This window comes from Carica papaya, chromosome 1 (assembly GCF_054855325.1).
Source record: "Carica papaya isolate Zhongbai chromosome 1, ASM5485532v1, whole genome shotgun sequence".
Lineage (NCBI taxonomy): Eukaryota > Viridiplantae > Streptophyta > Magnoliopsida > Brassicales > Caricaceae > Carica > Carica papaya.
This window is the reverse complement of record NC_142309.1, coordinates 17,086,141-17,158,229: the sequence shown is the minus strand read 5'-3', so window position 1 is coordinate 17,158,229 and position 72,089 is coordinate 17,086,141. Positions and strand designations below refer to the sequence as shown.

Here is a 72,089-nt window from a genome sequence, read left to right as displayed (position 1 = left end):
ATTCCAATATACAGTAAAATTAAACTTTATTCAAACACTGTTTCACATTATGTCCGCGTTAAATTTGATATTTTTATCTTATTTTATAAATTTGATTAGTATTAAGTTGGAACATCATACTGTAACAACATCCATAATTTAGAAAATAACATATCAAATTTAATCACAACCACATATGTGTATATGTATGGTGTACGAGATGTAATAGTATCATATGGTCTCTCTCTCTCTCTCTCTCTTCCACAACCCAGCTCGTATTGTCTGTTTGGTGCGCCGCCCTCGAACAATTGGCACCGGTGGGCAATTGACACGTGGTAGCCACGTCAGAGTTCCGAGCTGTCCCTGTCATACCTCTAATCATTCGAGTTAGCTGTGTCCAAAAAAGAAGTACTTGCACCTCAGATGATTCCCATGCCTTGTCTCTTTCATTTAAACCCCGCATGTTCTTTAATTCCTTTCGTTACATAAAAATTTATGAACTCGCTTCCAAAATTATCTACCTATGTAATTCTTTAATGTTATACATGCAGATGTTGTCTACCAGCTTTAACATGGGGAAATTAATGCAATTAATACTTTAATTTAATTCTAATAATTGCTAATTATTTTCACTCACTCTTAAATTTAACCTAGTTAAATATGTCTAGTTGCTAATTCAACTGGTAAACCAACAATTTTATTAATTTTATATAATTAACTATTAACTTAAATAACCGATTATATTTATTAATATATAAAATAATCAAATTAAATATTCAATATTACTTAAATAAATGTAATAATTTTTTTTTTTTAAAAATTTATTTCATTATTTTAATGTCGGGTGCTACTAATTTTATAATATAATTAAATGATATTACATATTTAATTACATTTTTTTATGTTATTAAAAAATAGTCACTAGAGATATTCTTTTTCGTTCTTTTTTATCTTTCAATTGATTTTAATTAATGCTAAACGGTATGAAATAATTTAATCAAACTAAACTTGTCATTATTATTTATTACAGTTGGTTTTTTTTTTTTTTTTTTTTTTCTTCTAGTGCAGTATGTGTGCATATATATTAGTTATAAAACTTGATGTCATCATCACATTTGGCTCTACATATATATGTGTATAAAATATACTACTTTTTTTTACAGACATAGACCCATTTGTGGTTTAATTAAAAATATAAGAGCCACCGACCGAAAAGGGAAAGCTAAAAATGTTGAGTTAATGATGGGGATTATTAAATTCCAAACATTTAATTATATACAAAGTTTTATTAGAACATTACTTTGAAGGCTTGCTCTTTAACAATTTATATTTAATTTTTCTATATTATATGATTTATAAGTTTATTTCAAATCACTTAAAAGTTAGAAAAAAATGAAATTTTGCCTGTCAAATATATTTATAGAATATTATACAATTTACAATATTTGAAATTTCTTATCAACAATTTTACTTCTAAAAAGAATAATAAAGAAAATAAATCAAATTTTATCACTTTCCAATATATTAGTATATTTATGTATATATATATTAAAATAAATATTACTTCTTAATACTTTCCTTAAATATAATAAATTTCATAATATATGTCACGATTTTTAGAACAATAAAAGAAAAACCTTCTAGTATTTTCTTCAATACGCCACGATTTTTTTTTTTTTTTTTTGGCCACCATTTCGAAGATTCACTTTGGATAATGATGCATCTTACATTTGTATGTATATACATATATAAACATTCTAGAATGCTTCTAATTAATTAACATATATGTACAGACAGTCATTTACACTAAGCAAAGATATAGACATATTTTATATAAGTAATAATATAAAATAAGGTACTGGTTGGAAAAAAAAAAATGTGGCAGGCCGGTATCAATGGGAATTAAATTGAACATTAAGGGAGAAAAAAATGACCACAAATTTTCTCTGCGAGAAGTTTGGTCATTCTTCAACTTAAATCAATAGTGCTTAAAAGTTGTAACCCTCAATTGGATGTGTCCATGGCGGCCCGCATATTATTTTTACTTAATAAATTCTCTCCAAGGTACAGTACTTATATATATATATAATCAAGTTAGATATATAATTGAATAAAAAATAAGAAAAAAAAAAAAAAAAAAAAAAAACTTTGGAATTAAACATTAAATAAATTTAACTTATATTTTTAATATTTTACAATCACAAGTTTATATTTTTTATATATTAAGAGTAAGACATAGTTCCTAGTGTTGTCATTAAGAACAACAAAGGAAGTTTTAGTCTATCATGTTAGAACATGCTCTTATATGATTTGAATTGTTTAAGGTTTAAATACTAATGACTATTTATCAATTTTCGAGTGGAAATCAGGGGGGTATAAAAAATTGTTCAAATTTTTAATAATACAGATTGATTTAAATTTTTATCCTAAGCTCAAAAATCACTGTGTTATGGAGTATGATTAAATTAAAAAAAAAATCATATAATAAGTGTGTATATATAATTGGATGGTTGAATGGAATTGAAAGTTTTGAAAATATGTTGATAAAAAAGTGGGTGGGGTGAGATTGTGACAGGCAAGGAATTAAATGTTGTTATAATTAATTAATTAATTAGTAGCTTACATGCAATCAAATTTATTAGAAACATTCATATCTCTCCTTTTTTTTTTTTTAATGGGTTATAGATTTAAATTGGACAGTATATTTTTATTTAAATATTATTTGTGTTGTATTATAATTAATGTATATTAAAAAATAAAATTTATTAAGAACAAAAAATAATAATAATAACAACTAATTACATGAAATTTGACTAATTAATTTGTCTCTTAACTAATGATTTAAATTAGTTATTTACATGACTTTTTGAATTCCGACTTGCAGAAGAAAAGCTGTTTTGGATCTTCTTATCCAATTAATTGTTTACCCTAAACCCAATTGGCTGGGCGGTGCATAACCAAATATCAAATGCTTTACAATGTTTCATGAAAACTAACATGATTTAACTCCCCTCTCACTTTCACAAAATCTTAATATTATTTGTTCTAAACCACATGATTTAACTCAATAATTATCAATTAATATTTTATTATTGTTCGTCTTATACCGTTTTACAAGTTAATTATATATTAGGTTGTAATTAAATAAATATAAATTGTTTTTGAAATTAAAGTACACTGATTTAAATATATCGTGTGTATAAGATTATAGTTACATAATTTTTTTTTAAATAACAGTTTAATTTTTTTATTGTTTTATAATATGCAAATATCTTGAAAAAAATTATGAAAAATCGAACTTGGACTATCAAGTTAATATATAAAGTTTAATTCTAATATATTTTTAATTATAATTTAACTATTGAGATTTTATATCTATTTTAAGAATTAGTTTTCGTAAAATTTGAATTGCCAAAAATAGTTTATGGCAGTGAAAGAGGTTGTAAGAAATGTTCGTCGTTAGTAATAGTGACAATCGGCATTTAAAAGCAAGAGATGAAACTTCTATTCAAAGTATTAGAATAATATGAAAAGAAATTCATACGTGATTAACATCTGATCAGTTAATATAAATTAATTTTAAATATTTATTTAAAAATTTTAAAATATGCAAAAATTCAAAAAAAAAAAAAAAGGTTATAATAGCGGTGAGCTTTTTTATTATTTAAGTTATTTTATTATTTAAAAATTTAAAATATATTTTAAAAAACATATTTAAATACAATTTAATCATTTTAATTTTTTTTAATTAAAAAGTATATGAAAATTAGATTTTGTGACAATAGTAAGATATCACGATCAAATTATAACGAATAAGAATCAAACTCTAATAAGTATTAAAATTTATAAACTAATTTAGTCAAAAGTTTATATACACACTGTTTTCTTTTTTATTTATTTATTTTTTTTGTGTGCAAAACATCTAACATTCTTTGGGCTATATTTCACTTTGATAATTGGGTATAAAAACTAATTAAACCAGATTTTAGAAAAACCGATTATTCTCTTAAATTAAAATTTATATCTTTAGTTTAAATAATTACTCATCTAATCAAATATCTAATTATTAAAAAAATTCAATATATATGCATGGGACCCATCTCATCAACTTCGTATATCATGAACCTACTAATCTCATCACAATCTGATGCGATCTACCGACTCTCTCTCTTCAAATTTATATGTGGATTACTCAACAAACTCTGTAAAACATTGAACAAAAGAAATAATCTTTTCTAATTGCTCACATTTCCCTTTTAATTACCAGCTTAAATATGATTAGATAGTTCAGTTTTGGTCACTAATCATTTACCTGGGATTAATTTCTCCAATATCAAATTGATACAAAACAAGAATTTTCTTTTCAACTATTAATTATAAAAAAACCCATCATCATTACTTCAAAAAATATATAATTAGTTTAATTACTGGTCTAAGTTTGGTGGGTAGGAATGTAATTTGATTAAAAATTTATTTATGAATTAATTAGTTGAAAGCACGAGATAAAGCACAAATGATAATCGGTGGCGTGGTGAGAGAGTAAACATAGAGGATCTTGTGGTAGATTCTGTGCTGAAAGTTAATTAACTCTTTGAAGACGAAGACACGCCACCTTTTTCATTTTATTTTTATGAAAGTAATTTTATATGTTATAAATATATATATATATATATATTTAGTTAAAAATAATAACCCAGCAGATTGGTATAATACAATTTCAAAAGTAAATTGGGGGGGTGTATATATGGACCATGATCATAATTGGGGATTGCATGCATTTCCATGCGATGTTAGAAGATGACGATGGATGAATGGTGATGATCAGTTAGTTCTTCAGTAAATTTTTCAGGTTGCAGTTGTATATGTACTTTTAGCATTTCTCTAGGTAACTAATTCTCTTCTGCTTATATAACTGATCATGATGATCTGCTTTTTGATATTTCTCCAAATATCTTCTTACCATTAATATTATATATCATATATATATATATATATGTATATAATTCTAATTTTATGGAGATGACCAAATGTGAACAAGGTTTGGGATAAAGTGGAATGAGTACATATATATATATATATATATTTGTATGGCGAATGATGGTCCCGCATTTCATCGTATCATGTCAATAATTTATTAAAAACTTACAAATTGCAAAATCTTGTAAATTCAGAGACATAATTATTTATTGGATCACTTATTTCATTTTATTTTATAGACAGTTTGACTTGTTTCATACTGTACACATTTTGCAATTTGTCTTTATGTACCTCTCATTTTGTGTCATCAAGACATATATACACGAACATATTGTTAAAAGTGTATAATTGAAAAATTACTTTAAATGTTTAATTATGAATATAGCTAGATTTCTATCTTTTAAAATGATTAATCTAAACTTATAGTTATACCCATATATCAAAATTAAGAAACTCCTCTACAATCTACCTTAAATCCAAATAAAAAGATGATTATAAAGGTCATATATGTATATATCATACATGGGTGTTGCACGTATATACATTTGGGTGGTTTACGTGAGAACATTAATACACAGGCTCTATTTATATTTTGACGTATAGATTGATTTACATGTAATAAATGGGATAGATGGTGAAAGAAATAATTTCAACCTCCGATGGACTATATATATATATATATATGTATATATGAATTAATAATTAACAAAAAGATTTGATACATGAAGCTAATTATTAGTAATTAATGGTTGCTTGGAGTTAATTAGTGAATTGAGTCATTTTCATGGCCGGTTGGTGATTGGATTATATGGTGGAGAAACGGCACCGCACCACTAAAATCTTAGCAAATAAGTGTAAGTGACTTCCACAGCAACTCTCCCTAATCCATAAACCAATGATGTTCCATTTTCTGATTTTCTCTCTTTTTATTTTTATTTAGTGGATATTATCATTCATAATTAATTATCTATTCTTATTTTTTTTCCATGTCAAATATCATCATCTCACTATTTTCTTGTACAAAAAAAATGTTTTTCAAGTCTTTTCGGAAAAAAAAAAATACATCTCTAAATATATGTGTAAATAAGAAAACAAATTGACGTAATTGATTTTTAAATAGCTAAGAAATAACTTTTATATCATTATGTAAAATGTTTAGATCATAAACAAATATATTATTATGAGTTTAGTTCAAAAAAAAAAAAAATTATTCTAACATCCAAATAAGTGAAATTAGGTATGAGAAAAGTTTAAGTACAAATATATAAAAATAATCATAAGATATTTTATATTATTAGTATTATCTATTAAAGAGTTGGGTGATTGTTGACGTCATTATTTAATAAATGATCATTATAAGATAGATTTAATAAAATTTTATCAATATTTTTTTTTTCTGCCATTAAGATAAAGAAGTACATCAAAAATTCTTCTTTTTTATTATCAATCGAAGCACTAAGCTAAAATTTTATTTTATCATCAATTAAATTACTATTCATGTTTTTCTTTTATTGTATAACATTCTTTTAATATTAGCTTTCGACCACTATTAAAGTAATAACATGATAGTATAACATTGATTAATGAAAAACTCTTCAAAATGCTAGTAAGTGGATGAGTTCTCATAATAACTAGTAGTATTGTAACTTTCCTGTTAATGGCATCATCACCATTGTTAAATGGTAGGCTTGCCTGTACAGTATAAATGCTAGCGAGAGACATGTTGAACGAGCGCCAGAGATGATGGAAGCATGTTTGGGTGAATGAGTCACGTGTGTATATATAGATATGTATATTAAGTCAAATGGTAGCGTGTTGCCTTAGGGCATTTTGCTATAGTATAAATAGCTTAATTTCTCTTTGTACACTTATTCTTTCATTCAAAAAATCAGAAGCAGTCGACAGAGCAACGATTAAGGTTTTGCTCTCTCATTGTGTTTCTCTTCAGGTAAGTTTAAAACTTGTTATTTTCATTGCATTCCTTGTTAAATAATTGAGATTTAGACTTAGAAATTTTATGGTATTAGAGCAAGACATTGATACTGAAAACTCAGGCTCAAATGCAACTCATCTTTCGGAACCCGTCAACCGGGGGGGGCGGGGGTTTAGATCCTTCAAACCCTAATACCCTTTTTATATAAGAAGTAACAAGAACTCATGAGCCTTACTAGTTACCCAATTGTTAGATTCTAGCAATTATCATTCCAAGTCTAGGTCAATAAAGAGAGCTCTTAGGATCAAGAACAAATTAGGCTTTATTGATGGGTCGATTAAGGAATCCACAGATCCTAACAGCCTTATAATGGAGTATTGGTTACGCTGTAATAATATAATTATTACTTGGATATAAAATACGATGTTTTTTAACATTTAAATGAGTACTTTATATGCTTAGATAACGTATCTGCTGTGGAGTGAGCTTGAATGAGGCTTGTTCAACATAATGCACCTATAGTTTATGAGGTGAAGTAGTCTATATTTAACCTAGTACAAGAAAATGATAGTGTCAGTGTTTATTTTTCCAAACTTAAGGAATTATATGAGCTGCTCAATTATGAGATTATCCCTAATTGCACATGTGTTGGTCTCAAGTCACTGATTAAGCATCAAGAAAGGGATTAGTCAATGAAGTTTATGATGGGATTAGATCTAAGCTACAAAAATATTAAACCTTAAGTCCTAATGATGTAACCCTTCCCTAAACTCAATAAAGTGTATTTAATAGTCCAATAAGAAGAAAAGAAAAGAGAGATCTTGGTTTACTTAAGTTCTAATAAGGCAATGACCTTTAGTATCGAAGATTCCAATAAGGACACCAAGACTGGTGTAGGAGAAAAATGAATATTATATTGCACTCACTATAAGGTCACGATTCATTCAATAGAGAAATTGTAATGGCCCCGAAAATTTAAAAGGAAATGTATATATTTATTCTAAGTGCGGAAGCGAAATAAAATAGATTATGATTAACATCCCTTACACAATAATTAAAACGTATTAAAGATATGAAAGAATAAACTAACTGAAGGAAATACTATGAATGAATACTATAAGGAAAACTAATAAATCTTTAGGCTTCTATTCGCCGTCTTCCTGCTGAACGAATTCGGGAACCAAGTCCTCCTGATATGAAATTGTTAAGTAAGGAATGAGCAACACTAGCCTAGTAAAGATGTCACACTATCTCACTGTCACAGTAGTAAAGGTTGGTAGAAAACAAAAACGACCAATGGAGCATAATTCATAACAAATTCATTTATCAATAATAAAACCCTTTACTGTCCACTTACCTTAGTGAGATTCATGAAATCAACCTATGAAAACAATAACATTATAAACATAATAAGATTATGCACACTCTGTAACATAACACATATCATACTTTTGTATTTCAATCATCAGGTAATAAATTTCCTCTTTTATCAGCCCACAAGTATCCATGGGGATCCATAGGGGTCCCCGCTACACGTGAACCATTCACATTGATTCCAGAGCCGTCCCCATACCTCGTCCGGTATGAGCACCAAAACCATAAACCTCAATACTCCGTCCGTTATGAGGGTGAAGCGAGCTGTCCTCATACCCTGTTCGGTATAAGAGCCAAAATATTTAAAGTCTCCATACCCCGTCCAATATGAGAGACTACGTTCCTAGTAGGGTCCGCTATGGATCCGGTCCGTCCACCATCTCCCAAGATATCTAGTGAGGCTGTCGACTTATCCGTTCATAAATTCACATACCATCCTTATTTTTCTTAGTCTCAATTACCCAATCAACATGAATACGTAAACCAGTAACACACACCAAACAAGGCAACACAACATCGGGTTTACAATAATTCAAATCATAATAGATTAAACAGTGATTCATGCATATATAACCACAGAATAAACAATCAAATACTATACTGCATTTAGACTGTAAAATACATCAAATAGGAATAGACCGACAAATACATCAAGTTCGGGCCCTATTAGCAATCTTAATTAATTATACATATCTATTAATTCATAAAATACCGTTTAATCATTTATTAAGCTTTAATGCCGTGATAGAAAATAGGGTGAGGGATCCTTACTTGTTTCGGAGTCTGAAATCGGGTTCTCACTGCGCCTATGGGCAGTCCCTAGATTCTCTGAATTTTTTTTCCGAAAACTGAAACACACTTGTAGTACCTGTACATGTCCCCAAAAAACCCCAAATCAGACTCAGAGCCTATTCGACCAATTTCAAAATTTCAGCACGGCGACTTCGCCGTGCTCCGGCAACGGCGCCACCGCCCACGACGGTGATCCGCCTTGGGTTGGACATTTTCAGCCGTTTTCGGTCGAATTCAGCAGAACTTGCATTGGTTCATATGATAAAACACCCCTAGGGCCCTCCGTGGGCCAAAAAATTCCAGAAAATCGAGACTTACTGGCGGCGAAGCTTTCAGGTGCAGCGACTCCTCCGGCGTGAGTCACGATTTGGTATTTTGCTCCGGTCAACCTGTAGAGGAAGGGACAGTAGTCACAGTGGTGTAAAAATAACATCGAACGGGAATCGGGAAGGGCCTCATCAGAGGCAAAAATTGAGGAAACCCGTGGCGGCGCCGCTAGGCTTCGACGGTGTTTTCCAGCCAATTGGCCGGTGATTTAGCTCCGATTTGGCCACAGAGAGGTTCAGCATCGAAAAACGAGCTAAGGGGAGAAATTTTACCTCGTTTGGCGGCTGGAAGGTGCTCTGGTGCCGCGGCGGGTGGCGGCGGTCGGTTCCTCCGGTGGCTGGGTTGTCTTTTCCGGCGAGGGTCCTGGTGGCTAGGGTTTGGGGTTGGGTGTGGATGAGATTATTTATAACCTTTCTCTTTTAATCTGAGCTATCCATCACGATTTAATCTGGACCATCCGATCGTGATTAAATTGGAAATAAATCTGGGCCATCCATTGTGATGTGATCTGGGCCGTCCATGCGCGTTTTTGATCTGGGCCTTCTGTGCGCGCGGGAATGGATCTGGACCGTCCGATCGCGCGAACGCGGATCACCCACATGTCTCCGTCCCGCGTGGCTTTCAGCGTCAGCGTCTCTGCCACGCGGCGTGTCCTGATTGGTCGGTGCTGCTGACGTGGCGTAATTTTTTTAAATTACATTTTAACCCCTAGTTTTCAATTTTCTTTTCAAAAACACCCACATAATCTAAATTTTCACCCCTTTTTCTCAAAATCCATTTCAATTAAATCCCAAAAATAATTTTACCCTATTTTATCATTATTATTATTTTTATTTCTATTAAATTAAATTAAATTAAATTAAAACCTTATAAATTAATTATTAAAATAAAATAAAATCAAATAAAATTTCAATGATAATAAAATAAAAAGTTTTGGGTGTTACAGAAATGTTGGAAAATTACTAGAAGCAAACCCACCTGCACACATTGTGCTAAGCCTGGACACATTGTAAATACTTGCTATAAGATACATAGGTACCCCAAAGAAATCAAGAATCATGGGAAAAGTAAGGGTGATGTAGCAAACCAGGTATCTGTAGAGGAAATGAGTGAGACTAAGGATGTAGGGAGCTACAATATGATAACTCAAGAGCAATATAATCATATAATTTCTTTGCTATAGTAGAATGCTATCACAGCCAACATGATGAAGGTAAGGACTTCCCAAAATGCAGACACCAAGTTGCATGACTTCTCTATGAAGTATTTTCATTCCATTATGTATGTTATAGAGTCAGAGGGGTTGAGGGTGATCCTTTGGAATATTGACACACGTACTTCTGTAATATCCACCTACAGAAAAAGAGAGAGAAGAAATGTAAATAAAAAATAAAATTAGAGTTAGGATGTAAATGAAAGAATTTTTCAAATTTAGGGGGGTTTTTAGTTAATTTCAAGGATCTAAATGAAAGTAGGTGAGAAAAAAAAGGGGGTAAAAACATAAATAAGGGGAAATGGAAGGGGCCAAAGAAAATAAAAAAATGGACAACCCAGATCGGACCGTTTGAGGAGATCGGATGGAGGAGATTTAAAAGAAAATAGACGGTCCAAATCGAGTCAGAAAGATCCAATGATTGGGATGGATGGGTATAAAAGGGAAAAATTTAGAGTTTTCTCTTCATTTTGAAGAGTAGCCGAAAAAGAGAGAGGGAAAAGAGAGGAGTGATCGAAGAGAGAAGGAAAAAGAGGGTTATCACACAAGGAAGTCGAGAGAGAGAAAAGAGAAAAGAAATGAAGAGAGAGGTCGGAAAGGAAGAAGGGAAAAAGGAAAAGAAGAAGAAGAGAGAAATAGAAGAAAAAGCGTGACCGAGCAGGAAATGTAGAGAGAGTTGAGAATGGCCACCGCAAGGGGAAGAAGAGAAGAGAGAGAGTGACATAAGCAGTGAGTGGTGGAGTCTGAAGCCGAAAGGAAGAAGAAGGGAAGAAAAACAGCCGAGATGTCGTGCAAAGGTTGAGATCGACGCGAGCAAAGGTAAGTTTCATCTTTTTTTCATTCTTCTCTTCCCATTTTGTTAGATTCTTTATTTTTCTTATTAATCGGTTTGTAGGTTTGAGAAATCACTATCTGAATCTCAAACAAGCTAAAGAGCTGTGGGGTGACTAAGAGGAGACCACCGAGAGCCAAACCGAGGCTGAATCGCCCTACACCAGAAAGGTAAAGCTTTTTCATGTTTTTGGTGGTTGCTGAGCGGTAGTGGAGTGGGGTTGGTATCGGGCTGGTTGCACGAGCTCGATCGGGCCACCCACCTACATGGGAACTAAGGAGGTTTCCTCAAGAATGGGCAAAACCCACCCACCGTGGAACTGAAGGCTCTTTCGCAGGAATGGAGGCTAAAATAACCTTTTGGGATTCCGATTCGCCATTCGAAAAGCTGATAAGTCTTCATCGTAAATAAAAATCTGATTCGCCAAACGGGAAACTGAAAGGTTTTTCCAAGTACAGATCCCGAAAATTTTTAGTATTCTCTTGGGTTGTCATTGGAACCCGGGAATCAATTACATTAATTTTATTAGTATTTCAAGGTACGTTAATTAATTTATGTCATGTGTATACATAAAATTAGGACATTCAAGTGGATCCGGGAAAACGTGTAGGAGTGTAGGTATTTCTGATTATGAATCTGGATTCGAATTTTTGAAATTGCATGTATTTTATTAATTTATGTGTATTCTAAATTTAAATGGATACTGACAAAATTTTTGATAAAAAATAGAACTGGAACCTATAAACAGTGAACCTAAGCTATTAAAAATTTATGAGGAGATGAAACCGGAAAACAAACCCAAAGACTGAGGAATACTTTGATTGTAATGATAAATGAATTTAGAATTTAAAAGAAATTCCTAATTAAATGGAAAGTTGAACAAGAAAATAAAATAATATAAGGAAATAAAAATAGAAAGGAAAAGGAATAATTATAGTTGTGAAACAATCAATTAAATAAAATTTCAGAGGAAGTAAAATGAGAGTAAAATAAATAAGAAATAAAAAATGAGAGGATGTGAATAATTGAAGTATGGACCCTGAATGCAATTTTCGTTTAGTCTAAATTGAGGAGGGGAGTGTGTGTGTGTGGCTGAAGTTTAGCGAGTATGGTGAACCTGCACATGGATAGAGTTTGAAACCTAATCCAGACGTGTACAAGTGTTTGTGAGTGTAGGTCATCTAGCAAACGTATCTGTTGTGGCCATTGAGAGATTCTGTGTGTGTGTGCTATCCATGCGATGGAGAGATCCATTTCGCCTCTCGTCGATGATGACAAAAATGACATCACGTGATGAAACCTTAGAAATGACCTTTTGAGTGTACATGTGATCTTTCGTGTGTATGTGATTATATTTCAAGATAATGATTGATATTCGAGTGTATCTATGTTCTTTCGAGAGTATGTAGATATACATTCGAGGATTGTATATGATATTCGAGAGAATTCAGAAATTCGATCAAAAACATGTGAAGTGGTGAAAATAATAAATAAATTTTGTATTGAAACATCACTATTGTATTGGTCTCATACTGTGAGTTTTGTATGAAATCTTATATGGGTTGAAAGAACAAAAGTACTTATTGAGTTGGTGAAGCTTATTAAATTTCACCTTGATATTTTTTATATGAGAAAGAAGAGTCAGAACTGCTACCAAATGAGTAGAACTTGTAAAAAAGGTTCCTATTTTGTATCTCTTGTGCATATTCGAGAAATTTCTATTTTGTTTTGTTAAACTCTAAATTTTGACCTCATATTTTGTATATATAATTACTGTATATATATCACATGAAATGTTAGGTTGTATGATAAATTTTGAGTTGTGTATATGTATATTTTGTGGGCCCATTGCATGAAAATAATGTGAGTAAAAATTGCACCTCATATCGAGTGTCCAGGCGTGACAACTTCAGGTCCCATTGTTTGCACACCTTACTTGTATATTGAAAATGTACTAAATGTCACTTTTACAGTTGGGTTGCTAAATGATAAAAAGGTTAAAGTTGTCTCTATTGGAACTGTAAGGATATTAGAAGACTTCGTCCTCAATAATGTGTTGTGTGTTCTAACATTTAGTTTCAACCTTTTGTTGACCAGAAGACTGGCCAAGAATTCTCAATACTGTTTGATTTTTTCATCTAAAATATGTGTAATATCATACATAGAAGACGATTAGACTGGGTAGGTAAGAATGAGGATTATATATTTTACAATATAAAATATAACACCTAGGCCTGGAAATTTAGCCCGGGATAATTTTTTAATTAATAAAATTATGTATTTAAAATAATTAAATATTTATTTTAATTTAATTTTTGTGGAATTTTTGAGAAAAATTGAATTAGGAACGAAATTAAAAATAATTCTAGAAAAAGTGGCAAAACTGTGAATAAAGAATGATATTTTTGAAAGAAAATTTGAAAACATTGAGTAAAATCGCAAAAAAAAAAAAAGAATATATGACCACATGAGATAGCTATGTCAGAACCCACAGTGAATCAGAACACGCCGCATGACGAACATGCTGACATCAGCTCCACGTGGGAGGTCACGCGGGCGATCCACATGCTTGAGCGATCCGACATACCAGATCACATCCCACGTTCATGAACGATCCGAATCTATTTTCTCTTCAGACACGATCGGACAGATGAGATTGATCGTGATGGACGATCCTAATTTGCACACGCGATGGGCCTTAACACACAATCATCATACAATCCTCTTTGCTCCACGTCGACTCGAACAGGCCGCCTAGATTGAATGGAGATGAGTATTTAAACTTCTCTTCATAAGGAACCAAAACCTTCACCGACAGAGGAGTGACCAGAGAAGAAGAAGAAGGGCGGTTGGGGGAAGAATAAGATTCCAGATAAGGAGACCAATCACTATCGTCGCCGCACTGGAGCCACTGCCAACGCTAAAACATGTATTTTTTCCCTTTTCGCTTAGAATTCAATCCCGATTCTCCCTACGCTCTTATCAGAGCCAAAAGGCCAATTGGTGAGCCGAAAAATAAGAATAAAGGTCAGCCGAGCTGCCATAACCAAAATCTAAAATCCTCTCCGATAACCCTATTCCCATTTCCCATTTCGCATGATTTTTTGACCATTTGTTCTCTGTCCTTTTCTGGTACAGGTTAACCGAAAGAGAACCTCGACCGCAAAGGAGAAACGGCGGAGCTGCTGGACCCGGAGGACCTCATGCCAATAGGGTTATGATTTTTGCCTTTCCTAGCCAACAGAGACTCCCTAACTTGGTTTTTTGCAGGTTTACTTGTAAAACTAGTCAAAACTTGCCAAAACTAGTCGAAAATAGTTAGACCGAGGGGAACCGATGCAGTGGGTGGCAGAGTCGGCGCCGGAGCATGGTGGCACCAAAGCACGACAGCACCGCCACGTCGGAACTCTAAATTTAGTTGGAAAAGTTTTAAAACACCTATTTTGGTCTTTTAGTAAAATTTTGGATACGTGACGGGTATTTTTAATTTTCGTAGGAAAAAATTCAGGAAACTAGGGGACCATTGAGATGTACAATGAAAAACATGGTGTTTCAGACATCGAGTTTTGGACACCGATCTGGAGTAAGAATCTCCCACTTTTTTTCTTGTTACGGTAAAATAAAGATTAACAATCAATAATGCAGTATTTTGTGAAAATTAGAAAACTCTAAAATTAATTATAGGTCACTAGTGGAGTCGAATTCAGTCAGTGCACATTTGTCCTTGTTTATTGTATATTTTCTCTTATACTGTCTAAAATATTTACTGTTATATTGTGTGCTTTAATTTACTAGTTTTAATTATTTTCTCAGTTATTTAGTTTATCTAACTTCGTTGCACTATTCTGTTGATTCGTTTGTAATAACTGACTTAATAATGTTTTCTTGATTTACATATTGTCTATTAGCATGGCTTACTGATAATTTGTAAATATGAGATGTTGGTATGTATTGGTGACTGCTAGATGATGCAAAAGATATATATGAAAGGTTTATCGGATACCTTGGGGAAGGGTGTACAGACCCGATGCATAGGAAAAATCCTATCGTAGGCATTACCTTAGTAGAATGGGGCTAAGAAATCCCATACCAGAAGGGGTTGAGAGATATAATTCACCTTTATACCAGACGGAATATTGAAGCAGTGGTGCATTTTGGTACCCATTACCGAACGGAGTATGGGGACGGCCAGTTAATCGATAACTTAGAATTTGGGCCCACACATAGGGGAGAACCATAGGTAAAAATGTAAGTTGTTTTGTCCATTTGGATATGAAATCAATGTTATTCGAATTATTATCTTCATAGGTCGATTTTAGAAACTCAAAATAGTAAGTAGGGAATAAACGATTTTATGTTAAATAAATGTATCTAAACTACTAGTTCAATTAGTTGTTTTATAATTTTTACAAACCTTCGGTTTTCATATCAGTGATCAGTGTGATATTTTTACTGGGTTAGCGTAGCTCATCCTCTCATTTTAACTATTGCAGATCAAGAAGTTTTTATGGTCAGTATAAATCTCAAAAGTCTCTCCATAAAAGTAATGACACCAAGTCTTTAAGGCATGAATAATGGCGACAAGTTCTAAGTTGTGGGTCGAGTAATTCTTCTCATGACTCTTCAACCATCTGGACCCATAGGCTATAACCTTCCCATGCTGCATCAGAACACAACCCAAGCCCAAGTAGGAGGCATCACTATACACTGTATATCCACATGTTCCACTTGGTAAAGCCAACACAGGTGCAGTAATCAACTACTTTTTGAGTTCTGTAAAGCTCCTTATCCAATTCTCGTTCCATACAAACTTAACGTCCTTCTTTGTGAACTGAGTCAAAGGAGCGGCTAGGCTAGAAAATCCTTCCTCAAATATGTGGTAATAACCTGTCATTATTAGAAGTTACGAATCTCCTTAATCAAGGTTAATTTCTCCCAACCAAGTACTACCTCAAATTTTTCAGGATTCACTGATACTCCATCTCTTGATATTATGTGCCATAGGAAGGTAGTCCACTCGAGGCAGAACCCACAAATGCTCAATTTTATATATAGTTTCTTCTCTCTGAGAACCTGCAGAACCTGAGTCAGATGGCGAGCATGTTCCTCTCTACTCTTTGAATAAACTATGATATCATCGATAAACACAATGACGAACTGATCCAGAAATTATCTGAAAACCAAATTCATCAAGTCCATAAAAATGACTGGTGTATTGGTTAATTCAAATGGCATGACCAGGAACTCATAGTATCTGTACCTGGTTCTGAAGGCTGTGTCAGGAATGTCCTCTGCCCTTATCTTTACCTGATGGTAACCCGTACGCAAATCTATCTTAGAGAAAATTTAAACACCCTGCAACTGGTCAAAAAGGTCATCGATTCTAGGGATGAGGTACTTGTTCTTAATTGTGACTCTGTCAATCCCCTGTAGTCAATACACAATCACAGTGACCCATCCCCTTTCCTTGCAAACGTGACTCCAGCATCCCAAGGAGATACATTGTGTCGGAAGAACCTGTTATCCTGCAATTCTTCAATATGTTTCCTCAATTCCTCCATCTCCACACGACTCATACAGTAAGGGAAAACCGAAATGAGTTGGGTGTCAAGTTAAAGATCTATGATAAAATCAACTTTCCTATCTACCAACAATCTGGGTAGTTCATCAGAAAATACATCTGAAAATTCTCAAACTATAGGGATATCCTGGGTATAAATTTCTTTCTTAGGCTTGCCTAATGTAAAAGAGAACAATTGAGTTAAGGCATCATATAAACAATGCAGTTACCATGAGAGAATAATGTTTGAAACTTTTATTAATTGGTGAATGACTTTTCATTAGGAAGATTAAATACAACTTTCTTATGAAAGCAATCTACTGTGGTGTGATACGCAGTTAACCAATACATCTCCAGAATTACATCAAAATTTCTTGTGTCTCTTATTATTAAGTTTACACTCAATTTTCTGCCTACTATTTCTACGATGCAAGCTTTGTATATGACCTCCCCTAATAGTGTTCTATTTTCAGGAGTAGACACAAACAGTACAGAATCAAGATTTTCAGGTAACACATTTCAAATTTTTTGGAAAAAAATGTGAGACAAAAAAATAAAAAGCACCAGTATTAATCAAAACATGCGCAAGGTGATTACAGATAGTGTACATACCCTGTATCATGTCCGTTTTAGCTTCAGCATCCTATTAGGTGAGGGTGTAAACTCTGCCTTGGATGGGAGGTCTAGCCTGATTTTGATTTCGCGGGCACTCTCTTCGCAGTGCTGAGCACTTCCACATATGCGACAGGTATCGTTGAAGCGATAGTAGGGTCGGTCCCCATGATTCTTGCCACAATACTGACAAACCCTGTCGCATCCTGTTACCGGAGCCTAAGTAGGATCTTGAATCATAAGCCTAGGTTTTTTGTTCTGTTGAGTCAGTGTAGTATATGCTGGCCTACAGTGTGAAACTGGAGGTCTGGAATTTTCCACTGTTGGAGGAAAAATGTGAAGGTTCCTCTATATTAACTGTGCATTGGCCAACATTGCTGAGTAGGTGCTGAACTCGAATATGTAAAGCTGGTTCCTGATCTCAGGACGGAGGCCCTATTCAAACTTGCCTTTCTGCCTTCATCTATCATACTCTCAGAAGAATACCAACCCAACTCTAGGAACTTCCGAGCACATTCAGACACTGTCATCTCACCTTGGACCAAGTGTGCAAACTCTATTTCCTTCAAATGCCAAAGATGCTATGAGAGGTACTCTGCATTAAAGGCGACCAAGAACTGTTCCCAAGTGATTGGAATGGGCAGGGTGGCCTGTTTCAGCTGTCACCATCGACCTGCCTCACCCACGAGCATGTAGGTGGCAAGTACAACCTTCTGTTCGGGAAGCACCCCAAGAATTGTAAAGGCATTCTCTGTCAAAACTAACCAATTCTCAGCCTCTTCGAATGAGGATGCCCCTACAAAGTTAGATGGGTTTAATCTCTTATACCTCTCAATGTAGCCTGAGTCCATCATGTGGGGAACTGGGTCCCGTGGAAGAAGGACTAGGTTATGTTGGGGAGGGATTTGGCGGCCCTGTAGCGGTACCTAATTGTATGGTGGGGGAACTAGATTGTACTGTGGCAGTGCCGGATGATATTGTAGACGAGCAAGACTATATCAGGGTGGCATTGGATCTTCTCGTTGTAAGGGTGGCTCATACTGTGGTTATAGGGGAGGGTCAGATAGCTCCCTCTTCTCTTCCTGGGCCTGCCAGGCGGACATAAGTCTCTCCAGCATCTCGATTTAGTGTTTTAATCTCTATGTAAAAATTAATTCCGAGGAATGCAGCTTTAATACCAACTGTAAAGACTCAAAACCTTAAGAAAAAAGTATATATTGTAATGGCAGAAGCAAATAATAATTAGGGGTTTACATTCATTATTTAGTAAATTAGGATGCCCAATAGAGCTATGGGAATGTTCTTTTACAGTAATTCATAGTAATGAAATAAATGGTTAAAAGCAAAAAAATAAAAATACCATGGGGTTACCCTCCACTGACAACTTTGGTGAGGTCCGAGAGGTCACCTTTACTCGCAAGGCTCCTGCTATTCAAGATCCAGATCTTGAAGCATAGATTCACTCAGAAGGATCTCAACATGTGTCAGAGGCATTAGATAGAACTCCTCAAAGACTACGATTGTAATATTTTATATCACCCAGGTAAGGGCAATGTGATAGCCGATGCGCTCAGCAGGAAAAGTGCAGGTATGTTGGCTCATTTAATTATTTTTAAATACAGGATAGATATGACTTCAGGACTTGAAAAGAGTTACATGTTTGACTCACCTAATTGTCCAACCCAAATTGATATAGAGAATTAAAGAAGCACAATCAACTGATTCCACTCTAGCAGCTCTCAGAAAGGATATAGAACAGAGAGTGAATCCAAAATTCTGAGTCTCTATTGATGGGTTGCTCAAGTTTCATGACAGGGTATGTGTTCCAGATGACATGATGCTATCTGGGTAATTGTCGATCAGCTTACCAAGACTTCTCACTTCTTGGCTACCAAGATAGCCAACTCTTTGGATAAGCTAGCAAGAATATATATTCGGGAGATAGTCAGGTTACATGGAGTTCCAGTGGTATCCAACAGAGACCTCAGCATCACTTCTCGATTATGGTCAAGTTTTCAGTAAACCATGGGGACAAAACTGTCCCTTAGCACCACATTTTACCCTCATACCGATAGATAATCAAAGAGAACGATTCGTACCTTGTAGTATATGCTCCGAGCTTGTGTTCTAGACTTCGGAGGCCATTGGGGTGATCACCTATCTTTGATAGAATTTGCCTATAATAACAGCTACCAAACAAAGTATCGGCATGACCCCGTATGAGGTATTATATGGCCGACCCTGTAGGTCGCCACTCTGCTGAGAAGTGGTGAGCGATAGAAAATTGTTTAGTCTAGATCTTGTGGAGGAGACTACAAACAAGATAGTTAAGATCAGGAAGAACATTCAAACAGCTCAGATCAGGCAGAAGAGTTATGCAGACACCCAGATGAGGGATTTAGAATTCGAGAAAGGTGATCGAGTATTTATTAAAGTCACCCCTTTCAAGAGAATTAGTAGATTTGACAAGAGGAAAAAATTAAATCCCCAGTTCACTAGGCCATTTGAGATCTTAGACATGATTGGTATGACCGCCTACAGACTGACACTACCTCCAGAGCTATCTAGGGTCTATAATGTATTTCATGTGTCCATGCTACGCAAGTACAACCCGAACACCTTACACATCCTATCCCACGAGCCCCCTTTCAATCCATGATGATCTATCTTATAAGGAGGTACCAGTGGGTATTATAGACCGAAAGAGCAAAGTACTTCACAACAGAAAAATTTCATTCGTCAAGATCTTATGATAGAATCATACTCAGAAAAATGCCACTTGGGAATCAGAATCAGACTTTAGAGCCCAGTACCCCCAGTTGTTCGATTGAGTGAGAGGGGTGACAAATTTTTGGGACCAAATTTTCTTAAAAATGGGAGAGTTGTAATACCCGAACCCAAATTAGTTCGAGATAATTTTTTCTTATTTATAAAATTTATATATGATTAAAAATATTATTTTAATTTAATATTTGAGAAAAATAGGTTATAGATGAAATTAAAAAATAATTTTCATGAAGAGGGATGAAATTTTGGGTTCAGGGGGTGGTTTTGAAAGAAAAATTAAAAATAGGAGGTCAAATGCAAAAAGGAGAAATTCGGCCATGTGGGACAGCCCAGTCAGCAATCATGACAAACCAGAGCATGCTGCGTGGCAAAACACGCTGATGTCAATGCCACGCAGTCGATCTGCGTGTTCAATGATTCGACGGCCCATATTCAATCTCACGCGCGTGAACAGCTCAGATATATTTTCTCTTAGGCTCAATCAGACGAACGAGATCAATCACGATGAATGGTCTAGATTTGCCTTAGCAATTGACCAAAATAGGCAATGATCGTACGACTCTCATCACTTCACGTTGACGTGAATGGACGGTCCAAATCGACGCAGGATAAGTATATAAACAACATGTCGTAGGGGAATCCTAACCCTAGTCGCCCCTGTTCTTACTGGAGAAGAAGGACCAGCCACCGGAGAATGAGACTGACCCACGGCCGTCGTCGCACCACAGCCACTGCTGACTGCCAAAAAAAGGTAAAATTCTCCCATACCCGTTCAGAATTTGATTTTGAGTATCCCTGTGGCCATATAGAGCAAAAGGGATGATTGGTGAGCTAGAAACTGCGTGTGAAGTCCGACAGAGCCGCCGCAGTCAAAACCTTAAAACCCTTCTCATGAGCCATTTTTCGTTTTTTATTTCACATGATTTTTCAACCATTGTGTTCACTGTCCTTTTCTGTGCAGGTTCGCTGAATAAGAAACCCCAGCCGGGATGGAGAACCAATGGAGCCACTACACCTGGAGACCCCCACGCCAGTAGGTTCAGTTTTTTTTTTTATTTTCTGGTCAACCGAGATTCCCTACCGTATTTCTCCGCAGCGATATGTGTAAAACTGACTAGGCCGAGGCAAACCACCGGCGCCGTGTCGAAACTCTAAAATTGGCCAGAAATGATTTTCAACACTGATTTTGATTTTTTTTATAGTATTTTTAGGTACGTGACAATATTTTGATTCCTGCAGGAAAAATTCAGGAAATCTGGGACCTGTCAAGAGGCGTAGTAGATATCATGACATTTCAAAACACCGATATGATTAAGGATCTCTCACCCTATTCTCTGTTACGGTGAATTGAGGATTAATAATTGATAATTGTATATTTTTTGAAAAATTAAAAAAATCCTAAAAATATTACAGGTCATTAGTAGAGCTGGAACATGTTAGTTCACATTTGTCCTTGTTTTTTTATTTATTTTTTTGTACTGCCTAAGTTGCTTACTATTATATCGTGCATGTTTAAATTGATAGTTTTTATGGTTTTCTTGATTATCTGATTTATTTGGTTCCTCCTGCATTATTTATTTGGCTATCTAGTTACCCAGTTGCTGGTTATGATAATGATATCGCTTGCTTAAATGTCGTTTAAATTGACCGGTTAAAATAAAAATAGATGTTGGTATGCTTTGGTAGTTCTTTGGATGACGAGAATCTAAATAAATGAAAGCTTACTAGGCATCTTGGGAAAGGGTGGACGGACCTAGTACATAGAGAACCCTACCGTAGACAGTTCCTCAGTCGGATAGGGCTGAGAAGTCTCATACCATAAAGGTTTTGGGAGATATGATTCACCGTCATACCAGACGAGGTATCGAGCCAATGATTTTTTTAAGCGTCCATTATCGGACGGGGTATGTGGACGGTTGGGTTAATTGTCAATTTTGATATTGGGTCCATGAGTAGAGGGATATCCCTATGGACCCCTAGGCATCCCAGTAAGTACGTTAAAAATGAAGGATTACTGATTATATGCATAAAATTAAAATGTCATTTAGTTAATTGTCTTCATAGGTTGATTTTAAGAAAAAAAACTTGTAAATGGTAAGTATGGAATAAAACTCCTTAGAGATAAAAGTATTTACTTAATCAATGGCTCTATTAGTTGTTTTGTGATTTTTACCAACCTTCGATTTTTTGTATTAGTGATTAGTGTGATATTCTTATTGGGATAATGTAGTTCACCATTTTATTAACCATTTCAGATCAAAAAGACCAAAATCTATATCATGATCAGTAAGAGAATTGTGAGTAGCTCATTTCCCGGACTCCCTTCAAGTGTTAGTGAAGGTTAACCCCTAACATATCTATTTATTTATTTTTAATTACCGTTTGTCTTTTTATGAACAATGTAGAAGGGATATTTTCGTAATCCCATTGGACATTCCAGTTTACTATGTAAGGAATGTAAATCTTAACTTTATTATTCATTTCTGCATTTAAGATATAAATTCATTTTCTTTAAGGTTCCGGACCGTTTTAATTGTCTAGAACATGTCTTAGGACATGTTCTTTTTTGTAATTATCCAAATGTACAAAACTTGATATATCTGATGTATATCCCTTCGCTAAGATGAATAGACTGACATTTGGTGTTAGTGAATACAAATCTTAACACTGGTTTAATCTTATACACTATCATATTTGGGGGGCATTGTAATGAGGTCTCATATGATGAGTTTATATTTTACTTGTCAATTGTGGATGATCACAATAAGTGTACATGTAACAATCCAAAAATCGGACTCTGAATTTTATTTGTGAAATTCTGGAAGAAATTATAAAAATATGTAAAATAAATTAAACTTTAGAATAATTTATTTGAGAATTAGAACGTTATTTAAAAAATTAAAATAAATTAAAAAAGTGTTTAAAATATATATTAAAACTTGAAATTAGTAAAGTAAATTAAATTTTTTAAAAAAATAATTAGGAAATATTAAAATCAATAAAATAATAAAATTAAATTAGAAAATTAATTAACTTAAAATTAATTAGAAAATATTAATTTTTGTAAATTAATTAAATTAAATATTGTAAAATAAATATAAGAACAAAAGAAAAATTAGAATTAAAAATTTATAATAATGAAAATAACTAATAAAAAAAGAGTGAGTGCATGTGAGATTGAAACATGGTGGCCACATGGCCACAATGCACATGGATGAGAAGATTCCCTCCCACCCCTAGGTTGCCACCTCATCTAATTAAACCACCTCATCATCCTTATGCCTTCCCCCATCATATAAATACCAAACAAAATATTTTTCCCCCTCTTTCAATCCACCAAATAAAAGAGAAATAAGAGAAGAAAAGAAGAATGGGGAGGATAGGGAGAGAAGTGACAGGAAAAAGAGAGCGAGGAAGCATTAGGACGATTGACGTGGCGGAGGGAAGAAGAAGGTTGAGAGGGGACACCGCGGGTGGCCTAACTACCGTGTGACCGCCCCTCTCACGCAGGTTTTTCTTTCGAACGATTCAAACGGGAGTTCTTTTTATTCTTCTTTCATCATTCTTTTTTTAAATAGTTTAGAATTACATGCATGATGTTTAAAATAAATACATTTTAGGTTTGTTTGATGTTAAATGAAAATTTTGAACTTAAATAAAGAGATGGTGAGAGTAGTTTGCTGTAAGGAGAGGGTGATAAAAATTAAGTTATATCCATTTATATGTATATGTATTTATCTAGGATATATATATGGTGTATATATATGTATACATATTATGCATATGAGATATACATATATAAATTATAATGAATATGTGAAAATATATTTATTTGCATGATTTTGATATAAATATATGATGGAAACAAAATATATATATATATATATGTAAATATATAGATACATTATGTATGTATATTTTTCATGTGTGTATGTATAAATATATATATATATATATACACATATAATTATGTATAAATTAATGCATGTATGGGTATATATGATTAAAATAATATTTTGTATGCATGTATAATCCTTATGTTTTAATAAGTATTTATATATGTAAATAATAATGCATGAATGTATATATATATATATATTTAAATAACAATAATAAAATTTATAATTATAGTCATAAAATTTAGATTATGGTGTAAGTTATAAGAGTAGAAGAATATGATGAATGAATAAATTTAGATAAAAAAATGTGTGTACTATAAATATATATATAGATATATAAGTATGCATGGTGTATTTGTGTTTAATATAATAATATATGTAGGTATAGTTTATTTATATAAAAATGAGTTTTAATAAAGATAAGTATGATTAACGCAATATATAAACAATATGTTATAAAAATAAATGGTAATGGAGGGAGATTTTACATATATATATATATATAAGTAATGTTATAAGTTTTATAATCATAATTATAATTACATCATTTTTATCTTATAAAATAAATAAAATAATAATAATATGATATATATAGATATATGTACATAATAAATGAGTATGTGTTGTGTGTATATAAATATATAAGCATATGTATGTGTATGTATATATATGTATATGGGAGAGGAATAAATAAATTAAAAGTTAATTAAGAATTAAGTAAATTATGATAGTTAAGAGAGTTGAATTTAATTGAATAAAAAATTAAGGAGAATTGAATTTGATTGAATAAATAATTAATAAGCATTAAAATTGATTGGATAAGTAATTGATAAGTATATTAATTTAGCCTCAATCTATAATATAAGGTAAAGGTAATTTAAAATACTAAAAGGAATAAATTTTGGAAATCATTTTGATTTAATAAATATGCAAACAAATTAATAAATTTTGTTTTGAATAGAATAGATGATATAAGAAAATAATTTAAGAAAGTAGGAAAAAAATATTTGCAATGATTTCTTTTAGAATTGAATAAATAATATATAAAATAAATTAGAAAGAAATATTAATTAATTTAAGCAAGATTAATATAAAATGATAAGAAAATATTATTTACGAAATCATGTAATTAATTAAATAGATAAAATAAAGAAAAGTTAAATTGAATGATCGTTTTAGTATCTAAAATAGTTGTAGAAATGAGATGGGCATGCAATATAATTGCATGAAACTCTTGGATTGTCAGAAGAAAGCTTAGTTGTTGTATAGGTTTTTGGATAGTGTTTGAGCTCAAATTAGAATTCTTTAGCCCCAAGTCTGTAAGTATATTTAGTAGCTATTTCGAAGCCATATTCGAATGTTTTCAAAAATATTTTCTAGTAAAAACTTAATTAAGTATTGAGTAAGATTTATAAAATTAAGAAATCGGGATTGATAATCAAATAAGTAGAAAAGATTGAAAAATAGTGATACTAAATGTTTGAATTTATCATTTGCTTGTTGTTTGATTGTTGAATGAAGATTGTATGTTTTAAATACTATATAATGGTTGATGGTATTATGAATTGAATAGTCTGAGTAGAATAATAATAATAGTGCATATTCACCAATAAGATCGTGAACACATAAAATAACTTTTACAAATAAAAGATCAACAAAAAGAAATACACATTCTTAAATAAAATTAAAAATTTAAAATAATAAAAGCATTAAAAGATAAATAATAAACAAAATGATAACTAAATAAATTATAATAAATAGGAAAGTGTATGATTAAGGAGAGTTAGTGAGTTCTATAAGGATGGAAAAGAGACAAATATGGAGAATTAGAATAGTGTAAGATACATAGTAAGTTTAACTAAGAAAGTGTACAAAGTCTCTAGAGAATATAATTAGTTTGTTAGAAAAATAATAATACAAAATATCAATCTTAACTAATATAGGAAGAAAAAGGAAATAAAAAAAAAACTTAAAAGAAACGAAAATTTAAAGTTAACTCGTTTAATATTGGTATGACAGAAATTCAACGATGTGGTGAACCATATTCTTGGGTGGATGGAAACCTTCCAGACGTGGTTGGGGTGTGTATTATGTTCTGGATCACCTGGTGATGGATTGTTGTGACCAATGTGTATTTTGGCTGTGTGAGTGCATCACCTTGTGATAGTGGGAATTCTGATCCCATAATTGTATCAATTGAATAACAGATTCACCCGTGTAATCTCAAAGAAAACTCTAAAACTTTAATAACTTTAAATTGATGATTGTGTTGGGATAAATCGAGAATCGATATTACCCATTGATGGGTTACGGATGCCTCGATTTGGCCAAAAATTCAAAAAAAAAGTTTGGTATGTGAATTTGTGAGATAAATACGGATTAGAGGGAAACTGGTGGATGAGTATGGTTTACGAACCAGATGTGATGTGATAATAGTGTACGATATAAATGGTTACAATCAGGGAATTAAGAAAGGAAAGAAATTAGGGAGATGATGAGGAAATAATGAGAAAGAGGAATTTTGAGAGATAACTAGTAAAGGGGAATAGTGAGGGGAAAAGATTAGATAGAAGGAAATTAGGGGGAACAATAAAAAATGAGATAGGAGATGGAATATTTCTGCATTTCATGGTTTTCAAACATAAAGGGAAAGAAAAGTTTTACATTTTTAATTGATTGTATGTTGGTATGTCGCATGCCTAAGATGTAGTCTATTATTCGATATACTTACTAACCCTGTTGTTTTGCTCATTCTATTCAAATTCTAATCATTTTTCAGATCTGGCCAAGGAAGATAATTTCTAAAGTCAAATCAAGAATTTTATGTTTTAATTGTCATATGGTGAGTTTTAGTCCAATTGTGGACTCTACATAATTTTGTAACCTCATAATGTAAATTATGTTACATGTTGTGCAAGGGATGAATAGCTTCTACTACATTTTAGTTTAATTTTCTGGTTCAGTTTTGTTTGGCTGTGTGGTTTCTCGTTGGGGAACTGTGGGCTATCACAATACATGAGTTCTTTTGCTCAAAAGCAAGTCTAAGACAGGGCTAGCACTGTAGAGTATGGCTGAAAGATTTATGTATATGGCAATGCAATGAATATAGACCAGACAACATAAAAAGATCTATAGTTAACTAGAGGTAAAATAGTCCCCTTATCTTTATACATGAACTATGATAAATTAAATACAAGATACTAGAAATATGTGCTTATAATGGATGCAGATCAAGAACTAATAAGCTACCAGAAGGCTTGTAAGGATACAATATGGGTAAGTGCGATGAATAGTGAGGTAGAAACACTAGAGAAAAATAGAACTCGGACTATCACCAACCTGCCACCAAACAAAAGAGTAATGGGTTGCAAATGAGTCTATAAAATCAAGTATAATGCTGATGGGACATTAGAATGGTTCGAGGTCAGATTTGCTGCCAAGAGATATACTTAGAAAGAGGGATTGAACTATCGTGAGAATTTCTCACCAGTTACAAAGATCACACAGTAAGATTTATTCTTTCCTTAGCTTCCATAAATGAGGAGGTGTATATGAAACTTCCACCAGGATACCAAACTAAAAGTAGTGTAAAAGTTTGTAGATTGAAGAAAAACATATACGAATTGAAACAAGCCTCTAAGCAATGGTATGTAAAGTTCTCATATTTTATTTTACAGCAAGGGTTTGAGCAGTCAATAGCAGATTATAGTTTGTTTGTAAAGAAAACATAAGAGAATATTACAACCATATTGATCTATGTGAATGATGTGATCGTGACAGGGAATGACTTGAAGACAATAGAGGAGTTTAAGTCATCTCTTGATAAACAGTTCAAAATTAAGGATCTAGGAAATCTCAAATATATTTTAGGCATAGAGGTAACAAGATCCAAGGAATGGATTTACTTGTGTATAAAAATATATGCACTTGATCTCTTAACAAATATATGTTTAATAGGATCAAAACCCTCAAAGGTGCCTTTAGACCAGAATTTAAAATTATCAAGGGGTAAAGGTGAGTTACTGCCTAACCCTATGATTTACAAGAGGCTGGTGGGAAAGTTGATGTATTTGACCCTCATAAGGCCTGATCTGTCTTGATCCGCTCAACAATGCAGTTAGTTCATGGAAAAGCCGAGAGATAAGCATATACAAGCTGCCTACAAAGTATTAAGGTATGTAAAGGCAGTGTTGGACAAGGTTTGTTGGACTCATCAAAGTAAGAACTAAATTTTAAGGCATATTGTAACAGTGATTAGAAAAGTTGTCTAAATACTAGAAAATCCATAACTGGGTATTGTGTACTTTTTTAGGTGATTCTTTGATTTCATGAAAATCCAAGAAATAATCTATAGTATCAAAGTCATCTATTGAGGCAAAATATAGGGTCACGGCTACAACTAGCTGTGAAATCACTTGGATAAAGTATGATAAAACTACTACTCTGTATTATGACAATAAAGTAATATTGTGTATTGCATTCAATCTTGTTTATCATGAAAGAATGAAACACATAGAATTATATTGTTATTTGATTAGAGAAAAAGTATAAAGTGGGGAGTTAAAGACAGAATTTGTGAGCAGTGTTGAGGAGATAGCTGATGCTTTGACTAAGGCCTTGTTTGCAACTTCATTAAATCAACACCTCTACAAGATACAAGCAAAAGATTTATACTCTCCATCCGCAGGAGGGGGAGGTGTTAAATGGTAGGCTTAGCTGTACAGGATAAATGTGACTTGGACCAAAAATTTGGCCTGAGATCAATTTTGATATTCCAAAATATTAAAAAAAATATTTTTAAATTAATTTATTTTAATTTTTGTTGAATTTATGAAAAAATAGATTATGGATGAAGTTGAAAATAATTTTGGAAAAATAAATGAAAATTTGGGTTCGTGGGTATTTTTGAAAAAAAAATTGAGAATAGGAGGTCAGAGTACAAATAGAAAAACTTGTGCCACATAGGACCGCACTGTCAGCAACCCCCACAAACCAGAACACATTGCGTGGCAAGACACGCTGACGTCGGTGCCATGTGGGATGCCGCGTGGGTGGTCCGCGATCGGACAGCCCAAGATCGATCCCGCGCTCGTGGACGACCTAGATTTGTTCCCTCTTTAAAGCAATCGGGATGTCGAAATCAAATCGTAATGGACGATTCAGATTTATTTTCTCCATAAATGTAATCAGATGATTGAGATCAAATCGCGATGGACGGACCAGATTCATTTATTCCTTAGGTGCGATCGGACGAATGAGATCGATCGTGATGGATAGTTCAGATCAAAGTGGGATGGATATAAATATCTTGCATCACACGAGAACCCAAGCCCTAATCATCAGCTCCTGCCGGAGAAGAAAAACTAGAAGATGGAGAAGGAGGCTGACCGCCGACCCCTGTTGAAGCGGAGCCACCGGCCCTGAAGTGGAGCCACCGTCGAATGCCAAAAAAGGTAAAAAATTTCACTGCCCGCTCGAAATTTAATTTCGAGCACCCCCATGGCCAAATCGGAGCAAAAAAGACGGTTGGTGAGCTAAAAATTACGGGTAAAGCTCGGTGGAGCTACCACGGCCAAAGTCTCAAAACCCCTCCGATGAGCCCTTTCTTGATTCCTGTTTCACGTGATTTTTTAGTCATTATGTTCATCGTCCTTTTTTGTGCAGGTTTGTGGAAGAGAGAATCTCAGCTGCGAAGGAGAACCGGCAGAGCCGTCGTACCTGGAGCCCCCCCTGGTTGGTAAGTTCGATTTTCTATGATTTTTCGGCCAATCGAGACCCTTGACGTATTTTTCTGCAATGATACGACTAAAACCACCAAAAACCCGACCAAACCGGCCAACATCAGCTAGGCTGAGGCGAACCGCCACTGTAGGTGGCGAAGCCGACACTAGAGCACGGCGGTGGCGCCGTACCAGAACTCTAAAATTGATCGAAATGAGTTTTAAACACTGATTTTAGATTTCTAAGGCATTTTTAGGTATATTAAAAGTGTTTTGAATTCCGCATGAATAATTCAAGAATCCCAGTACCTATTAAGAAGTGTAGTAGATAGTGCGGCATGCCGAAACACCAATCCAGATAAGGATCCCTCACCCTTTTCTCCGTTATGGCAAATTGATACTTAATAATAGATAATTATGTATTTTTATAAAAAAATTAGAGAACTTTAAAAATAATTACATGTTACTAGTAGAGTGAAAACTGGTTAGTTCACGGTCATTTCGATTTTCTTTTTATTTTCATCTATTGCTTATATTTGTTTACTATTATACTGTGCGTAACTGAATTGATGATTTTTTTGGTTATTTGATTATTTGCTTCTCCTGCATTATTTATCAGTATTCCGGTCATTGATTATTTAGTTGTATTAAACTATACTGTTTGTTTAAGTGAACTGTGAGTATAAATGAGATATGGGTATTGCATAATTGATTGTTATGCTGATGGAAATTTATATGAGAAAGACTTCCTGAGTATCCGAGAGAGGGCGGACGAGCCCGGTACATAAGGAACATTACCGTAAACGTTATCTCAGTCAGACGGGACTGGAAAGTCCCTTACTAGTAAGGTTTGGGAGATATGATTCACCCGCATAACAGACAGAGTATCGAGATGGTGGAATGTTTGACACCCATTACCGGATGAGGTATGAGACGGCTGGTTAATTGTTTAATTGGATTTTGGGTTCACGAATAAGAGAACATCCTTATAGACCCCTAGGGGTACTGGTAAGTGAGTAAAAATGAAAAGTAATCATTTTTTGTTATCTTATATGTAATAATAAAAAGTGTATGGATATGGGTTTTTATAGATTATTTTTAGAAAAACTTGTTACGTAAATATGGAATAAATAAGATTCTTTATAATAAATAAATTTACATTAAATTAAGGGCTTCATTGATTGTTTTTCTAATTTTTACCAATCTTCAGTTTTTTGTATTTGGAATTAGTGTGATATTCTTACTGGGTTAGTGTAATTCACCCTTTCATTAACTATTTCAGATAAAGAGGTCTAAGATCCATATCTCAATCAACAAGAGAGTTGTGAATAGCTCACCACCCCGACTCCCTTCAAAAACTAGTGAAAGTCATCATAGGATGCTCAATTATTTATTTTTCGTTTATTTCTTTAATTTTTGTTTATTCTTTTAAAAATGACATTCCCATAGTCCGATTAGGCATCCTAAATTATTGTGTAAAAAATGTAAATCCTAACTCTATTATTTCACTTTCGCATTTAATTATGAATTTATTTTCATTTAAATTCCGGTCCTTTACAGTTAGTATCAGAGCTGCGTTCCTTGAAACCATTCCTTACACAAAGACCTAAGGAAACACCAAAAGTGAATTGTTGCTCAACCGTTCATTGTAAAATAAAGGTATAGATAGATGAAGAGATGAAGATCCCAATTAAACAAGTAGCTCGGGAGGGTTCACTTTGAGATGATGTTGACCAACTCTTTGAGATACTGGAGAGACTCATTGCTGCCAAGCATGCTTGGAAGGAAATGAGGGAGCTACCTGATCCTCCCCTGCTGCCACAGTTTGAGCCACCCTTGCAGCAAGAGGATCCAGAGCCACCCCAGTACAACCTTAATCCTCTATAATACCATCTGGCACCACCACAGTGTAGTCTGGTGCCCCCACTGCATTACCCGGTACCACCGCAGTACAATCCGGTGCCTCCACCGTATCATCAAGTACCACCACAAGGTCATTTGATCCCTCCCCAGCACAATCTAATCCCTCTTCTACAGGACCCAGTTCCACCCATGATGGACTCAGACTATATTGAAAGGTATAAAAGACTAAACTCATATACTTTTGCAGGGGCATCCTCTTTTGAAGAGGCCGAGTACTGGTTAGCTGAGACAGAGAAGACTTTCGCGACTCTTGAGGTGGTTCCCCAACAGAAAGTTGCACTTACCACCTACATACTTGTGGGAGAGGTAGGTCACTGGTGGCAGCTCAAACATGCCACCCTGCCCGTTTAAGTCACTTGGAAACAGTTCCTGAAGGCCTTCAATGCACGATACCTCCCAGAATACCTTCGACATCTGAAGGAAATAGAGTTTGCATACCTAGTCCAATGTGATATGACTATATCAGAGTATGTCCGAAGGTTTCTAGAGTTGGGCCGATATTTCCCTGAGAGCATGATGGATGGAGGAAGAAAGGCAAAAAAATTCGAACGGGGCCTTCATCCTGAGATTAGACAGCAACTATATGTGTTCGAGTTCAGTACTTACTCAGCCGTTCTGGCCAAGGCACAGCTAGTAGAGAGAAACTTTCGTATTTTTTCTCAAGCAGTGGGGAATCCCACATCCCAATGTTTCACACCGCATACCAGCACCCACTGCACCAGTTCAGCAGAACAAGAGACCTAGGTGTAACACCCAACATTTAATTATTATTATTTTTATATATAATATAATTATTATTATATAATTTTAATTTATTTTAATTTGATTTAATGAAAATAATAATAATAATAAGGGTAAAAAAAAATTGGTTAAGGATTTAATTGAAAATAATTTTGGGGAAAATAGGTAAAAATTTGGGTTCTTGAGGTATTTTTAAAAGAAAAATCAGAAATTGGAGATCAAATATAATTTAAAAAAATTAAGCCACGTCAGCTACCCGGTCAGCAGCCCCGACCAACAAGGACGCGCCAGATGGCAAAGGCGTTGATGCGGGAGCCACCGCTGATGAGTTTCGATTTTTTACATTTTTTCAGCCCACCGATGGCCCTAAGTGTGTTTTCTCGTAGGAATCGGTGCAAGTTCGGATGAATTCGGCCGAAAGCAGCCGAAAACAGGCAACTCGAGGCGGATCACCGTCGCGGGCGGCGACGCCATCGATGGAGCACGACAAAGCCGCTGTGCCAGAATTTTGAAATTGGCTGAGTAGGCCCTGGGTATGATTTTTGGGTTTATTTAGAACACTTGTAGGTACCGTAAGCACATTTCAGTTCCCGAAGAAAAATTCAGGGTACCTAGAGACCTCCCCGTAGGTGCAATAACCATCTAGTTTTCAGCGTCGAATCAAGTAAGGACCCCTCACCCTATTTCCTATCATGGAATTAAAGTTCAAATAAATAATAATACAGTCCTTTATACAAATTAAATAGATGTGTTTGATTAATTACAGATTACTAATAGAGCCCAAGTCGGACATTATTTTCTGTCAATTACTGTTGATTTATTATACAGTCTAAAAGCATGATGATATCTGGTTTGTATATTATATGGTTTAAATGCGTGTATTATTGTCTTACTTGACTACTGTTTGATTTTGGGAATCTAAGATATGATTGCATTGTTGGATGCATGTTACTTGTTTATGTATTTATGTTTGATTTGGTGATGGAGACTAAGGATAAACAGGAATGGGATGTGATATGATAAATGGATAAGGTGACAGCCTCACTAAATATCATGAAAGATGATGGACGGACCAGGTTCATAAGAAACACTATCGTGAACGTTGGCTCATACCGGACGGAGGTATGGGGACGGCCCGCTTCACTCTCATATCGGATGGGGTATTAAGGTTTAATGTATTGGTGCTCATACCGGACGAGGTATGGGGACGGCCCTATAATTAAGATTGTTAAGGAAAATGGTTCATGTGTAGCGGGGATACCCCTATGGATCTCCATAGATACTAGTAGGCTAGTGAAACAAGAAGCGGTGATGATTAATTATTGTTAATGAATACGAATTTATGATATGTTCTATGTTACTGATTATGCATGAAATTGTGATCCGTATGATATTATTGCTTTTATAAATTGTTTTCATAAATTCCACAGTGATAAATGAACTGTAAATGATTTTATTTATGATAAACGAATCTATTTAAATCTACTGCTCCATTGGTTGTTTTGATTTTTTACCAACCTTTACTTTTGTGACAGTGATATAATGTGATAGGATACTGGGCTAGTGTACCTCACCCCTTAATTTAACCATTTCAGATCAGGAGGACACAGTTCCTGAGCCCGATCTGCAAGAAGGCTATGAGTATATGCTAGATACTTTATAGTTTCCTTTATTTTTTTCATTTTTCGTATTTCTTTCAGAGAATTTGTTTCGTGATGTTTGTTAGTACTTTTGAGTTATCATGTAAGGGATGTTAACCTTTATCTTTATTTCGCTTCCGCACTCAAATTATTATATGCATTTTTTTTTTAATTTTCAGGGTCGTTACACTAGGCCAGTGACTCAGACTCCTCCTTAAACTCTGGTAACAGGACACGGTAGGACTTGCCAACACTGCGGCAAGGATCATAAGGATCGACCCTACTATCACCTCAATAATACTTGTCGCATATGTGGAAGTGCCTAGCACTACGCGAGAGAGTGTCCGCAAAATCAAAACCAGACTAAACCTCATATCTAGAGCAAAGCTTATAACCTCACTCAACAGGATGCTGAAGCCAACCCATACGTAATATAGGGTACATATACTATCTATAATCACCTTGCACATGTTTTGATTGATACTGGTGTCTCATATTCATTTGTCTCACATGTTTTTACACCAAACTTGAATGTATTACCTGAAAGACTTGATTTTATGTTGTTTGTGCCTACTCCTGGGAATAGGACACTACTAGAGAAGGTCATATACAAATCTTATATCATAAATATAACAGATAAAAAATTAAGTGTGGACCTAATAGAGATTGACACGGGGAACTTTAATGTAATCTTAAAAATGAACTGGTTAGTGGCGTATCATGCCACCATAAATTGTTTTCACAAGAAACTTGTATTCAACCCTCCTAATGAAGAGTCATTTAAAAATTAATAAAAATTTTAAACATTATTCCCTCATGGCAATTTTTCTATTAAAAAGTGCTTTAACTCGGTTGTTTTCTCTAACTAGGAAAACTTAAGAAAGAAATTTACATTCAAGAGATTCTGGTAGTCAGAAACTTCTCAGATGTGTTTCCTGATAAACTACCCAGATTGCCGGTGGACAGAGAAGTTGAATCACCCATAGATCTTTTGCTAGGAACCCAGCCTATCTCAGTTGTCCCATATCACATGAGTTGTGTTGAGATGGAAGAGTTGAGGAAACAGATTAATGAATTGCAGGATAGTGGATTTATCCGACATAATGTGTCCCTTTGGAGTTCTGAAGTCACATTTGTAAGGAATGGAGATGAGACATTAAGGTTATGTATTAACTACAGGAGATTGAACAGGGTCACGATTAAGAACAAATACCCTCTCCCCAGAATCGACAACCTTTTTGATCAATTACAGGGTGCCCAAATCTTCTCTAAAATATACCTACATTTAGGTTACCATTAGGTAAAGATCAAGGCAGAGGACATTCCCAAGACAGTCTTCCGAACCAAGTATAGGCACTATGAGTTCTTGGTCATGCCATTTGGACTAACCAACGCACTAGCCATCTTTATGGACTTGATGAATAGGATTTTCAGATAATTCCTAGATTAATTCGTCATTGTATTTATCGATAATATCATACTCTATTCGCAAAGCAGAGAGGAACACACTCACCATCTAACTCAGGTTTTACAGGTTATCAGAGAAAAAAAGTTGTATGATGAGTAAGTGTGGATTTTGACTCGAGCAAACTACCTTACTAAGGCACATCATATCAAGGGATGAAGTATCAGTGAACCCTGAAAAAGTTGAAACAGTGCTTGGTTGGGAGAAATTGACATTGGTCAAGGAGATTCATCACTTTCTGGGAATGGCAGGTCATTACCGCAAGTTTGTAGAAGGATTTTCTATCCTAACTGCTCCTTTGACCCGACTCACAAAGAAGAACGTCAAGTTTGAGTGAAATGAAGACTGTGAAAGGAGCTTTTCAGAACTAAAGAAGTGGTTAACTACTACACCTGTGTTGGCCTTACTGAGTGGGACAAGTGGATATACAATTTATAGTGATGCCTCCTACTTAGGGTTGGGTTGCATTCTGATGTAGCATGGGAAGGTCATACCCTATGGGTCAAGGCAGTTGAAGAGTCATGAGAAAAATTACCCCACCCACGATTTAGAACTTGCCACTATTATCCACGCTTTGAAAACTTAGTGCCACTACTTGTATAGGGATGCTTTTGAGATCTATACTAACCATAAGAGCTTAAAACATATATTCACTCAAAAAGATCTCAACATGCATAAGAGACGTTAGATAGAACTCTTCAAAGATTACGATTGCAATATTTTGTATGGGCAAGGGTAATGTGGTAGCCGACGAACTCAACAGAAAAAATACAGGTATGTTAGATCACCTAATAGTTTCAGAATACAGGGTAATAGGGTCGCACAACATATACGAATTCAGGACTTAAAGAGAGTTATATGCTTAGCCCACCTGACTGTTTAACTTGAGTTGATCAAGAGAATAAAAAAAGCTTAATCCATCGATTCTACCCTAACAGCTCTCAGGAAAAATGCAGAACATGGAGTAAATTTAGAATTTCGAGTCTCTGTCGATGAGTTACTTAGATTTCAGGATATGGTGTGTGTTCTAGGTGACAGTGAACTGAAAATGAACATCATGACAGAGGCTCATAGCTCAAAGTTTATCATGTATCCCAAAAGCACCAAAATGTATCAAAGTATTCGACCCCAGTTTTGGTGAAACATGATAAAAAGAGAGGTAGCCGACTTTGTTTTCAAGGGTCTAGTGTGTGAGCAGGTCAAGGCAGAGCATCTACGCCCAGACGGATTACTTCAGCCATTACCGATCTTGGAGTGGAAGTGAGAACACATCACAATGGATTTCATGACAGGATTGCTTATGGCACGCTCATGACATGATACTATTTGAGTAATTGTTGACCGGGTCACCAAGTCTTCTCACTTCTTGACCATCAAGATAACCGACCCCTTGAACAAACTAGCGAAAATGTATATCTGAGAAATAGTCAGGTTATATGAAGTGCCAGTGACAGTAGTATCCGACATAGACTCTAGGTTCACTTCTCTTTTTTTGTCTAATTTTTAGCAAGTCATGGAAATAAAACTATCTCTTAGTACCACATTTTACCCTCAGACCGATAAACAATCAGAAAAAATGATTCGCACACTGGAAGATATGCTCTAAGCTTGTGTTCTTGATTTCGGGGGCCATTGGGATGATCATTTACCCTTAATAGAGTTTGCCTACAATAACAGTTACTAGGTAAGTATCGATATAGCTCCGTACGAGGTATTGTATAACTACCCATGCAGATCATCGATCTGTTGGGAAGAGGTGGATGATAGAAAATTATTCGGTCCAGATCTTGTAGAGGAGACTACAACCAAAATAGTTAAGATCATAAAGAACATCCAGACGGCTCAGAGCAGGTAGAAGAGTTATGCGAATACTCAGAGGAGGGATTTAGAATTTGAGAAATGTGATCAAGTGTTCTTCAAGGTCACCCCTTTCAAGGGAATCAGTATGTTTGGTAAGAGGGAGAAATTAAATCTCCGATTCATTGGGCCATCTGAGATCTTAGACAAAATTGATACTGCCACCTACAGACTGACACTACCCCCAGAGCTATCCATGGTCCATAATGTGTTTCATATGTCCATGTTACGCAAGTACAACTCAGACCCCTCGTACATCTTGGTCCATGAGCCCCTTTCACTCTAGGAAGATCTATCCTATGAGAAGGTACCAGTGGGCATTGTAGACCGAAAGAGCAGAGTACTCCGCAACAGGAAAATTTCTTTCGTTAAGGTCCTATGGTCGAATTATACTCAGAGAGAGACCACATAGAAGATAGAATCAGACTTCAGAGTTCAGTATCCCTAACTGTTTGATTAAGTGAGAGGGAGAAAAATTTGAGAGACCAATTTTTTTTAAAGGGGGGAGAGTTGTAATACTCGGGTCTGGAATTTGGCGTGGGATCAACTTTGACATTTCAAAAGATATAAAAAAATTTATTTTTAAATTAATTTATTTTAATTTTTGTTGAAGTTATGAAAAAAAAATAAGTTATGAATGAAATCGAAAATAATTTTAGGAAAATGGGTGAAAATTTGGGTTCGGTGATGTTTTTTAAAACAAATTAGAAACAGGGGTCAAAGTCCAAATAGAAAAAATTATACTACGTAGGACTGCCCAATCAGTAACTCTGACGAACCGGAGCACACCGTGTGGCAAGGCACGCTGACAACGATGCCATGCAAGATGTTACACAGGTGATTTGTGTACCCTGCAATCGAATGGCCCAAGATCGATCCCGCACGCGTGGAGGGCCCGAATTTATTCTCTTTTTAAACGCGAGTGAACAATTGAGATCAAATCGCGATGGACGGTTCAGATTTATTTTTTCTTTAAATGCGATCGACTGTCGAGATCAAATCGTGATTGACGATTCAGATTTATTTCATCTTTAGGTGCGATCGGACGGACGAGATCGATCGTGATGGACGGTCCAAATTAAAGCAAGATGAATATAAATATCTCACATCACACGGGAATCCAAACCCTAGCTGCCAGCCCCACCAAAGAAGAAAAATTAGACGCCAGATAAAGAGGCCGACCACCGACCACCGTCGCACTGGAGCCACTGTCGACCGCCAAAAAAAGTAAAAACTTATCCTACTCGCTCAGAATTTGATTCTGAGTACCCTCATGGCTAAATCGGAGCAAAAAGGACGGCAGGTAGTCAGAAATCGCGAGCGAAGCCCGGCAGAGCCGCCGCGGCAAAAGTCCCAAAACCCCACCGATGAGCCCCTTCCCGATTTTCGTTTTATGTAATTTTTTAATTATTGTGTTCACCGTCCTTTTCTGTGTAGATTGGCCGAACAAAGAACCTCAACAACAAAGGAGAACCGGTGGAGCCGCCATATCCGGAGGTCCCCCACACCGGTAAGTTCGGTTTTCTGTGATTTTCCAGCCAACCGAGGCCTCTGATGTATTTTTTTATAGGGATACAGCCAAAAACTGCCTAAAATCAGTAAAACCAGCCAAAACCAGCTAGGCCGAGGCGAACTGTCACCATGGGCAGTGAAACCGGCGCTGTGCCAGAACTCCAAAATTGGCTATAATAAGTTTTGGACGCTAATTTTAGACTTCTATGGTATTTTTAGGTACGTGACAAGTATTTTAGATTCTGTATGGATAATTCAAGAAATCTAATACCCATTAGGAAGCGTAGTAGACAGTGCGGTGTCCCGAAATACTGATCCAGGTAAGGATCCCTCACTATTTTTTGTCCATTACGGCAAATTGAGGCTTAATAATCGATAATTGTGTGTTTTTACGAAAAATTAAAGAACCTTAAAAATAATTACAGGTCACTAGTGGAGTTGGAACCAGTTAGTTCACGATCGTTTCGATTTCCTATTTATTTTTCTGTATTGTCTATATTTGTTTACTATTATACTGTGCGTAACTGAATTGCTAGTTTTTAGGGTCTTTTTGGTTATTTGGTTATTTGCTTCCTCTACATTGTTTGTCGGTATTCCAATCATTGATTATTTGGCTGTGTTAAACTATATTATTTGTTTAAGTGAACTGTGAGTATAAAATGAGATATGGATATTGCGTAGTTGATTCTTATACTGATAGAAATTTGTATGGGAAAGACTTACTAGGTACTCGAGAAATGGCGGACGGGCTCGGTACATAGGGAACCCTATCATGAACGTTACCTCAATCGGACAAAGTTAAGAAATCCCTTACCAGTAAGGTTTGGGAGATATGGTTCACCTTGATACCGGACAGGGTATCGAGGTGATAGAATGTTAGGCACCCATTACCGGACGAGGTATGGGGACGGTCAGTTAATTATTTAATTGAATATTGGGTTCACGAGTAGAAGGACATCCCTATAAACCCCCAGGAGTACTGGTAAGCGGGTAAAAATGAAAAGTGATCATTTCTTGTTATCTTATATGTGATAATAAAAAGTGTATGAATATGGATTTTCATATATTATTTTTAGAAAAATTTGTTACTTAAATATGGAATAAATGACCTTCTTTATAGTAAATAAATTTATATTAAATTAAGAGATTCGTTGGTTATTTTTCTTATTTTTACCAATCTTTAGTTTTTCGTATCTGTGATTAGTGTGATATTCTTACTAGATTAGTGTAATTCATACTTTCATTAACTATTTCAGATCAAGAGGATCAAGATCCATGTCCCGATCAACAAGAGAATTGTGAATAACTCACCACCCGGACTCCCTACAAAAGCTAGTGAAGGTCGTTCTACAATGTTCAGTTATTTGTTTTTCGTTTATTTCTTTAATGTTCGTTTGTTTTTTAGAGTAGACATTCTCATATCCTTATTGGGCATCCTAAATTATTGTGTAAGAAATGTAAACTTTAACTCTACTATTTCGCTTCCGTATTTAATTATGAATTTATTTTTATTTAAGTTCCGAGCCTTTATAATTTTGTCGTGGGGCATTTTGCTAGAGTATAAATAGCTTAATGTCTTTTTGTTCACTTATTCTTTCGTTCAAAAAATCAAAAGTAGTCGGCAGAACAACGATTAGGTTTTTGCTATCTCACCACATTTCTCTTCAAATAAGTTCAAAACCTATTATTTTCTTTGCATTTCTTGCTAAATAATTGAGAGTTAGATTTAGAAAATTTTAATCATCAATAGAGATCTGATTATCTATTATTTTTTCATAAACCTATAGCTTAGAGAGCTATACTTGCCATATAGATTACTTTCAATAGGGATTGCATATTAATATACAAAAGATTTATCGTCATATAATATATATATATATATATATGTATGTATATCAATTAGATTTAAGAGAAAACTCTTTATTTATAAATGAATGCTATCATTGTTCATAAATGAGATATTTTTGTATAATAAAATTTCAGCAGAACAATATTCCAAATATTTATATGGAAACTTGTACCACATCAATTTCATTTGAATATGTTATAAATAAATATCTTTAAAACCTAACATTTACAGTGAAAGATTTGGCTGCTGATCTTATATATTATTATAAAGTACACTATTTTTTAAAATAGAAGCATATAACAATAAAATTTATTTTGAGTTGAGTCAACATCCTAAACCATCCATTTCTGAAAGTGAAAAGAACCAAGCATAAGAAGGTTAAGGATTGCAGCAGGAACCTATATACAAATGACTGGTTTTCTGCATCTACAAATTATATATATATATATATGTATGAACCTAAATATATGTTAACTAACTTTAGACAAGGGGGGTGAGGTTGCTTTATCAAACAACCAAGGAAACAGTAGTGTAAACCAAGTAAGTGGTTTTTCATTTTATGTTTTTGGTGTATAAGGGGGCGGTTTGTGGGACTTCAGGGAAGTTGTGCTTTTCAACCCTACTTATCATACATATAAAATTATATATGTCCATTTCTACATATATATATATATATATAGAGAGAGAGAGAGAGAGAGTTATATACTGTACTTTATGAATTCTTTTTTAGTAACAAGAACAACAAACATTCTAGAAGAGAAAAAAAAAAAAGAAATAGGTATGTATTAGAATTATTTTTCAAATGAATTAATTACCTAACTGCATACATGTATATATAACAAAAAGTGTCCATAAAATAATTGCAAGACTGCAATCATCAACCCATCTATGTCTTATATACATGATGAAAGTACATATAATTATTATGTAGGGAGAGACAAGGTGGCTTGTTTTGGGAGACAAATGATTAACATCCTAGTTGGTTTATATAATATACATACATATTATATGCGCGTATGTATATTAATAAGCAAGAAAGAATAATAAGTAATTTAGTGCATAGTTTTAACTGTTATAAAATTGAAATTTTCTTCAGTCGATCAGTCTTTCTTTATTTTCATTTTATTTTATATTTATGTATTTAATACATAGAAACTGAACTTCCCATTCCCCATTAAGCTGCCATGACATATATATGTTTCCTAACTTTTATTCATGTATAACTATGTTAATGAAGATTAAGGTTTCGTATGTATTTGTATACGATATATATATATATATGGAAAATGTAATGTATATGTTACATATTTCTTATACACACACACACACACACACACACATACACACACACATACGTATAGCAGCACCGAAGAGTCATTCTTGCAAAGGAAAATACCTCTTAAGGCTCTAAAAGGGAAACTAAATTGGTTTCTTTTCTTAATTATTATTTATTAGCTTTGCAAAAGTGCACTGCAATCCATTCCTATTCCTTAAATGTTTTCTTTCCTGTTTTCTTTGTTTAAACGTAATGGCTTACTTGTTTCTAATTTTAAATTACGAGGAAATTAATGAAAGCTCCAAAAAAGGTCAATTTTTTAATTAATTCTTTTATCTTCTATTTCTTATAATACATTTCTTTTTACAGAATTAATTAATATTTTTAAGAGTTTGGTGTATCAATGCGCATTTATATTTAAAGAAAAATATTTTTAATATAACTCTGCAAGTACTGAATCTAAGATAACATATGTTGAGACAAACATTTATAAAATAAAGATAAAAGGTACTTCATATCATCAATTAAATGTAACGCACTTCTACTAACACTAGAATAATTAAAGGAAACAAAAATCTATATATTTTACCATTTATATCAAATTAGTATCCATTTTTTATCGTATTAAATTAATTAATTATATATTTTAATCTCAGTAATTTAATCCAATATTTTTAATTTTAATATAATTATTTACTAGACAAATATTAATAAAAAATTCTAATTATCTTTATTTTCATTGTAGTTTATAATTATATAATTAGAGATGCTTGGAATATTTTTAGTATAAACATGTTCAGATCCCTAGAGATAATACAAATCTAGTTAATTATAAACTAGTACTTCTGCTGTTTGCTTATAATTTTCAGTTGTTATTCTTCAAAATAAAAAATAATCCTAACAATTAATAATTATAATTTTCAGTTTAAATTTATTTTTTATGAAAAAAATAAATTACACAAGCACAAAATACCTTTAAAAATTCACCTTTTTAGGTTTTTGTAAATAAAAAATCTTATTTTTGTAAAACTATCTTATGCTATATTTGATACAAAGAAGAGTAGGCCTCTTCCAGTCTTGTTGCCAAAAAGGGGAAGAAAACAGTGGGAACAAGAAAAGCGATAGAAGCATACACGAGTGTCACCTACGTGATCCAAATAGGATGCCAAAACTCAACAAACTGTCCTAAAGGAAGTTCCTCTGAAAGTTTCCCGATGAAAACCTAGAAGCCAAGCCTTGAGACATGCTTTCTGCATCAAATTTTATGTTTTGCCTCCCAGCAACTAGGTCCTTCTCACGATCCCAAGGCTTCCATGGATGCTGCCCTACCCATTCCTCTTTCTCTGGTGGCTGTCTTGATTTTTTCTTTGCACGCCCTGAAGCTTCCTCTTGGTGTTTTTCGACCAATGATTTTGACCTTTTTTCTTTGTTATATTTATCCACCAAATCTGCATCTGAACTTCTTCTACTTTCCTCTTCATTGGAAGCAAGTGCCGCAGCCTCATTATATGCTTCTAGGTAACTGACATGAAATAACAATGCACATTAAACAGATAAATGATGAAATAAAAGAACAGAGGAGCACAACTGTCATTCAACAATATCATAAATAAAAATCTCTCCTTTCTCTCTTCCTCAAAAATTTTTTGAATGCAAGACACAAAAACTTATCTTACTTCATCTTTGCCTTTTGGGCTCTTTCTGAAGGAGTATCAGTCCAGACACTAGTATCACCACGTCCTTTATAACTCTTGCTAAATTTTGTTGTCTGTGTGGTGACACCACCAGGCTGAGAAGAAGAAGATCAAGAGGTTAAAACTTGTGAAACAGCCCCTTTCAACATTAATGAAAAAGTTAACAGAACATTTGCTTTTCTTGAAGTGCGAATGCAAAAGGGATTAGAATCCTGGATTTGTGGGGATCCACAACTCACATATCCTCTTAAGAGAGGTTAAGAATGAAGACATCTAATAAACTTATATGCCGAGATTTTCTATCAACAAACATATCTAGTAACTGATATATTGAAGAATTTATTCCAAAGGAACAAATACTCTGGTCAAAGGTGGGAACTGCACGAACTTGAAATTGCAGTTACTAAATGGGGTGTCCTAGAACTGTGGTTGGTGAGAGCATCCTGTTTTGAGGTGCCAAGGCAATAGAGGATTAGATTCCAGGATTTTGATCTCCTCCTAAGAGAGGCTAAAAATGAACATCTCTAAGTAACTTATATGGTGAACTTTTCTACCAATGGACATGTCTAATTAGCTGATAGAGGGAAATTTAATTCAATGGGACATCACACTCCTGCCAAAGGGAGAAATGCTTAACTTGGAAATGTAGTAACTGAAGAGAGTGTCTTGGAACTGAGGTAGCCGGAACAAGGAGTTTGTCCAGTTTCGAAAGCCTACTTCCTACAACTAATGAAGAGATAATAATCAAACTATGACAAGATTACAGCCAGAGTAAAAATCTTACTTGCCGCTCAGGAGGCAATGTTGTCATCCATTCATCCCTTTGTGGTGCCACTTTAACTTCCATGGTTGCCAGGAGTTCATCATCACCCTCCATTGATATACCTGCAAGCACAAGAACTTGCTTATTTCAAATCAACAAATAATGTTGCTGCCAATAGAAAAGGCAATAATAGTAATGTGGATGTTGATCAACAGTCAAGGACCTGAAGTCCCCAACAACAACAGATGATAGAGGCATGTTGTTATGGATGCATGCATTTATAGGGTCTAAATAAGAGGTTGAAATTTAATTAAATATAAAGTTTTAATTAGTATTACATTTTTAAATAGTAAATATAGAATTTTAATTAGTATTATATTCTTAAATAACATACGATTTATCGCTAATATTAAATTCCTAAATAGTATAGAATTTTCAATATTTTAACAGAGTATTTTTAATTAAATTTACATTCCTAATTATTTTAAAATTTCTAAATAACCTCTATATAAAGGAGTATACTTATTATTAATAAAGACATCTCAAAATATTATTTTAAATTATGATATTGAAGCTCTTTTTAACAAGGTCCAAGATAACAGTTCCCTTTGATGAACTGTAATTTATTTTCATAAAATAGATCACTTAAAAAAATCGATGCAAGGAGAAAACAAATTATGGAACCAGAAATTCCAGAAAACCGCTCAGTGACAAGATTCTGATCTCAGGAACATAACAAATTGATATCAGAACCTAACACAATGAGTGACTCTGCAATAAAAGAAGATCTGCAATTGATGCTCCAGGAAGCCTTGACCGCAAACGAGGCACGAACCGTAGAGATTAAAAAATGATTGAGCAGACAATTGCAAGAGTTATCCTCACAATTCAAAGAGATACTGGTAAGCTTTAATCATGACAGACGAACAGAATCAAAAAGGACTGTAAGTAGCAACCACTTCTGGGAATAGCTATCTCAAGCGCTTCACATCGGAAGTCAGTCATGGAATGTAAACAACTATCCAGGTAAGGAAGTCGTTTCGTGCTACATCAAGTTAGACTTTCCAATGTTTGATAGTTATGAAGATCGTTTAATATGGTTGCATTGGTGTGATAAGTTTTTTTACCAACCAACACGTCGGAAAGGGATAAGATGGGATTGGCCGTCTTCCATACACCGGAAGAGGCGTAACTTTGGTACCACCAGTTAAAATCTAAATAACCTAGATTCAATTGGAATTAATAGGTAACGAAGTCGTTTCGTGCTACATCAAGTTAGACTTTCCAATGTTTGATAGTTATGAAGATCGTTTAATATGGTTGCATTGGTGTGATAAGTTTTTTTACCAACCAACACATGTCGGAAAGGGATAAGATGGGATTGGTCGTCTTCCATACACCTGAAGAGGCGTAACTTTGGTACCACCAGTTAAAATCTAAATAACCTAGATTCAATTGGACTTAATTCAAAACCTACTATTCTCTGATGTTTGAGCTGCCAGCCGGAAGTAACCCGTTGGGAGAATTGATAAACTTGAAACAGAAATGATTAGTTACGGACTACCAAAGGTAGCTCTAAAAAAAACTAAGAATAGCAAACAAGTTCGTTCAGGTTGATCAACATTTAAGTTTTTTCACAGTAAGACTGATCGATTCTCTCGATCTAAAAGTCAAGATACAATCACCCACTACTCTTATGCACGCAATGAGCACGATCAGAGCTTTTGAAATAAAACAACAGTTGTCAGTTATAACTAAACACAATTATAGTGGCTCTTCTCAGTTCGTGAATAAGTCTACCAATTTAGTTCAGAAAATACAGACTCCACGGGGCAGCAATGTTACGACACAATCCGATAATGGTTCCACTTCATTTATAAAAAAACTAACAAACGTAGGAATGACATAAAGTAGGCTGAAGAGGTTGTGTTATGACTGCGATGAGCCGTTTGTTCAAGATCACCAATGTAAACAGCTGTTCTGGCTCGAGATTGAACGCGACACCAGTCATGAGTAACAAGAAAAGACCGACAATATCCACATTTCAAACTTGAGAACAAGTTTAAAGACTCGAGGAAGCATAATGTTATGAACACATTTATAAGATCTAAATAAGAGATTGGAGTTCAATTAAATATAAAATTTTAATTAGTATTAAATTCCTAAATAGTAAACATGGAATTCTAATTAGTATTTGATTCCTAAATAACATATAATATTTCATTAATATTGAATTATTAAATAGTATAGGATTTCCAATATTTTAGTAAAATATTTCTAAATAAAAATTGTAACTTTCATATAAAAGGATATGTTTGCTATTAATAAATACACATCAGAATATTATTTTTAACCACGATATTGAAGATCTCTATAACGAGACTCAAGGTAACAACTCCATTTGATGAGTCGTAATTTATTTTCACAAAATAAGTTGCTAAAAAAAATCACAATAAGGAGAAAAAACAGATTCTGGAACCAGAAATTCCAAAGAACTGCCCAATGATAAGATCTTGGTCTTGAGAACATAACATATGTCCTGGAACATCAAAGTAAACCATGAAAACTGAAGGCACATCAATTAGGAAACCTGATTATTGTGTCCTTACGTGTGTATGCAAAGGGAAAGTGAGACAAGAGAGCGCCCTTTCTATACAAAATGCCTCACCTTGCAATCTTCTCCATTTTGCAGCTTCTTGCATTGCTTGCAACTCAGCCTACAGGAAATTTGCATTGTCAAACAAGTTGGTTACCACCAAATAACTTTGCTAACTGTCTTTAGAATATTTTAGCAGAAGCAAGACCTTAAATTCCTCTTGTTCTTCCTTGAGCTTAATTTTCTCATCCAATGCTTTTCGCTGCAACAACCAGATGCCATTAGGAGAAATACTTCAGAACCATTTATAACACACAAAACAATTTTCAAATATCAAACTAGATATACAAACAGATAAAATCGCAACAACGCCAATGTGGAACTGATGGTAAAACAGTAGTGATCTAATGAGATAGGGCAAAGTCCCATAAATTAAAAATTTAAGGGCCAGAGTTTGCTATCGATGATGTTAACCATATTTCTCATCACAAAATTGCATTTTAAAAGTGTGCAGTTAGTGGAACTAATTTGATCTATATCAGTAGAAATCTATTTTACTGCCATCTTTTTACATGAGTAGTAATGTTTTTCAAATATGTAAGGAAAGCATGAGAAGGCAAAACATCATAGATTATTCTTTTTGGACAAATAGAGCACCATAGATATATTTCTTATACTTAGTATACTCCACACAGAGAGACGAGAAGCACATTATCTACATTAATCAAATAATGATAATTCTTAAAAATGAATCATAAACATATTTGACAAAACGATGAGATGAAATGCACAAAAAGCACAATTATCTTAGTCATAAGACATTCCATGAGACTCACCCTATCTGGATCTTGTAGTTCTTTGAAAGCTTTATTCAACAAAATAAATGCTTGGTGGGCCTGAGGATGAGAGCATTTATCTGGATGCACCAAAAGAGACAACTTCCAATATCTAATGGAAACCATTGAATATCATTAGCAAGTTATATATAGAACAGAAGTTTGCAAAAGTAAAAAATAATGATTTTTTTATATAACAGAAGAAATATTTGTAAAGATCTACAAATTCAGAAGGATAAGCTATCCTCCAGAGAAAGGTAACAAAAAAGTTTCATTACTACAAAAAAGCAACCCAATCCATCTGTGGCGTGGATAAAGATATTCCCTAAAGAAACCACAGACTTAGCTCAAAGAGGAGCTAAAAACACCATGCTCCTCTCCCATATGTCATCAAACGAACAATTAGAACATACGCATACACACAAAAACAAGTTCATTTATTAAACCATCTTAGCCACTGCTTGAATTGCAGAAGAAAGGGCCTCATGTTGACTTTTTAAAAATATCTGTCAGAACCAAGTGAACTGTACAGCTCATAAAGGCACATCTGAGTTTTTAGCCTGATACATGAAATAGAACAAAAGTTCAAGAAATCTCATTTATAAGAGATTATTATCATAGTAGATAAGCCAAATAGAAGGGAAAAAACTTTTTATAAAAGTTAGATGTGAACCAGGTGCTTTCAGAATTAGTTGCATGCATCTGCAGTCCATACACCACATCCACAGGCCTAGAATAATTTCACTTAGCTTCTGAGGGCATTTGCTGGCAGTGCCAGGGAAAGTCAGATTCGTAACCAACTGCCCAAGATCCTGGTAGGCAGCTTTGTATAAGATAATTTAAGCAACTTCAATTGCTCCCTAAATCTTAGTTTTGTTTCCAGTTTGATTTACTTTTCTTCCCTTAATTATCTGATAGGGATTAACAGAATTGGAGTAGAAGTTGGTAAAACAGATGAACCTAGACCCAACTTATCTACTGTGTAAACAGAGTGAAACCAAATTCTGACCTGAATGCAGTAAAGCCAAATGACCTGTTTATTTCATTCCAGATAACAGCAGGACAATCGTTTAAAACAAAATATTAACAATAACATTTACAGAACATAAAAAGGAAAACTAAATGGGAAACTCTCCCAAATTAAGTAAAAGACTGTTTAGTCAAAGATTCTATCAAGAACCTGTCCTGGCTTGTGAAGAAATAAAGGAAGAAGAATTGAAAAAGAAACAGAAAAGAATTTAGAAGAGAATGAGAGCATAATTAAATTTAGGGAGGAGAAAGAGTAAGGGAGACCAAGAGAAAAGAGGAATTGTTCAGAGAGAAGTTTGAAATTTCATTTATATATTCTGGATACAAATCCATTCTCAACTCTACCTTTTATAGCTGAAAAGTAATTAATTGAAACTAATTTTTAACTAATCAAAATAACTTAACTGATTATTTCTAACAAACCTAACCATTATTAGTTGGGTCCTCACAATCTCCTCGTATCAACTTTTAATGATCATCCTTTGTCCAGTTCTTTGTTGCAATTTACTACAGGATCAACCTAAGTTTCATGGTTGTCAATTAGCAAATATATGTTTGTCACAAGAATCTTACAATCCAAAATCAATTATTCTATGATAAGAAATTCAGTTAATCTATCAAACCTTGGTTTCGTTAAATTAAGATAATGATGGAAATCTGAAATGAAATTCTAGGGCAATAAAAACAGAGTTTGTACACAATAAACACTGATACCAAAATATCTTGTACTCATTGCAAATTTCTGTTTAGGTTGCATTTAGTTCAAATTTGGAAGAAAGATTCAAAAAGGATAGTATGGGAGGAAAAGCTCACTTTTTCTTTATATTATCAGCAGACATATTTCTGTTTGTTCCCAGAATTTCATATGGACAATCAGCTTCAACTCCCATAATTCGAGTGACCTGATGAAGTAAACATGGAAAGTTTTGATGAGTGTCTCTTTTATTCTTCTTCCCCTCTAAAAGGAGCACAATCAGCAACATTCATGAAGAAATAATTACTAATCAGAATATATTTGAACCTAATAAGACCAATAACTAGATGCATGAGCAAGCTTAAAATATAAAAATGATGAAACCAATTCCCTCTTTACAAATATAATCTTAAAAAGCCTCTTTTCGTAGGACAATGATAAACAAACAATTTTGATGATTTTGGCACTACAAAGTAGTAATCTTAAACCTAGACATTATACAGCTCATGAAGAAACTGAAGAATTTAATGGAAGTAAATTCGAGTGAGATTGAGAATGAGAAATTCTTCTCTTCTTTCTTGCTTCCTCTACACAGAGGCGGAGAGGTGCCTTTTATAAGCACCCAGCAGCCAAGATGACACACCAAAATTTGGGGTGTGGTCCCCAAAACAGAATGAAAAACGAAAACAACAAAAATAACAAATTCTGGTGGTGGTGGACAATTCCACCTGTCCAGAAAATGAAAATACAATTCTATCCTTTAATTCTAACCATCTAATAAATATTTTCTACTGAAACCAAGCACGTCGTCGTAATTAATGAAAATGCTCACGACATTCAGAGAGTACCAACCAGATTAGTTGGTAAAATTAGTGCTAATACACTGGGGACTGAATCCCCCTCATATCTAAACCAGGTGGTTATAGGATGAAAAAGAGAACCTCCTACTGTATAGTACACAGCCCAACAGCCCAACGAAGATAGGAACAAAGGTTCCTAATACTCCAATAACCTCCAACCGTATAGCACACAGTGCAATTAATAATTATAATTCCCATGACACTATAACACGTAATTATACGTGCTTTCAATTTGAAGCATGAGAGGAAAGATGCAGCTATGATAGTGCTAACATCTTTAATTCTACATGTCTTCAAATTGAAGCATACAAAAGAAATACAGCTTAAAATTCAAATCCAATACAAGAGAGAAAAACCAGAAACCTCTTCAAAACGCTCCGCCTCGTTTGCTGATTCAGCTTCAGCAACCATAGCTGGTGGTGGAGGCCCTATAAATAGTTCAGTATCTTCCTCCAATTCAGCTTCTCTAGAACAATTTAACAGAAAATACTATATAAATATCATATTTCTGGTGTCTGCTTCTCAATGCAGAGAATAACATATTAGGCATGTATCCTTAAAAGAATAATAATAGACTGAAGCATGTTTTTCTTGAATACCGTTAAAAGATACCTAAGCTCAGCTTGGGCCTCTGTTAATTTGGCTGCTGCAGCAAGTAGCTCAGCTGATGGCATTTCAGGACCAATCATCCTACAACAAAATGTAAAATGATACAACAAGATCAATAGACAATGCATAGGTCAACATATAAATGTAATATATTAAAAAAAAAAAGGAGTTGCACACTAAGATAAGTAATAGATAAACCAGGTAAGCATATGCATCTAAAATATTAAGTCTTTCTCTTGCTGCAAGCTTTTCCCAATCACACATGCTACACTTAACTAAAATAAGTATATCGACACAACACCTATCAAGGCCACAGAAAATAATGCTAAAGTGATCCATAGCTTCTAAAAGCAGATGAAACTCAAGGCTGACACTTATGCAAGAAGGAGAGAGAAGATTAATACGATGGCATTAAAACGGTAAACAAGAAAAAAGGCTAAAGATATCACAACTTTGACCAAAATATTGAGGGTTTTTTTATAAAAGAATAGATATCATTTGAAAGAGAAAACTATTACAAGAATCAAGATTAAAAGAAAATGGTATCCTCAGCAGATGAACAAGAAAAAGAAAAAAAGAAACATACCAACACAAAATAGTTGAAGAATTTGCAAAAGATAATCTAGGATGTCAACTATTAAATAAGAGTTTGCTATTTATAGCACCACACTAGAGTTACAGTCCTAATAGTACATGAGCACATAGTAGAATTACTTACATATCAAATAGCATAGTAATACAAATTAAGTAACATATTACTTCATCCTATTAACCTCCAGCAAGATGTGATGTCAAGCAGAAACTGGGCCTTAAGTGATCGAAATGTGTAGATGCCAGTCAACTGATCTTGATGCATACAACTAGTAATCCAGATTGAACGTTTTCATGGGAAATATCAAGTTCAGTATGAAAAAACCTTCCATGATTCACTAAGTTAGAGGATATATAGATTGCACTTATGCTGCCACAATAAATGACAGGAAGACTCTTAGGCGCCGACGTTAACACAATCTGCAACCAAAAACTATCAAAGATGCAGTACTACAATAACCTGCAGTAGCACGGTATTCAGCCGCAGAACTCGAGAAGGAAACGATAGGTTGTTTTTTAACACTCCATGAGATAAGATTACTGCCAGAAAAGTACAATAACCAGCTGTAAAACGTCTAGTGTCTGGACATCCTACCTAACTGTGCATCAGAGTATCCAACAAAATGAAGAGAACAATTATGATAGAACTGAATATCATAGTGAACAATGCCACAAATGTAAGAAGAATTTGTAAATTGCTTGATAATGATCCTCACGTGGTTCATGTTGACATGCTTGATTAGCATTCAAGGATAGCTCAGAACAGCTAAAATTGAGATGCTGCAAGGCCACAAAAATACTATGAAGGAAAGTGGGTCATCAAGCAACAGATTGTTCCCTTTACCGAGCTGTCACCACGAAGCTATTGTTGTAGATATAGGTTTGCAGGACTCTGTACCACTACTAGGAAGCAATTCTGTGGCATATTTACTCTGATTCATGAATAACTCTTCTTAATTATGGGAATGTCCAGAAGAATAATGGAGCTGGCTGAAAAATGATTAGGCAATATTAAACAATATTTCAATGGCTACCCATGCTTGTCGGGCAGTGAAGGTGATATTGGACTTAAGTAGGCTGAGAAGAACGTCTGTGGATACAATTACTTTAATCTTGCTTTAATCTATGAAAGAACGAAATAGACGACTGGTTGCCAGAGAATAGTATCCAGATTAGGTACTGTTTTGCCATCTTCAATGACAGTGGCTGGTGGAGGTGAATAAGCATCATCGATGTAGTGAATCCCATGGCCTTGAAAAACAGGGACAAAAAAGGACTTCCAAATCATTTAGTTCCCAAAATCAAGAGTTTCACTAATGTAATTGTGAATATAAGAAACATGAAAGGAAGGATTGTTGAGAGAAGCTGCTGGAAGAGGAAGGAAGGAGAGAGACGCAGCAGCAATGGAGGAAGATTGAAGCTCGACATCTGTGGAAGAGGATAAATGAGATTGAGTAATGATGACTGGAGAAATGTTAACAGTATATGAAGATGAAGCCGATATAAGGCAGGTCGAGACAAAGAAGCATGTGACATAATGCAGATTGATACACAAACCAATAGGGTTAACAATCAAGAAAAAGAAAAGCGAATTTCTTTTTCTTTTCTAACGGCTCTAATACCATGAAGAATGAATAATCTTGGATGTCTGTCATTGAATAAGAGTGTGCTATTTATAGCACCACACGAGTCCTAGAAATACATGAGTACATGATAGAGTTATTTACAAATTAAATAACATAGTAGTACCCATTAAATATCATAGTATTCTATCCTATGAATAGCAACCCAACTTCTTTGCGGAGTAGATGATGGTATCCTAAAAAGAAGAGGGAGTCTTCACCGAAACAGAAGCAAAGGACTCCACACTATCCTAAAGCATGTATGAAAAATGAAACATATGCTGTAACATTTTAGCATCCTCTCCAACTACCATAGTCCAGCAAATATGGCTCTTCTCCAAGCTCCTTGTGCTCCTTGTTTCTCCAACACCAGACAAAGTAGAAGATATAAAATTCTCCCAAAAAAAGAAGATAGAAAGATATCCAAATTGGAAGCACCCAGAAATCTTCAAACTTCAAAAGCAACCTTCGATAAAACCTCTGAAGCCACAACAAAGTGAATAAACAGGCGGCCACTTTTGTCTGAGTTTCAGAAGCACATCAAACAAACATTAGAGGATAAACCTTTTTTTTTCAAATAAATAATTAGAGGATGAACCTTTTCAACAAGTCTAAGACAAATCAAAGGGGTTAATCTTATTCAGAACAGCAAGCTAGACAAAAGCCCTAACCTTAAAGAGAGCTTTCACATTTTTTGAAAGAAACAAAAGAAAGCCATGTTTTGACTAGTAGGATGATGGGTAAGAAATGAAAGGAATCTTTGCAAGTGTATGCAAAGGTTCCAGACTCTATATTTAGCTCTAGGAATGGGAAAAAAAAAGGATTCAGAAAATTAACAAGGATACCAAACCTTGTTTCTCAATCATTGAGGTTTCTGATAAATTAATTTCAGCAGAACTGTAAGAAGTGGTTTACAACTCCTTAAATTCATTTAGTCAAGTACAACTCAAATTTGTTAATTTGGGAAACAATTTTTAATAATGTGTTCCATAGCTTCAAGACTGATCACCAAATATTATTTGAGACATAGCAGCAGATCTACAGTAATAAGGACTTAGGAGACCTGATTGATTTTTAACAGACTTTTAAATACTTTTATAAATGGTTGCATCACCTTGGTGCTAATTAATATTATATATATATATTTTTTTTATAAAAGAAAAAGTAAATGCTTTCATGTAAAGCTTACGATAAGGTTATGCTCAAACTTTGAAGGAAACAAAATTTGGACCTAAACCAGACAGAATAATTAATAGCCTTGATAAGTGTTGTTCATCAACCATCCAAGAATGCAAATAGAGCCTACCTATCTCAGGTTTTCTAGCTTGTAATGACATTATGCTTCAATTTCAAGGATATAGAATCGTAAATTAAATTTCATCAGTCCACATGAACTGGTAACTTCTACCGTACATAAAGTATGCTTAATACTAAAATGAAGATGGCAAATATTAATCACCTTCTTCTTGGAGCAAAGGAATCCTCAGTTGTATGTGATTCAGTATTGCTATCTGTCACTTGTTTACATCCCACATCAACTGGTAACTGATGCACATCTTTCTTACTTACACCATCATCAAGTTGCTGTTCCTTAGGTTCTATGCGACACCGAATCAAGGGTTCAATAACATCCAATGTAGGACAAGCATCTAAAGGTAGTAGAAAAACTCCATCTCCATTTTCTTTGAGATTTAAGGAAAAGAAGAGCCTCTTCAAATGCTTTATCAAAGATTTTTCTGATATGCCCTTTATGTCAACTGCTTGCCCTTCATCAATCATTTGCAAAAGCTATGGAAAAAAAAAACCAAAAAAAAGTGAATCAGAATAAAAAGGAATCCTACTTTCTTCCCGAATTATAAAAGGGGCCAAAATGGAAACAATTAGAAAACGATAAATGTGTATGTGTGTGTGTGTAACAAAGAAAAATCAACACAATAATTTCTAAAAATGGCTGCCATAATTATTATCTAGTTACACAGAGTGTGTGGCTCCTCTAGAATAATACACACATTTCATAAAATTTGGGGGCCAAGAATATATAAGTAGTCCTTATGCAAGTTTTCAGTTGATTCTTCTTAAGTAGTTTTAAGATGGGTCTGATATGATATTTGCAGAAGATAAAAATTTAATCTGTTTTGTTTGATATGGTGGTAAGGAAGAGTTTGCTGTTAGAATTGCTCATGCTTGTACTTTATGCTGCTCTGTTTTCTAGTTTTTTTTCTTGGGTATCTCGTCCTTCTCTTGTACTTTTTCGTCCCTAACAAACACTATTTCTGTTTCTATATTAAGAAAAAGAATTTAATAAACTCTACATATATTGTTCACAATAAATACGGTGCAAAAGACACCTAGATACAGCATTGTCGAATAGAAACAGAAAAAGAAATATTTTCTCATAGATATAGTTATATCACCAAGTAAATTTCAATGAACAAAAAAAAAATGCAAATGCAATCCAATTCTCTTAACGTAGAAATGCATAAAGAAAAGCAGATTGATATGAGAAGTAATCAAGTTAAAATAACAATTGCTTGTTCTATACTATGGGAGTCATTCTCATTTAACAACTACTGACTGAAAATATCTCCAAAACAAAAAGAGATAACAAATAATACAAAAGAAGGGAAAGAGATAGAGAGGAGTCTCAATGGAGAGTTAGCAGTACCTGTTTTAAATCATTCCCAACTGTAGGGAACTCTCTGAACATTTCTTTCACAACTGCTTGAGGCTCGACCTCTGATCTCTCTGACTCAGAATCCGACTCAGACCCGGACTTGGAGGCAGATGAGGACTCAGATTCATAACCCCTCCTCCTCTTCTTCTTATCCTTCTTCTTATACTCTGCTCTTGATTTCCTTTTCTTTCTCTCCCTTTCTTTGTCCCTTCTCTCTCTCTTCTTTCTCCTCGTCTCTTCCCTTTCTCTTTTCCTCCCTCGCTGTTTCCTAGAACTACCATCACTTTTTTCCCGGTCTTTCCGGTGTCGGTGCCACCGCTTTGAGTACAATTCTGAGTCATCAGAAGATTCAGAACTCAAAGGGGATGAAGAAGAAGAGGTCTGCTGCACGTGAGTCTTCTTGCTTTTATTGCCCATCCCTTTACCTTGTAACAAGTCAATCCGAGGAAATCAAGAGAATGGATGATATACTTGCTATTGCAACTTTGCACTGTTTTATTAGAAACAAGAAAAAGTTACATCTAACAAGCCAAAATGAAGTGGGCCAACTTGAAAGACCCTCAAGCTTCATCAAAACCCAACAAGTGGCAGTTTGACACCATATTTATGGGATTAAAAACCCAATAACCACAGCATTAGCGAAGACATAATGCTGCAATAAAATGCACTTGTTGCAAAACCGGCAAAGACATAATAAAGGTGCACTTGTTGCAATAAAATCCTTAACTGCCTATTTCTCCCCTGATTGGAACATCTTGCAGGATGAATGCAACCTCGCCAAGATGTTCATCAAAATTGTCCAAGATTCAACATTCAAAAGCAATATCAATTACGCATATTTCAATCATTTGCTCACTCTTCTCAAAGAAAAAATTTGTGCGCTATAGTATAGATGTTTATAAAACATGTTAGGTCAAAAGCAACCCATACGATTTCACAACTCCCAATTCTTGGACTTAATTTGTTCTTTTCTCTTGCGTTTTCTCTCTTGAGCGAGACGCAGCAGAGAAAAAGTCCTAATTCATTTGCAACAAGAAAAACTAAAATCCCCGCTTCACTTTCAATCACGCACGCTCGAAGTAATATGCCGGCCCGAATTAACTTTTATCGAACCTAAATTTTCTCTGACACCGCATTTTCAAAAAGCAACGAGGCTAAATCAATTTGATTAGTGAAATTAAAGACTTGGTGAAAGAAATTACCTGAACCTGTTTATTCCACTGATGGTGGCCGGCTGCTCTTTTTGGAAGTAACAGTGGGGGGACTGGTTGGCCCGGGAGCTAGAATTTTGAGATATGGGGACCCAAAATAGGTCCTCCCCTCGGTGAACGACTGACAAGATCTAGGTGACAGTAACCATCGGGAAGTACGGTGGCTGACGCTCAGGTACGACAGTCGAAAAGACCTGGGAGAAACTTCGGCGACGATGGATATATAGAGAAACTTCGACAGTGTCGATCCGACGGGGGCGGTCTGCACGGAGGTGGTAGAGCACGTTTTGTTTTGGATAAATTACAGTTATGCCTTTATTTTTACATATATTGCAGTTTCCCCTATCTATGTTTAAAAAATTACATTTACTTCCTCGTCCATATAGTTATTCTTCTGTCGGTGCTTTTTTTTTTTTTGGTATTACTTACATACAGAACGATTCTTATATTTATTTTTAAAATTTAATTGTAAAGTATATAATAACTGAATATTTGTAAAATAATTAAAATATGAAATAAAATAATTTTTTAAAATTTTAGAAATAAAATTCTAATTTTTTTATTTTATTATTTTTACTATTATTTGCATTAATTATTTTATATAATTTTTTTTTAATAAAATACATACAAAAATATCTGTTATTGTTAATATCTCAAGTAAGTGTTCAATCTGAGAAAAGATTCACGAATTCATTAGGATTTTGATAAGAGATTTTACTTTTAGTTTTGTATACTTTTTTCAATTTAAAACATTTACTATTAAAGATATTTTTTTTGCCAAATAAATTTGTTAAGATTTAATTTATTTTGATCACATAATCCTAATAACACAACTAATTAATTTAATTTTTAATTTATTGAATAACATATAATAGGACAATTATTATAAATTCATAATACACATATTTTATGTTTTTAATAAAATTTAAGTTCATAATTTTTAAAAATATATAAAAAATTTAACCACTAAAGCATTAAATAAATTCAACCATTAACCATATTTATTATCCATTGCTAGGCATATAACAAATGCACGAATGGTCATATATATATATATATATATATATATGTATATATGGACACACATGCATAAATCTAGAACAGAAACTTATCGTGTTGAGAAACGTATTGGATGCTTTGATAGAGTGATATGTAGTGGCTTTACATATACACATGAACGTGTGTGGTGGTGAGGGGGACCCTACCCCTCATTAATAAGATATTGTCCATACACCCAGAGAAACCAAAAGATAAAAAAATGAAACAGCTGTGCCCACCATGGAAATGGCAAAAGCAATAATAAAGCTAAAGCTTCCAAACAAATAAAGTTTTTGGGTCTTTTTGCTCTTCCATTAATTTTCCACTTGCACTCTCCAACTCCATGCCTGTGATTCTTCCCCTCCTCTATCTTTTTGCATGTGATATATACGTGTGTGTATATATATATATATATATATATATATATATGGTATCACTACCATATCCTTATTTCAGGCCTCTTTGGAGCGTATATCATAAGGTCTCCATAATTGTCAGTAAAAACCTTATCATTCTACAGCCACCTACAGGAAGATGAAGCTCACACTGGTTTTCCTCCTCTTCATTCTCCTATCTCAGGTAAGTAACAGAACCCCAAAAGAAAAAGTTTCCAACGAAAGATTTTGAAGCCATATATATGCATGTATGTATGTATATATGTATGTGGGCATGCCTCTTTTTGATAATAACCATTATATATGACAGGTTCTTGCAGATGCATCATTCTTTGACATTAATAGTGTAAGTCCCTCCTCCCTTCCAGTTTATACTAATAATTAATAAGGGTATATTTTTATCAATATAGCTTTTCTTGACAAATATAAATATATATAGAGGGAGAGAGAGAGATACTTGGATATATATATATCTATATATACTGTTGGAATTAAAAAAAAAAAGAAAAAAATAAGAATAAACTTAAGAAATAAAAGAATAAAATTAAATATTTATATAAATTTTTCAGTCAACTAATCAATTTTTAAATAAATAAATTATAGCGAAAATATAGACATAAATTTTATCTTAAATAATAATTATAATCTGTCTGAATGATATTAATTATTTATTATTTTTTTAAATAATAGATAAAAGATCTCATTTAAAATAAAATTGAACGTGTAGCTCATTCTTCAATCAGAACTTTTCAATGTTGCAAAGAGCCAGTAACTCTCTTAATTTTGTTTTAGAGACCCACATTGCACCAGCTGTCTTGTGCTCTCCTGGAAGATTTACTGACACTCATCTATTATTTATTTCAATTGCTTCAATCTTATCATGTATATATGTGAAATAATTCTGACTTAGTATAACTTCAATTCTCTTGATTCAGATAGATGAACACCGTGTGATAGTTCATCACAAAGGAAAATATCATTTTGGAAAAATCAGTAAGTTTATTTTCTCCTAATTAAAATGGTGCATGAGATTGTTGTTATATAATAATATATAATATACGTGTAAATAAATTTAGAAAGTAATTAAGTTTTGTTTAAATATGTAAAAAAAAAAAAAAAAAAAGATTGCAGTCATGAATGCGTGAGGAGATGCAAGGAGGCATCGAGAAAGAAGGTGTGCCACAGAGCATGCAAGAGTTGCTGCAGCAGATGCCATTGCGTCCCACCAGGCACCTACGGCAACAAGAAGGCCTGCCCTTGCTATGCCTCCCTCCGAACCCACGGACACAAGCCCAAGTGTCCTTAAGTTTTAATTAATTCAAATTAATTAACCTCATATTCTATGATTGTATTTCTAATAAAGTTCTACCACATATCGTTAAATAATTCTGAGACCAATATTCCTTATATCTCAAATTACCACATATTGTTAAATAATTCTTAATATCAAATTGATATCATTCATCAACTTTTCAAACTTACATTATATATGCATATATACTTAATGAATTATGAGTTCAATATATCTCGTTCACAATCAATAATAAAATAAACTAGAGGTTTCATTAGAAAAATTAAAATAGAGAATTTTGCCATACAATCAATCATTCAAGTAGTAGATATAATAATCCACTTTCCAGACTTACTTTCAATTATTGTGATTATAATTATAAAGGAGAAAATAAAATAGGATAATATAAAATCTAAGGGCACTTGAGACGGCCCCCATGCGTAGTCATATTGGCGTAGCAAGGACAAACATCTCTGTTGCCAGAAGTGCCGGGAGGGACGCAGTTGCACCTCTCGCAGCACGTATTGCATGCCCGTAAGCACACATTCTGTCTCGACGCCTCGCTGCACCTGTACTCGCACTTTGACTTACAGTCTATCTTTTCACCTTTAGCCGGCGGCGGAGTTTCATCCGCCCCTCCAACCATTACACCTCCTATGTATACACAATATTAACATAACAAAACAAACCCAGTTAACACTGAATTTCTAATATATCATATATATATAATTCACTCTATATATATTACCTGTTTTTCCTGCATCCACTCCATGCATCTCCAACTGATCATGTAATAAGAGAATCGAAAGGACAAGTAACACAAGCGTGGTCTTGGTGATGGACATATTGACTCCACTGACCCAGCTTTGTGTTATATTTTTTAAGGTTTGTTTGGGTGGATTCATGATTAACACACGCAAAGAAGACGACCCAGTTCTCTTATGTGTAAATATATATACACTCACATCACTTATATATACACACACTCACACAAAGGGAGACAGAGAGCTTAATTAGCCAGGTGTTATCCGTTTTGGCTAAAGAAACTGAATAGTTGGGTGGGTCATAAATTAGTTTTATTATTGCCGTAACGTTTTTGAATTTATACATACTTTGAACGTGAACTTCTTACACGATGATTTTCCCACTACTAATTCTTTCCACAGTCTTATACAACTTTAATACTACTCATTTATTATCCCTCCGTTTTTGCCCAAATTTTATTTTTATCCGTTGCTTTTTTTTTTTTTCCTAAATTCCAACTTTTTCATAAATTTGTTGTACAGTTTTTCAAATAAAGCAATACGGGTTACTCTTTGCTATCTCCATTACTTATAACTGACGACCTTAATGATAAAATTCATAAAAGATAAAACCTGTTCATCTCTGTTCGTGATTTACATGGGATGAATTCATGTCCTTTTAACTTTTTTAACTTTCTCTTCATTTGGGTAGTTTATGAATCACTTGAATGAGCCGAAACTAAAGCCTCAAGCTGTTGAAATGTTGTATCTTGAAAAACCCCATATATGCATAATATCCTTACCACCTTCCAATTCAGACTTCATTTCAGTTCCACACACCATGTGATAACCCAATACATATTCACATATATATGTATATACTCAGCATTCTAACCGAGTTGTCATTTGTAAAACTACAAATATACAAAAAGGCTAATTAGATTCAGAAGGTAATCAACATAATGAGGCTCCTTTTGCCTGGTAAAAAGGAATTGAAAGACTAAAACCGAACCCAACAACGAGTACATTTCGCCATACAATCTCCTTTGCAATCCACATTATAGCCTAAAACTTTTGGGTTTCGGAGAAGAAGATTTCTTAGGGACTTACCTTCTATCCCCCAGTCTTTTTCTAGGATCTGCACATTCATTTTCATCTCATGCTCAAGACTACACCCCAGAACTTCTGGAAACTTTTTGAGTAACTTGTATAGATCATCATCCGAGAGGCTTAGACTCCTCAAATAGTCCAATATTTCATTTATTATTTCAACCTTTGGAACTTCTTTTTTACGTTCTTCGCTCCAATATGGTGAATGGACGTAACCAAATGCTTTTCTAAGTATCTTATCTCTCTCCTCCGTGCTAAAACTAAGTGAAGCCAATGCTTCCTTACATGCTTCCCATGTCTCTCCATCTTCATCACTTAATGTTTTACTTTCCACTTGCACTGTTGAATGGCACAGCACATTTGGTGAGGAGAATTTCTTCATCGATATATGAGATATCCAAGCTCCTCGGACTACAGTTGGTGGAAAACCACTGCACAAGTTGAGGTCAAACGACATGGCACTCGTTGTGGCATTTGCAAGATCAGGCTGCCATTCAAATATGCAAAATTAATTTCAAATCCATCAAGTGAAAAGACAGTATGCAATAAAAATGAGATAGCAAGCATGAACCTCATCCTGTATTGCAATTATGTTTACAAGATATCCTTTAATAACCTCCATCAGACAGATAGCAGATAAGCAAGCAGAACACAGAGAGAACACCTCCTCTCAAGTGCATGCAGGTGGGCGGGCAAGCATAGGCAAACTAGTCATAAGGCAAAAGGACAAAACTGCACTCACACTATCTTAGATAAGGGTTGTTGAACAAGTATATAAACTACTTTGGAATTTCATGCATACTCGATCCAAGATGACATCCCTTAATAGGTAGCTGTCATGGTCCTAAAAATATAAGCAACTAAATGGCAAGATCTAAGGAGTACAAAACCAAAAAGCTACTAAGTATCCAAAAATTTCCATTCCTGCAAATTCCTACATTACATCTATCATGTCATTTTTGTGAGATGATTTATCATATCAGTTGCCAAAAGGTAGGTGGACTCGGAACATAGTGCCAATTCCCTTGAACTTAGTTGGGTTTTCCTGCATCATCATCTTGTTCTCAAACTAACTCCCAACTCCATTTGTTTCTCCAGAAAGAGAATTCTATATTCATGAATTTCAGCTGAAGCCTTAACCTATCAAATCTATTACAACAACCCATACTGCAGCCATATTGCAAAATGAAAGTAAAGACAAAACATTATTTCACTTCAAAGATATATTCAGGTTTTTGAAACTAAGAATTCTCTTTTTCCAGGTATTTTCTGTATATATTTTCATGTAAATGAGTTTCAACCAAGTTTAAGGCATTTTTAAGTCAGATATTTTTAAAAAAATAAATTTTAAGTTTGCATATAGTGTTAATTCTTGGAAACTATGGTTTCAATTATACTTCCAAGTATAAATGGATTTGTTCCATATATGAATCTGATATCCCTACAGGAATGAAGCATGAATGACTTACAGTAGGATAGCAAAAACGTGTTGCAGAATCCAATGTAAACAGAGGAGAAGCTAGTGATTTTCCCAGCATCACGACACTGACAGGAAAAAGATAATCAATAGAGTAAACATAATCCAGAGAAAGAGATGCAAATAAACAACCAATAAGAATTTTTGCATGCTATCTAAAGTCACCATTTATTACTTTTCACAGTAACATATGTGTTTGTTTGTTTGTGCACATGTTTGAGAGTGTTACTCAGGAAATACAATGATAATCAACATGGATAGAAGGATGTGCATGAATTATCCCCATGAAGAGAGAATTCAGTAACGATCCAAAAACAAAAGGAACCACAACCATAAACCTAAAGCTTTATACAATTCTGAAAATATATTTTTAATTAGAAATATTTAAAACCTTGAAAGAACAGATAAATCAAGAAGTTGAACTTCTCAGGTTGCCAATTTAGCTCTTTTCCCCCCCTTGTTTCTCTTTCCTTTGTATGCTCTCATAGCATCCACTATCCCCCACTAATAGTGCTATAGGTAAAACATGATGTAGCACCCGGAAAGGAGGGAAACAAAAAAAAAAAAAAAAAAAAAAAAAAAAAAGGGGGGGCCACGTCAGCAGCCACGTCAGCAGGCCCGGTCAGCAGTCCCGGCCAACCGGGGCCTGCCACGTGGCAAGACCGCGTCACTCCGAAAGGAGCCACGTTGGCGATCCGCGTGGGTGCAATCCAACGGCCCAGATCAATCGCGCGATCGGACGGTCCAGATTCAATCAAAAACGAACGGCCCAGATTAAAACGAAATGAACGGCTGTGATCAATAGGCAATGGGTTATAAATAGAACCCCCACACCAGACCACAAACCCTAGCCGCCCGCCGCTCGCCGGAGAAGACGAACCAGAGGCCGACCGCCGCCACCCGCCGCCGCACCGGGGAAATTTCCGACCGCCGATCGAGGTAAATTTCATACCCCCGACTCGTTTTTCTCCGCTGATTCCTCCTATGGCCAAATTGAGGCCGAAATCCCGGCCAAACGGCCGGAATACGCGGCCGAAACCCAGCGGCGCCGCCGCGCCCCTCTCGGTTTTTGCCTCCGACGAGGTCCTTCCCGGCCTCCGTTCGATGCAATTTTTATATCACCGTGATCACCATTCTTTTCTCTACAGGTTGACCGAAGCCGAATCACCAAAACACGAACCTCGCCGGAGAGCCGCCGTACCCGAGAGCGCCGCCGCCGGTAAGCTCCGCTTTTCCGTGATTTTTGGCCCCCCGAGGGCCCTAGGGTTGTTTTTTGACAAGGACCAATGCGAGTGTGGCCGAATTCGGCCGAAAACAGCCAACCCGAGGCGACTCGCCGCCGCCAGCGGCGGCGCCGTCGCCGGAGCACGGCGGAGCCGCCGTGCCGGAGTTGCGATTTGGTCCGAAAGGGGCCCTGGGCCTAATTTGGATTTTTTTTTGGAACACGTGCAGGTACTGTTAGTGTGTTTCAGTTCTCCGGGAAAAATTCAGGAAAAATTAGGGACGGCCTGCAGGCGCACTGTGAATCGTATTCGGATCCCGAAAACAAGTAAGGACCCCTCACCCTATTTCCTATCACGGTATTAAAGTTCAAAATGATAAAACGGTATTTCTTGAATTAACGAATGTGTGAAATTGCTTAAGGTGGCTAATGGAGCCCGAGTCTAGTGTGATTGGTGATTTACTGTTATTTAGCCTGTTTACAGCTTTAAATGCAAAATGAGGTTTGATGTGTTCATTTTACAGATTTGTGTGCAAATACTACGTTTTTATTAATCATGGGTTGAATGACTGAAAAACTGATACTGTATGTTGTCTGTTCGGCATGAATTACTGTTTTGCTTGTTTGTATGTGAATTGATGATGCTGACTGAGGAAAAGGAAAATGAAAGATTGTGTAAACTGATAATTGTATTATGAGGGTCAGCCTAACTAGATATCCTGGGAGATGGTGGACGGACCAGGTCCGTAGGGAACCCTACCGGGATTGTGGTCTCACATGCCGGACGGGGTATGGAGATCTTATGGTTTTGGCGCCCATACCGGACGGGGTATGGGGACGGCCCGTTTCACCCTCATACCGGACGGGGTATTGAGGTTCATGGTTTTGGCGCCCATACCGGACGGGGTATGGGGACGGCCCTGGAAACTGATTATGAATGTTAAAGGTTAACGGGTAGCGGAACCCCTATGGACCCCCACGGATACTAGTAGGCTGGTAAATGAGAAAAAGATATGTTGTACAATGATTGAATTACAAGAGGCGTGATAAGTGTTATGTTTTACAGCTTATATTATTCCATGATTATGATAATGTTATTATTTTTCTTATATTGTTTTCATAAATTCCATCGAGATAAGTGGATGGTAAAGGTTTTCATGTTAATAAACGAGTTTATTGTAAATTATGCTCCATTGGTCTTTTTGTGTTTTTCTACCCACCTTTACCTCCGTGACGGTGAGATATCGTGATGTTCTTACTGGGCTAGTGTAGCTCACTCCTTATTTAACCATTTCAGATCAGGAAGACATGGTTCCCGAGCCCGTTCCGCAGGAGGACGACGAAGGGGATGCCTAGAGACTCTGTAGTCATACTCATAGTTTTATTTTCGAGTTTCTCTCTTAGTTAGTTTAATCTTTTATATTTTAAGTACGTTTTTGGTTTTTCGTGTAAGGGATGTTAACTGAAATTTTGATCTCGCTTCCGCATTTGATATATTTAAATACTCATTTCATTTTAATATTTCCGGGGTCGTTACACATGATATATGCTTGTGATCTAAAGACCTCAAAAACATCACCAGTTAGAGCTTTTGAGCAATGTGATGAACCTGTGGTGGCCTTGTAGTTTCACAAATGGTAATCAGAGCTCAGTAAACCTATGAAGATGGACCGAACCTGTGGTGGCTTGTGGTTTTAGAGCTCTACTGTTTCTTTCCTTCCACCAAATAAAGTTGACAGAATTTGTGCAATCTATTCTATCTTTATTTCACTTGGAAAACCTATTCTGCCAGCAAACTTAACTGTCCCTTGCCCGAGCAACTGAATAGCTAAGAGAAATAAAAATGGCATCCACAGATAAGTAGCCAAAAAGGACGTGTCGATATCCACTGTGTCTCCATTATTTTAGCAGCAGGATCACAAAGTTACAAATTTGGCTTCTTTCATAAGATCAAACCAACTTATAAGCCAACGTCACTTAGAAGGGTAAATTAGTAACTAAGAAAACCCACTTGACTTTGTTTATAAAGCCAGCTAGTTTTAACCAATCTGACTTCAAAGGTCAATGTCTCTTTTTTATTTAAGCTTGTATCAAGGGGCATAAAGCCCAGCGAAGGAGTCAAACCACTCCCTCTATGGTAACCAACCACCAAGCGGAGGGTGGCAGATTATCAGCCAATGTCTTTTAGTAGTAGGCTAGATTACTTGCTATTAACACTCACTTGAACCATTCTTCTTCAATCTATTGAAAATTCTGAAAACAATCATGTAACCTACAAACTGCGCTGCTCAAACTTGAACGCTATAAATCCAGCCTCACCTTAAAATGGTTTCACAGAGCCATTCCAACAATTCGATGCAGTGTCTCTCTAAATATACATCATTTGAGTTAAATAATCTAAGAATATCGCCCTTTTCCCAAATACCCTCCTCCAGACTATCTCCAGCAACAAAAAACTCCAAGCAGTCCTCGTATTCATTTTTATTACAGGAAGCATTCCCTCAAACAATGCCATATTCTGCTCAAACATCAAAACAAAACAAAACTAAAATATAGACAATTCCCATCATTAACCGCAAATATATCTTCTTAATCCAATTTCTTAACTAAAGCCATCTCTACTCCAATTGTAACAAACTACAAATAGTTTTTGCCTAAAAAAGAAAAAAAAGAAAAGAAACAGATAAGTTTCATGAGCAATTCCTTTCTCTCCGCGGAGGAAAGAAAGATGAAAACCGCATGAAATAGATATGCTAAAGTTTCAAACTAGCTCTTCGTTCAAGCACATCGAACTGCAAACTCAAACCCCGTACAATAATCCAATCTGAAGACGCCTATAAGCGATTTCGTTTATGAATTAATGTAATTAGGAGGAATAATAAAAGAAGCTCATAAATAATCATTGGCAAATAAGGAGATAAGTCAAATGACGCGCAATTCAAAATGTCGTCTGAGCTTGCCACGTCTGTTTGGCTATCGAGAAAACAAAAGCTAGTATGAAAAGAAAATAACAAGTCAAAATTTCACCAATTCTTACTTTGAGATCAACTGAAAAATACGAAAAAGCAAAAATTATAAACAGAGACAACACCTGAGAAATACCTATACACGGAGGTCCTTTAAGAGGATGTCCTTCTATTTGCCAGTCGCAGAGGGAGAGAAAAGAAAACCAGGGGAAGACGGGTCGGGTTCACTGTGAGTGTGAGTATGGCAGCGCCACATGTACTGGTCCGTATATCCGAGAATCTAATTACACCGTCCTCTCATTACATTGTGCCCAATAGCCACCCTTAATTTGCTCGTACTAAAATGGAAGTTAGTTTCAAATAAAAAAATAATTTAGATTAATAATGGCTCAAAATTTTAAAATAATAATGACAAGTTGAACAATAATGGTATTCTCAAAAAAAAAATAATAATAACAAATTTTATAAAATAAAATATGAGCTAACCAAAAGAATCTTTTTTTAAAAAAAAAAGGAAAGAAAATGACAAATGGCTAACTTGCATACAGCAAGAATAAAAAAATAATAATAATAATAAATTGATAGTGTTACTTAAAGAAAGGGAATCGGTGTTTGTTAATAGCATCAGAATATGTGATACGGTTGTAATTTTGTGCTAATAAATATTATCTTACTATTGCATAAAATGCTGCAAAATATAATTTAAATATTTTAATTATTTGATTAATTAATATATTTATATAAATAAGAATTTTTCTTTTTGCATATTTTATAATTGAATAAAATCTTTTTGCTTATAAAATGTACCTCACTCACTTATCATTTGTAACGGTCCCAGAAATTAAAAAAAAATGTATATATTTATTCTAAGTGCGGAAGTGAAATAAAATAGATTTTGATTAACATCCCTTACACAATAACCAAAACGAATTAAACGTATGAAAGAATAAACTAACTTAAAGGAAATACTATAAATGAATACTATAAGGAAAACTAATAAATTCTTTGGCTTCTATTCGCCGTCTTCCTGCAGAACGGGCTCGGGAACCAAGTCCTCCTGATCTGAAATGATTAAGTAAGGAATGAGCTACACTAGCACAGTAAAGACATCACATTATCTCACTGTTACATAAGTAAAGGTTGGTAGAAAACAAAAACGACCAATGGAACACAATTTATAACAAACTTATTTATCAATAATAAAACTATTTACTGTCCACCTACTTCGGTGAGATTCATGAAAATAATTTATTAAAATAATTATATCATAAATATCATAAGATCACGCACACTCTGTAACATAGTACATACCATACTTTTGTATTTCAATCATTAAACAACAAATTTCCTCTTTTATCAGCCTACTAGTCTCCATGGGGATCCATAGGGGGTCCCCGCTACACGTGAACTATTCACATTAATAACTTAATTTTAGGGTCGTTTCTATACCCAGTCTGGTATGGGCGCCAAAACCATAAACCTCAATACCCCGTCCGGTATGATGGTGAAATGAGCCATCCATATACCCCATCTGGTATGGGCACCAAAACACATAAAGTCTCCATACCCCGTCCGATATGAGAGACCACGTTCCTGGTAGGGTTTCCTATGAACCCGTTCCGTCCACCATCTCCCAAGATATCTAGTGAGGCTGTCGACTTATCCACTTATAAATTCATATACCATCCTTATTTTTTTTAGTCTCAATTACTCAATTAACATAAATACGTAAACCAGCAACGTACACCAAACAAGGCAACACAACATCGGGTTCACAATAATTCAAACCATAATAGATTAAACAGTTATTCATGCACACGGAATCACAGAATAAATAATCAGATACCATACTGCATTTAGACTGTAAAATACATCAAACAGAAACAGACCGACAAATACATCAGGTTCGGGCCCCATTAGCAATCTTAATTAATTATACATATCTATAAATTCATAAAATATCGTTTAATCATTTATTAAGCTTTAATGCTGTGATAGGAAATAGGGTGAGAGATCCTTACTTGTTTTGGAGTCTGAAATCGGGTTCTCACTGCGCCTATGGGCAGTCCCTACATTCTCTGAATTTTTCTCCAAAAACTGAAACACACTTCTGGTACATGCACATGTCCCCAAAAAATCCTAAATCATACTCAGGGCCCTTTTGGCCAATTTCGGTACGGCAGCTCTGTCGTGCTCTGGCGATGCCGCCACCGCCCACGGCGGCGATCCGTATCGGGTTGGCCGTTTTCTGCCAAATTCAGCCAAACTTGTATTGTTTCCTGTGATAAAACACTCCTAGGGCCCTCGGTGGGCCAAAAAATTTCAGAAAACTGAGACTTATCGACGGCGAAGCTCTCGGGTACGACGGCTCCTCCGGCGCGAGTTGCGATTTAGTGTTTTTCTCTAGTCAACCTGTAGAGAAAAGGACGGTGGTCACAGTGGTATAAAAATTACATTGAATGGGAACCGGGAAGGGCCTCATCGAAGGCAAAAATCGAGGAAATTCGCGGCGGCACCGCTGAACTTTGGCAGTATTTTTCAGCCAATCGGCTGGTGGTTTGGCTCCGATTTGGCCACAGGGAGGTTCAGCATCGAAAAACGAGCCAATGGGAGAAATTTTACCTTGTTTGACGGCCGAAAAATCCTCCGATGCGGCGGCGGGTGGAGGTGGCCGGTTCCTCCGGTGGCTGGGTCGTATTCTCTGGCGAGGGTTCTGGCGGTTAGAGTTTGAGGTTGGGTATGGATCCGATTATTTATAATATTTTCCTTTTAATCTGAGTCGTCCATCATGATTTAATCTGAACCGTCCGATTGCGATTAAATTGGAAATAAATCTGGGTCATCCATCGTGATGCGATCTGAGTCATTTGTGCGTGATCAAATCTGGACAGTCTGCACACGTGAGATCTGGACCGTCCATACGTGTTTTTCATCTGGGCCGTCCGTGCGCACGGGAACGGATCTGGGCCGTCCGATCGCGCGCACGCAGATCGCCCATGTGTCTCCGTCCCGCGTGGCTTCCCGCGTCAGCGTTCCTGCCACGCGGCGTGTCCTGGTTGGCCGGGGCTGCTGACCGGGCTACTGACATGGCACCATTTTTTTAAATTACGTTTTGACCCCCGGTTTTCGATTTTCTTTTCAAAAACACCCACATAATCCAAATTTTTATCTCTTTTTCCTAAAATCAATTTCAATTAAATCCCAAAAATAATTTTACCATATTTTATTATTATTATTTCTATTAAATTAAATTAAAACATTATAAATTAATTATTAAATAAAATAAAATAAACAAAATCTCAAATTAAATAAAAATAAAAATAAAAATAAAATAATAAAAGAAAAAAGTTGTTGGGTGTTACATCATTTATATTTTGTAAGATAAAACTTAACATGTAACGGCCTTGGAAATTTAAAATGAAATATGTGTATTAAAAATGTCAAATGCGGAAGCGAAGTCAAAATTTCGATTAACATCCCTTACACTAAAACCAAAAACGTGCTCAAAATATAAAAGATCAAACTAACTAAAAGAGAAACTCGAAAGTAAAAGCTATGAATATGACTATGGAGTCTTTAGGCGTCCCCTTCGTCATCTTCCTGCGGAACGGGCTTGGGAACAATGTCTTCCTGATCTGAAATGATTAAATAAAGAATGAGCTACACTAGCCCAGTAAAGACATCACGATATCTCACCGTCACGGAGGTAAAGGTGGGTAGAAAATACAAAAAGACCAATGGAGCATAATTTACAATAAATCCTTTTATCAATAATAAAACCTTTACCATCCACTTACCTAGGTGAAATTTATAAAACAATATACGAAAGCAATAACATTATCATCATCATGAAATCATATAAACTGTATAACATAATATTTATCACGCCTTTTGTAATTCAATCATTACACAACATATTTTTCCTCTTTTACCAGCCTACTAGTATCCATTGGGATCCATAGGGGTCCTGCTACCCGTGAACCCTTAACACTTGTAATCAGATTCCAGGGTCGTTCCCATACCCCGTCTGGTATGGGCACCAAAACTATAAACCTCAATACCCCGTCCGGTATGAGAGACCACAATCCCGGTAGGGTTCTCTACGGACCCGGTCCGTCCACCATCTCCTAGGATATCTAGTCAGGCTGATCACATTGTACAATTATCAATTTACATAATCTTTCATTCCCTTTTTCCTCAGTTAGCATCATCAATTCACACACAAACAAACAAAACAGTAATTTATGCTAAACAAGACAACATACAGCATCGGTTTCTCAGTCATTCAACCCATAATCAATAAAACAGTAAAACATGCACACGAAACTATGAAATGAAAACATCAGACCTCATACTGCATTTAAAACTGTAAAATAGGCCAAATAATAGTTAACCGACAA

At 34.8% G+C, this 72,089-nt stretch overlaps 4 protein-coding genes across 8 annotated transcripts; 1 reads left to right on the top strand and 3 right to left on the bottom strand.

Annotated features, from left to right (window-relative positions):
• Window positions 1-43,238: 43,238 nt before the first annotated feature.
• Window positions 43,239-57,749, bottom strand: LOC110813255 (DNAJ heat shock N-terminal domain-containing protein). Of its 3 annotated transcripts, none has more exons than XM_088221166.1 (12): window positions 57,439-57,749; window positions 56,228-56,726; window positions 55,022-55,350; window positions 51,353-51,430; window positions 51,104-51,206; window positions 50,000-50,088; window positions 48,158-48,269; window positions 47,530-47,583; window positions 47,394-47,442; window positions 44,747-44,847; window positions 43,945-44,057; window positions 43,239-43,790 (listed from the first exon to the last, which is right to left on the bottom strand). In XM_088221166.1, the coding sequence occupies exons 2-12, from the start codon at window positions 56,651-56,653 to the stop codon at window positions 43,454-43,456; spliced, it is 1,791 nt and encodes a 596-aa protein (XP_088077292.1). In that variant the 5' UTR covers window positions 56,654-56,726; window positions 57,439-57,749; the 3' UTR covers window positions 43,239-43,453. The 3 variants fall into 3 exon arrangements, with proteins under 3 accessions (XP_088077292.1, XP_088077284.1, XP_088077285.1); XM_088221158.1 differs by having other exon boundaries at window positions 56,228-56,661; XM_088221159.1 differs by having other exon boundaries at window positions 56,228-56,655.
• A 1,010-nt stretch (window positions 57,750-58,759) lies between these two features.
• On the top strand, window positions 58,760-60,348 carry LOC110813285 (Gibberellin-regulated family protein). The gene is made up of 4 exons (XM_022040358.2): window positions 58,760-59,064; window positions 59,191-59,226; window positions 59,816-59,873; window positions 60,005-60,348. The coding sequence occupies exons 1-4, from the start codon at window positions 59,020-59,022 to the stop codon at window positions 60,184-60,186; spliced, it is 321 nt and encodes a 106-aa protein (XP_021896050.1). The 5' UTR covers window positions 58,760-59,019; the 3' UTR covers window positions 60,187-60,348.
• Window positions 60,349-60,424: 76 nt separating this feature from the next.
• LOC110813284 (gibberellin-regulated protein 2-like) lies at window positions 60,425-61,412 on the bottom strand. The gene is made up of 2 exons (XM_022040357.2): window positions 60,920-61,412; window positions 60,425-60,825 (listed from the first exon to the last, which is right to left on the bottom strand). The coding sequence occupies exons 1-2, from the start codon at window positions 61,074-61,076 to the stop codon at window positions 60,584-60,586; spliced, it is 399 nt and encodes a 132-aa protein (XP_021896049.1). The 5' UTR covers window positions 61,077-61,412; the 3' UTR covers window positions 60,425-60,583.
• Window positions 61,413-61,699: 287 nt separating this feature from the next.
• On the bottom strand, window positions 61,700-68,019 carry LOC110813283 (Mitochondrial transcription termination factor family protein). Of its 3 annotated transcripts, none has more exons than XM_022040356.2 (3): window positions 67,815-68,019; window positions 63,494-63,569; window positions 61,700-62,511 (listed from the first exon to the last, which is right to left on the bottom strand). In XM_022040356.2, the coding sequence occupies exons 2-3, from the start codon at window positions 63,560-63,562 to the stop codon at window positions 61,915-61,917; spliced, it is 666 nt and encodes a 221-aa protein (XP_021896048.1). In that variant the 5' UTR covers window positions 63,563-63,569; window positions 67,815-68,019; the 3' UTR covers window positions 61,700-61,914. The 3 variants fall into 3 exon arrangements, with proteins under 3 accessions (XP_021896048.1, XP_021896047.1, XP_088077262.1); XM_022040355.2 differs by having other exon boundaries at window positions 67,826-68,018; XM_088221136.1 differs by lacking the exon at window positions 67,815-68,019 and adding an exon at window positions 67,761-67,796.
• Between the last annotated feature and the right edge of the window lie 4,070 nt (window positions 68,020-72,089).

Bases quoted from the DNA above. Each gene is read 5' to 3' on its own strand.
- LOC110813284 (XM_022040357.2), bottom strand. From the start codon at position 61,076: ATGAATCCACCCAAACAAACCTTAAAAAATATAACACAAAGCTGGGTC. The intron at 60,826-60,919 runs GTAATATATATA...GTGTATACATAG, and splicing joins AGTGGATGCAGGAAAAACAG to GAGGTGTAATGGTTGGAGGG.
- LOC110813283 (XM_022040356.2), bottom strand. From the start codon at position 63,562: ATGCTGGGAAAATCACTAGCTTCTCCTCTGTTTACATTGGATTCTGCA. The intron at 62,512-63,493 runs GTAAGTCATTCA...TTTGAATGGCAG, and splicing joins CACGTTTTTGCTATCCTACT to CCTGATCTTGCAAATGCCAC.
- LOC110813255 (XM_088221166.1), bottom strand. From the start codon at position 56,653: ATGGGCAATAAAAGCAAGAAGACTCACGTGCAGCAGACCTCTTCTTCT. The intron at 47,443-47,529 runs GTCTTGCTTCTG...AATTTCCTGTAG, and splicing joins AAGAACAAGAGGAATTTAAG to GCTGAGTTGCAAGCAATGCA. The intron at 44,058-44,746 runs GTAAGATTTTTA...TCTTCTTCTCAG, and splicing joins CATTGCCTCCTGAGCGGCAA to CCTGGTGGTGTCACCACACA.
- LOC110813285 (XM_022040358.2), top strand. From the start codon at position 59,020: ATGAAGCTCACACTGGTTTTCCTCCTCTTCATTCTCCTATCTCAG. The intron at 59,065-59,190 runs GTAAGTAACAGA...TATATATGACAG, and splicing joins TCTTCATTCTCCTATCTCAG to GTTCTTGCAGATGCATCATT. The intron at 59,227-59,815 runs GTAAGTCCCTCC...CTCTTGATTCAG, and splicing joins CATTCTTTGACATTAATAGT to ATAGATGAACACCGTGTGAT.